The 72,089-nt window shown below is 50.4% G+C and overlaps 2 protein-coding genes, 2 long non-coding RNA genes and 1 pseudogene across 4 annotated transcripts; 3 read left to right on the forward strand and 2 right to left on the reverse strand.

Annotated features, from left to right (window-relative positions):
- The first annotated feature begins 4,083 nt into the window (after window positions 1-4,083).
- LOC117194509 lies at window positions 4,084-6,391 on the forward strand (annotated as a pseudogene).
- Window positions 6,392-23,493: 17,102 nt separating this feature from the next.
- LOC117194474 lies at window positions 23,494-23,828 on the forward strand. The gene is made up of 3 exons (XR_004474837.1): window positions 23,494-23,620; window positions 23,673-23,746; window positions 23,800-23,828. It is a non-coding gene; the product is annotated as an uncharacterized LOC117194474 (long non-coding RNA).
- A 13,803-nt stretch (window positions 23,829-37,631) lies between these two features.
- On the forward strand, window positions 37,632-39,796 carry LOC117194511 (death-associated protein kinase related-like). Its single transcript, XM_033399061.1, has 2 exons — window positions 37,632-39,669; window positions 39,771-39,796. The coding sequence occupies exons 1-2, from the start codon at window positions 37,647-37,649 to the stop codon at window positions 39,794-39,796; spliced, it is 2,049 nt and encodes a 682-aa protein (XP_033254952.1). The 5' UTR covers window positions 37,632-37,646.
- A 20,248-nt stretch (window positions 39,797-60,044) lies between these two features.
- LOC117194738 lies at window positions 60,045-60,628 on the reverse strand. The gene is made up of 3 exons (XR_004474900.1): window positions 60,540-60,628; window positions 60,328-60,466; window positions 60,045-60,263 (listed from the first exon to the last, which is right to left on the reverse strand). It is a non-coding gene; the product is annotated as an uncharacterized LOC117194738 (long non-coding RNA).
- Window positions 60,629-66,128: 5,500 nt separating this feature from the next.
- LOC117194320 lies at window positions 66,129-66,859 on the reverse strand. Its single transcript, XM_033398891.1, has 4 exons — window positions 66,825-66,859; window positions 66,608-66,746; window positions 66,302-66,542; window positions 66,129-66,233 (listed from the first exon to the last, which is right to left on the reverse strand). Exons 2-4 carry the CDS (start codon window positions 66,699-66,701, stop codon window positions 66,227-66,229), a joined length of 342 nt encoding a protein of 113 aa, XP_033254782.1. The 5' UTR covers window positions 66,702-66,746; window positions 66,825-66,859; the 3' UTR covers window positions 66,129-66,226.
- Between the last annotated feature and the right edge of the window lie 5,230 nt (window positions 66,860-72,089).

Below are 72,089 nucleotides of genomic sequence, written 5' to 3' on the forward strand. Positions count from 1 at the left end.
CCGAAGAGTCGACCGCATAGCATCTTGTGGGCGGTTGTATTGGCATTTTTGGGGCATTTGGCTGAGTGGCGAAGGATGGCAGCGTTCATTTTATTCCTGCTCAGCTTCATTTGGCATTTAGTGGCATTTGATGTGGGTGGGGGGTGGGTGAGGAATTGGCTGGGCATAATTGCCGAAGTTGCGACCGATAACACACTGGGCATTGAGAAATGCAATTTGAATTTGTATTGTCTTTTTTGGTGTGTTATCGGTCAAGTCTGGTATTTGCGTGGTATTTTTAGTAATACCAAATGTCAGGGGAAATATGGGAATGGCAGATAGGTGGGGAAGAAGAGGAAAAAGGTAATAAAACTAATCAGAAAACTACTAATAATATACAATTAACTACAGAAAAACTACATTAATTTACAAAAACTTATTCCTAATATCACAGGCTAGTAACTAAAACTATGGACAAACTATCTACGGACATGCAAAAACTACAAAAAACAACAGGATTGACATCTACAACAAGAACATTGATGCAGACAAGGTAAAATAAACGATAATTGACATACATTTACACACATATAAACATATTAATTATATTTATTTTATTTCTAACAGGAGGACAACTACAACGAAGCACCGGCCGGCATAACAAACGCAATGCGAACATTACGCTGTATACCGGCCGGCTCTGTTGTCCCCCTGTGTGTTGTTTATTGGCTGGTTGTGAGTATTGGCGTGCATCGTGGGCAATGATGGTCTTGATGGCAAGCGGCTCTGGTCCGGCCGCCCACGTTGCATCTGTCTGTTGGTTAGTGTTGGCTGCTGCACTCGAGGGGCACTGGTCCGGCCACCCAACTGCATTGTCATCGTGTTGGCATTGGCATCGGTGTGTGATGGCAATGGTCGGAGTTATTGGCCGCATCCAAGTGGCGAACTGGTCCGGCCACCAGGATGCGTTGTCGATTTTAATTGTTGATTGGCCGCATCCAAGTGGCTGCTGGTCCGGCCACCCAGGATGCGCTGTCAGGTGGATTGGCCTGGCCTCCTCGGCCACGTTCTTCGTCAATTTGTAGTTGCGTTTTGAATGGCTGCTGGTCCGGCCACTCAGGTGAGGAGGTGTTTGTTTTGGCTTTTTGATTTTAATTTGCGTTTATTTGCAGGTGCCTTTCGTTGATTTGGATGTTGTTGCTGGCGACCCTTGTCTGATTTGTGTTGGCGTAAGAGACGTTTGCGGGTGAGTATTCGATTTGGGCCCTCCACACTTGGCCCAGACCCTCCAGATCGTCGAATGGATCGTGGTCGGTCCATTCGTCGTCATGTTCGTCGTCAATTGCTTCGCAGTCCATATCGGATTCGGAGTCCGATATGGCTGCGGCGTCATGGTGCGTATTTGCAGTTGGTCGTGGTGATGGCTGTGTGGATGCTGCTGCTGCTGTTTTTGTCTGAAGTGGCGGCACTCCTCCCGTGCTCTCGTCCCTTGCCTGCAGCAGGTTTGTCAGTTTCGTCAAAATTGCTGCCAGCTTATCCTCCAGCTCTTTAATTTTTACGGCATATCTTTTCAGGATATGGGCACAGCTCCCATCGCACTGGGCGCCTGGCTGCTGCTGTAGCTGGGGTTGGCGTGGCGTCGGAGCATGATTTGGGATCGGCTGCATCGACAGGACCCTGTGGTGTTGGCGCCCCTCGGCCAGTGGCTGGGGATGTTGGTCGCGATGCTGTAGCTGTTGCCGATGCTGCCGACCCGGACCGCGTTGGCGTTGCTGCTGCGGCTGTGGGTGGAGTGGCTGTGTGGGTGGCTGCTGCTGCAACTGTCGCTGTAGTGGCTGCTGGTGACGTTGTGATGGCTGCTGGAGACGATGTGCTGGCTGTTGCTGCTGTATTGGCTGCTGCATTTGCTGTGGCTGTTGCCGTAGTGGCTGAGGCTGCTGCTGCTGCTGCCGTCGATGCTCCTGGACAGCGACCCTGTGGGCCAGGAGCCGCTGCCTGGCTGCCTTGTAGGCGCTGCAGCCCTTGTAGGCGCTGATGTGGGCGCCTTGGCAGTTGGCGCATTTGGGATTGACGGCCCTTGGCTTGCTGCACTCCGTCGTCTGATGTCCACCCGCGCATTTCATGCAGACAGCAGCTCGTCTACAATATGCGCGGGCGTGGCCAAACACCTGACATCGATGGCACTGGGCAGGGTCACGGGAGACTCCAAGTCTCTCAACCGTGACGGGCCTCCCACCCAGGCGTCGCAGCTTCAACACATCGAATTGACCACGGTCCGGTTTGGGGGCGATCTCAGCCTCGAAGAGGTTGTATTGGCGGCTGCGATCGAATCGATCGGTGATCGCCCGAGTAAACCGGACCGTGTACCCCTCGGCCTGCATACAGTCCCGGAACCAGTCAGAGGGCGTGGAATGGGGAAGACCTCGGATGAGGATCCTCAAGCCTCTGTCCTCCACAGGCTGATGCCCGAACTCGCCGTGCCGGATGTCATTGGCAATGGCAAGGGTGTGTGTATTGGGAGTGGCAGTAGTTGTGTTGGTGTTGGTATTGGCGATGGTGCTGGTGTGAGTGGCGTTGACGGTGTTGGTGTTTGTATTTGTGTTTTGTGTTTGCTGCCGCTGCTGGTGATGGCGGCCCCGTCGTCTAGCCTGCTTCCTCTCACCCTCACCCTCATCGTCACTCGCACTGTCGATGAGGGCGCGGCGTCGTTTTGGTGTTGGTGGGATTTGTGGCATTGGAGCAGGCTGGGCTATGGCTCGGATCGACCCTCTGCTCGAGCTCGAACCAGGTTCGACACGCAACAGGTTCGATCTGGTCGTGTGTGTGTGTGTGGCTGCCCGTTGGCCGTTTTGGCGCTCCGCTCTTGCGCGTCGGCTTGCCGGCTCTCCTCCGTCTTCTCCCTCTCCCGTTACTCCTGAACAGTTTTGTGCGTCCAAGAGCGTGAGAGGCGGGAAAAGTGGCAGTGAGAGCGGCGTCTTTTCGGCCTTTCCCTTTGTGGTTGGCGCGGTTTTTGTGACGGGTCTCGAGGGGGGAGTGGCTGTGGCCGTGGATATATCGGCCATGGCAATGGCTGGGTACTCACTCGATGGAAGGCTGTGGCGTCGGCGCTCTGCATTGGCTGGGGCTTTGGTTTTGGCGCCTGCGCCGAGGGCTCTGCTGCTGCTGCTGCTATTGGCGGTGTTTGTGTTGGTGTTGTTGGCTGCTGCTGCTGCTGCTGCTGCTAGGGCGCCTCTGCGGGCCGCTCTGCCGCCGTCGCTGTGTCGTCTGGTTGTCCCTCGTCTGGCCATTCCTCTGGTCATGGCTGGCTGTTGGTTTGTGTGTTGGCGATCTGCTGCCGGTTTGTTGTTTTTTAATTGAAAAGTCTCTTGTGTGTGTGTGTTTGTGTTTAATGTATTTATTGGCACCTTAGTTCTCTTTTTTTTTTTTTTTTTTTTTTTTCTTGTCTATCACAGTTTTCTCTTTTAGATTGTGCTGTTTGTGATGTTTTGTCAATTGCAAAATATGAGTTCAAGGATCTCAGAACCTATAAGAGCCAGAGCAACCAAATTTGGTATCCACACTCCTGTGATATCGGACCTTGACCGTTTCGTGTCCAAATTTCGCCACACCCCCTTCCGCCCACGCAAAGGACGAAAATCTGGGGCATCCACAAATCTCAGAGACTATTAAGGCTAGAGTAACCAAATTTGGTATACGCACTTCTGTTAGATCTCACTATAAAACGTATATCTCAGAATTTCGCCCCACCCTTTTCCGCCCCCACAAAGGACGAAAATCTGTTGCATCCACAATATTGCACATTCGAAAAAACTAAAAATGCAGAATCATAGATAATGACCATATCTATCAGATTGCTGAATCTGGATTAGATCGGATAATTTTTGTAGCCAAAAGCAAGAAATCAATTTTCAGTGGCTACGCAGCGCCCGACGTCACGCTCAGACTGATTTTCTGTCTCTCTCGCACGCACTCTTTGTCGTGTGGTTCAATATTAGCGGCGTCTGCCGCAGGAGAGCCATACTGACTTAGTATCGGGTATAACTGTAGAGTTGCGGTGTCCGCAGCAACTCACAACTTTCCACCTCGTTCTCTTTTTGGTTTGTGATGTGGACGGGAGCAAAAGTTTGTCAAGGTAAGTAATGGGTGTGGTGGAGGAAGGGCGGCACGGCACGGCACGGCACACGACAGACACCACAAAAAGAAAACAGGGCAACACAGAAAAAAAACGTCAATGGCGACACGGCACAGATCGATAGATCATGTTCACCGAAAAGGGAATCTTTCCCATAGGCGATGGGCTTTTGGATGTAGATGCCGAACGCTTTAACGGATTGCTCGTGTCGCATGACATCAACGAGATCTACGAGGTGGAACAGACGCCGTTTGCCAGGGACAAATTCGCCGCCGTTCGCCGTGCCATTCACAAGAACACGGGCTCCCATTTCGCGGCAAAGTTCTTGAAGCGACGCCGACGCGCACAGAGCAGCGACAAGGAGATCAAACACGAGATCGCCGTCCTAATACTCTGCGAGGGCGAGGAGAACATTGTCAATCTGAATGCGGTGCACGAGACCCGTTCGGACACAGCCCTGCTGCTGGAACTGGCCACTGGTGGCGAGCTGCAGACCATACTGGACAACGAGGAGTGCCTGACAGAGGCCCAGGCCCGCCACTGCATGCGAGAGGTGCTGAAGGCTCTCAAGTTTCTCCACGACCGATCCATTGCCCACCTGGACCTCAAGCCACAGAACATTTTGCTCGCCGGCGAGCGTATAGAAGATGGCCTCAAGCTCTGTGACTTTGGGATCTCGCGCGTTGTGTGCGAGGGCATCAATGTCCGCGAGATGGCCGGCACACCCGACTACGTGGCCCCCGAGGTGCTCCAGTACGAGCCACTCTCCCTGCTGACGGACATCTGGTCCGTGGGCGTTCTCACCTATGTCTTGCTCTCCGGCTTCTCGCCCTTTGGCGGGAACACCAAGCAGGAGACCTTCCTCAATATCTCGCAGTGTGCGCTCACCTTTCCGGACAACCTATTCGGTGGCGTCTCGCCAGTGGCCATCGATTTCATACGCCGCGCATTGCGAATTAAGCCAAACGATCGCATGAGTGCCGCTGGATGCCTGGAACATGTCTGGCTGAAGGATGAGAGCTCGATGGATAGACAAATGTATCTGCAGGCTCAGAGCGATGCTGAAGAGGAAGAGGAAGAGGAGGAAGAAGACGACCTTGAGGATGAGGAAGTGGAGGAGCCAGTGGCCGAGGAGAAGGCAGAGGAGCAGGAACAGCAACAGCAGTCACAGGAACAACAAAAGCAACAGAAGCCAAGCAGTGGCAGCAACAAACCCACGCACAATGGCCACCATCGGGCCCACAGCAATGGGAGCAGTAGCAGCATCTCAAAAATACCCATTGCCACCGGGAAGCTCCTGGGAAGCCCCATAAGCAGCACCAGCACCAGCACCAGCACCAGCACAGAGACAACGACAGCCATACACACGCTGACCAGCAATGGACACGGACAGAGCAACACGGTCTGCCTGTCCGCCAAGCCCACTCAGATCGTGACACCCACACGTCGAGCCTCCGACTCGGACAAGGAGAACACATACACGGCGACATTTGTGAAGAAGCCCCCGGTGCAGGCCACCATCCAGCTGGGCAGCAACGGCCTCGACGAGTTCGCCACAGTGGTGGCCACCCTGACACTCTTTCCCGATGCGCCCACCACACCGAAAGTGATCCGCAAGGCACCCACGTGAGAGTCCCATGGATCGGCCACCTCGGTGAAGGCTCTGGTCAAGAAGTTTCAGCTGGAGGAGACGTTAGTCTGCCCCGGCCACAGCAGCACCAGCAGCCACAACGGCCACAGTCCCGTCAACGGGTGCGGCGGCAGTAGCGGGAGCAGCAACGGCAACAATATGCGACGCAGTGCAGGGGGAAACAGCAGCAACATCAGCTACTCGGCAGCAGCCGCGACAGCAGCACGAATGAACAGCATTCGCCGCGCCTCCGACCCGCTGATGGCCGTCTATAAGAACCAGCCACAGAACAGCGGCGCCAACAGCAATAGTTCCAGCAGCAACAGCAACAATCCCAGCCCCGGCAGCAGTCCCAGCTCGGGCAGCACGGCCACCCTGCTCCTGAATAGCCATCGCCTGGCGTCCGCGTCCGGGCCAGCCAGCACGGTCGCCAGCACCGCTGTAGCCTCAAGCAGCAGCACCAAAGCTACTGCCACTGCCCACCATCTGCACCACCACCACATGCACCACGACAACACGAAAAACGGCCAAAACACATGAAATCCACACTTACCTGCCAATCACCAGACAGAGCTGCCCAGCAGGAAGCTGCCTCGCCATCAACACTGACAATTCCTGCCAAAGGGAAGGAAAAGGAGGCCCCTTTCTGATGACGCTGCCGCCTGACCATGGCCGTGACGTCACGCCACTCCAAACATACAGCTGCCATTTCCAACGACGACGCAGATGCTGGCGCCTGTTGCCGCTCCACTGGGTCGCACCCGTCTCTCATGCCAATTATGTGAGGGCGGGATGGCCTGGTGTTGAGCCGCCGGACGCCAGCAAATCCTGCAAAAGAAGAAGGAGAATCAGGAGAGAGGCTGCCAGTAAACACATATATACACCTGCAAACGCCTCTCACGCCAACACAAACCAGACAAGGGTCGCCAGCAACAGCATCCAAACGCCGACAAGTACCTGAAAATAAACACAAATTAAAATCACACGCCAAAGCAAACACCTCCTCAACTGGGTGGCCGGACGAACGTGGCCGAGGAGGCCAGGCCAATTCTACTGACAACGCATCCTGGGTGGCCGGACCAGCAGCCACTCGGATGCGGCCAACAACAATACAATCGACAACGTATCCTGGTGGCCGGACCAGCAGCCACTTGGATGCGGCCAATATCACGATTCGTTGGCATCACTTTTCGATGCCAATGCCAACACACTGGACAATGCATCTTCGGGTGGCCGGACCAGTGCCACTCGGTCTGCTGCACCAAACCAACAGACAGATGCAACGTGGGCGGCCGGACCAGAGCCGCTCGCCATCAACACCATCATTGCCCACGATGCACGCCAATACTCACAACCAGCCAGCCAATAAACAACACACAGGGGGACAACAGAGCCGGCCGGTATACGGCGTAATGTTCGCATTGCGTTTGTTATGCCGGCCGGTGCTTCGTTGTAGTTGTCCTCCTGTTAGAAATAAAATAAATATAATTAATATGTTTATATGTTGTAAATGTATGTCAATTATCGTTTATTTTACCTCGTCTGCATCAATGTATTTGTTGTAGATGTCAATCCTGTTGTTTCTGTAGTTTTTGCATGTCCGTAGATAGTTTTTCCATAGTTTTAGTACTTGCCTGTGATATTAGGAATAAGTTTTTGTAAATTAATGTAGTTTTCTGTAGATAATTGTATATTTTTCGTAGTTTTCTAATTAGTTTTACCTTCTTACTCTTCTTCCCAACCTATCTGCCATTCCCATAATTCCCCTTGACACGTGGTATTACCAAAAATACCACGCAAATACCAGACTATGACCGATAACACACCAAAAAGCCATTTCAAATTTAAAATGCATTTATCAATGCCCAGTGTGTTATCGGTCGCAAATTCGGCAATTTATGCCCAGCCAATTCCTCCCCACCCCCTACCCACTTCAAATGCCACTAAATGCCAAATGCGGTTGAGCAGGAGCAAAATTAACACTGCCATCCTCCGCCACTCTGCCAAACGCCCCAATAAAGCCATTTCAACCGCCCATATGATGCTATGCGGTCGACTCTTCGGAGCGTCACGCGCCCGGATCGAAAGATCCGGAAGTTTACAGTATCCGGGCGGTTATACGGGAGCAGGCATTTATCCCCCCCCCCACCATCCTATCCCATCCCCCAACAACAGAGCAGCCACTACACACAGCACAAACATAAGACACTGGCCGCTAACCAACGACAACGACAACACACACAGCCACTAAAACAAACGGCTATTCCAATTCTCCATTTCCTACTTATCGGTGCTGCTGCCCTCGGACCACTTTCATCTCACTCAATATTGGGGTGAGTGAAAGTGGAACCGGGGGTGAGAGCACCGGTAAATGACGATCGGCGATCGGGCCAGTCGAGTTGAGGGGAGAGTATGGGAGTTGGCGGACATGTGAGAGTACCACCATGAACCTCGTCCGCCACTCTCATCTCGTCCACCCGCTCGAGAGGTCGCGATCGTCGGACGTGCCAAAACCGTTTCGTGTCGTTTTTCCGTGTCGCCGTTTTTCCGTTGTCTTGCTGTTGTGCTTTGTTTTCTTTTTGTGGTGTCTGTCGTGTGCCGTGCCGTGCCGTGCCGTGCCCCCGCTGACATGACAAAAAGTCCCTCCTCCACTCGACAAACTTTCTGCACCCCAATAAATGTGATTAATTTTAAACGCCAATAAATAACATTAAGTTATAAAAACACAAACCTAACGAGAGACAAACTGTGTAAAGAGACAGAAAGTGCCAATAAATACATTAAACACAAACACACACACACAAGAGACTTTTCAGTAAGGGAAAACAACAAACAGACAGCAAATCGCCAATACACAAACTAACAACAACTATGACGAGAGGAATGGCCAGACGAGGGTCAACCAGACGCCACAGCGACGGCGGCAGAGCGGCCCGCAGAGGCGCCCTAGCAGCAGCAGCAGCAGCCAACAACACCAACACCAACACCGCCAATAGCAGCAGCAACAGCAGAGCCCTCGGCGCAGGCGCCAACATCAACGCCCCAGCCAATGCAGAGCGCCGACGCCACAGCGACGGTGGCTGCATCAGCAGCAGCAATAACAACGCCAACACAGACTACACCGATCGTGAGTACGCAGACGCCGACAATACACACACAGACACAGCCATTCCCGCCACTTGCATTGCCCTTCCCCCCCCCCCACCCACCCCACCCAGCAGGCCAGACGACGGGGCCGCCATCACCAGCAGCGGCAGCAGCGGCCGCCAATTGGGAAGCCGAAGAAAAAAAAGGCAGACAATGGAGGAACTAGAGGCTATTGTCCAGGAGCAGCTGAGGCAGCACGAGTTGAGGGAGCAACAGCAGAAGCAGCAGAAACGGACGGCACATGCAGCCAACACCAAAACAGTTGCCGATCCTGCCACTCTGCCGCAATCAACACAGCCAACACATGCCCCTGCCCCTGCCACTAGTATAAATACAAATAGCCAGACCCACAGCCATCACCAACATCAAAAACAGACAATACAAAGACAATCACCAGCCACTCACACAGACAATACCACAATTAACAATAGAGATAATAATGACGCCAATACAAATACAAATACAAATACACCTGCCAATACAAACACCAACACCACCACCGCCATCACCATCACAAACACCCCTGCCACTACCACCGACGATGACATCCGGCACGGCGAATTGGATTCGCAGCAGCATGCTGAACGAGGGGTTCACGGTTCGGTTTGTAAGGGCAATCACCGATCGATTCGATCGCAGCCGTCAATACAACCTATTCGAGGCTGAGATCGCCCCCAAACCGGACCGTGGCCAATACGAGGTGTTGAAGCTGCGACGCCTGGGTGGGAGGCCCATCACGGTTGAGAGACTTGGAGTCTCCCGTGACCCTGCCCAGTGCCATCGATGCCAGGTGTTTGGCCACACCCGCGCATACTGTAGACGAGCTGCTGTCTGCATGAAATGCGCGGGTGGACATCTGACGACGGAGTGCAGCAAGCCAAGGAACGTTGCTCCCAACTGCGCCAACTGCCAGGGCGCCCACATCAGCGCCTACAAGGGCTGCAGCGCCTACAAGGCAGCGGCTCCTGGCCCACAGGCTCGCCAGGGAGGAGGAGCATCGACGGCAGCAGCAGCAGCCAACACAACACCGACAACAGCCAATCCAACGCCGCCAGCAGCAGCCACATCCACAGCCACTCCATAACCCGCAGCAGCAACGCCAACACCAACCGGGTCGGCAGCATCGGCAACAGCATCGGTATGGCGACCATCATCCCCAGCCATCGACCAGGGGGCGCCAACACCAGAGGGTCCAGCCGATGCAACCGATCGCGAATGATGCCCCGACGCCACGCCAACACCAGCAGCAGCAGCGGCCAGCAGCTCAGTGCGATGGCAGCTGTGCCAAACATCTAAAAGAGAGCGCCATTAAACTCAAAATGCTGGAGAAAGGTTGGCAGCAATGGCCACGCTGATCGCAAACCTGACAGAGGCTAGAGGCGGGGGCTTGGCAGCCATGCCGCCACTACAGACAACACCACCTACACACCCGCCGCCACCACAACCAGCCGCCAATACAGCAGCAGCAGTAGCCATATCGGACAGTGAGCGGGATATGGACATGGACGACGACAGCCAATGGACCGACGAAGAGCCTTACGATGACCTACGTAGGTTCCTAAATGGACAATCCAGTGGCGACTTTGAAAGCGACGGATTATACGGCGTCTACTGATTGCGCCAAATAGAAGAAGTTTAGTTGTAGTTTTGCTTGCTATTAGAACCTGTATGTTTTTTTTTTTTTTTTTTGGCAATAAAACCTAAAAATAGACAAAATTAAACACAATTAACAACAATCTGCAAATGACCATTAAACATACTCACCTGCTATTAAACTGACAGAGCTGCCCCTCCAGCAGCTGCCTCGCCACTCCTGCAACTCTCTTGAGGCATAATGGGCGAAATTTGGAGACCTCATCAGAAGCACTACCGTCAATTCCAACAGAAGTCCAGAGGCCAGCCACTAAAATACAAAGAAAAACAGCCAATTCACGCCAACACGAAAAAAACGCCCAAAACACACAAAAACACACGTACCTGCCAATCACCAGACAGAGCTGCCCCCACAGCAGCTGCCTCGCCATGAACATCATCAATTTTCTGCCAAAGGAGCGGAAAAGGAGGCCTTTTTTGAACCGATGACGAACGTGGCCGAGGAGGCCAGGCCAACTCTGCTGACAACGCATCCTGGTGGCCGGACCAGCAGCCACTCGGATGCGGCCAATCAACAAGTAAATCGACAACGTATCCTGGTGGCCGGACCAGTTGCCACTTGGATGCGGCCAATAATACTGACAGTCTGACATCACACACCGATGTCAACGCCAACACACTGGACAACGCATCTCGGGTAGCCGGACCAGTGCCACTCGGTCTGCTGCATTAAACCAACAGACAGATGCAACGTGGGCGGCCGGACTAGAGCCGCTCGCCATCTCCAACTTTGCCCACGATGCACGCCAACACCATCAATCCAGCCATCGCCACTAAACAACACACAGGAGGACAACAGAGCCGGCCGGTATACAGCGTAATGTTCGCATTGCGTTTGATATGCCTGCCGGTGCTCCGTTGTTGTTTGTCCTCCTGTTAGAAATAAAATAAATATAATTAATATGTTTATATGTGTGTAAATGTATGTCAATTATCGTTTATTTTACCTTGTCTGCATCAATGTTCTTGTTGTAGATGTCAATCCTGTTGTTTTTTGTAGTTTTTGCATGTCCGTAGATAGTTTTAGTTACTTACCTGTGATATTAGAATTAAGTTTTTGTAAATTAATGTAGTTTTTCTGTAGTTAATTGTATATTTTTCGTAGTTTTCTAATTAGTTTTACCTTCTTACTCTTCTTCCCAACCTATCTGCCATTCCCATAATTCCCCTTGACACGTGGTATTACCAAAAATACCACGCAAATACCAGACTATGACCGATAACACACCAAAAAGCCATTTCAAATTTAAAATGCATTTATCAATGCCCAGTGTGTTATCGGTCGCAAATTCGGCAATTTATGCCCAGCCAATTCCTCCCCACCCCCTACCCACTTCAAATGCCACTAAATGCCAAATGCGGTTGAGCAGGAGCAAAATTAACACTGCCAACCTCCGCAACTCTGCCAAACGCCCCAATAAAGCCATTTCAACCGCCCATATGATGCTATGCGGTCGACTCTTCGGAGCGTCACGCGCCCGGATCGAAAGATCCGGAAGTTTACAGTATCCGGGCGGTTATACGGGAGCAGGCATTTATCCCCCCCCCCACCATCCTATCCCATCCCCAACAACAGAGCAGCCACTACACACAGCACAAACATAAGACACTGGCCGCTAACCAACGACAACGACAACACACACAGCCACTAAAACAAACGGCTATTCCAATTCTCCATTTCCTACTTATCGGTGCTGCTGCCCTCGGACCACTTTCATCTCACTCAATATTGGGGTGAGTGAAAGTGGAACCGGGGGTGAGAGCACCGGTAAATGACGATCGGCGATCGGGCCAGTCGAGTTGAGGGAGAGAGTATGGAGTTGGCGGACATGTGAGAGTACCACCATGAACCTCGTCCGCCACTCTCATCTCGTCCACCCGCTCGAGAGGTCGCGATCGTCGGACGTGCCAGAACCGTTTCGTGTCGTGTCGCTTTTTTCGTTGTTCTGTGCCGTGTCGCCATTGACGTTTTCTTTTTCTGTGTTGCCCTGTTTTCTTTTATGGTGTCTGTTGTGTGCCGTGCCGTGCCGTGCCGCCCTTCCTCCACCACACCCATTAATTACCTTGACAAACTTTTGTTCCCGTCCACATCATAAAACAAAAAAGAATAAAAGTGCCAATAAATACTTTAAACACAAACACACACACACAAGAGACTTTTCAATTAAAAACAACAAACAGGCAGCAGATCGCCAACACACAAACCAACAGCCAGCCATGACCAGAGTAATGGCCAGACGAGGGTCAACCAGACGCCACAGCGACGGCGGCAGAGCGGCCCGCAGAGGCGCCCTAGCAGCAGCAGCAGCAGCCAACAACACCAACACAAACACCGCCAATAGCAGCAGCAGCAGCAGAGCCCTCGGCGCAGGCGCCACCACCAACGCCCCAGCCAATGCACAGCGCCGACGCCACAGCCTTCCATCGAGTGAGTACCCAGCCATTCCCATGGCCGATATAGCCACGGCCACAGCCACTCCCCCCTCGAGCCCCATCACAAAAACCTCGCCAACCACAAAGGGAATGGCCGAAAAGACGCCGCTCTCACTGCCACTTTTCCCGCCTCTCACGCTCTTGGACGCACAAAACTGTTCAGGAGTAACGGGAGAGGGAGAAGACGGAGGAGAGCCGGCAAGCCGACACGCAAGAGCGGAGCGCCAAAACGGCCAACGGGCAGCCACACACACACACACGACCGGATCGAACCTGTTGCGTGTCGAACCTGGTTCGAGCTCGAGCAGCGGGTCGATCCGAGCCATAGCCCAGCCTGCTCCAATGCCACAAATCCCACCAACACCAAAAACGACGCCGCGCCCTCATCGACAGCGGAGTGACGATGAGGGTGAGGGTGAGAGGAAGCAGGCTAGACGACGGGCCGCCATCACCAGCAGCGGCAGCAAACACAAAACACAAATACAAACACCAACACCGTCACCTCCACTCACACCAGCACCATCGCCAATACCAACACCAACACAACTACTGCCACTCCCAATACACACACCCTTGCCATTGCCAATGACATCCGGCACGGCGAGTTCGGCATCAGCCTGTGGAGGACAGAGGCTTGAGGATCCTCATCCGAGGTCTTCCCCATTCCACGCCCTCTGACTGGTTCCGGGACTGTATGCAGGCCGAGGGGTACACGGTCCGGTTTACTCGGGCGATCACCGATCGATTCGATCGCAGCCGCCAATACAACCTCTTCGAGGCCTCAGCCTCCAAACCGGACCGTGGTCAATTCGATGTGTTGAAGCTGCGACGCCTGGGTGGGAGGCCCGTCACGGTTGAGAGACTTGGAGTCTCCCGTGACCCTGCCCAGTGCCATCGATGTCAGGTGTTTGGCCACACCCGCGCATATTGTAGACGAGCTGCTGTCTGCATGAAATGCGCGGGTGGACATCAGACGACGGAGTGCAGCAAGCCAAGGGCCGTCAATCCCAAATGCGCCAACTGCCAAGGCGCCCACATCAGCGCCTACAAGGGCTGCAGCGCCTACAAGGCAGCCAGGCAGCGGCTCCTGGCCCACAGGGTCGCTGTCCAGGAGCATCGCCGGCGGCAGCAGCAGCCTCAGCCACTACGGCAACAGCCACAGCAAATGCAGCAGCCAATACAGCAGCAACAGCCAGCACATCGTATCCAGCAGCCACCACAACGTCACCAGCAGCCACTACAGCGACAGTTGCAGCAGCAGCCACCCACACAGCCACTCCACCCACAGCCGCAGCAGCAACGCCAACGCGGTCCGGGTCGGCAGCATCGGAAACAGCTACAGCATCGCGACCAACATCCCCAGCCACTGGCTGAGGGGCGCCAACACCACAGGGTCCTGTCGATGCAGCCGATCCCAAATCGTGCTCCGACGCCACGCCAACCCCAGCTACAGCAGCAGCCAGGCGCCAGTGCGATGGGAGCTGTGCCCATATCCTGAAAAGATATGCCGTAAAAATTAAAGAGCTGGAGGATAAGCTGGCAGCAATTTTGACGAAACTGACAAACCTGCTGCAGGCAAGGGACGAGAGCACGGGAGGAGTGCCGCCACTTCAGACAAAAACAGCAGCAGCAGCATCCACACAGCCATCACCACGACCAACTGCAAATACGCACCATGACGCCGCAGCCATATCGGACTCCGAATCCGATATGGACTGCGAAGCAATTGACGACGAACATGACGACGAATGGACCGACCACGATCCATTCGACGATCTGGAGGGTCTGGGCCAAGTGTGGAGGGCCCAAATCTAATACTCACCCGCAAACGTCTCTTACGCCAACACAAATCAGACAAGGGTCGCCAGCAACAACATCCAAATCAACGAAAGGCACCTGCAAATAAACGCAAATTAAAATCAAAAAGCCAAAACAAACACCTCCTCACCTGAGTGGCCGGACCAGCAGCCATTCAAAACGCAACTACAAATTGACGAAGAACGTGGCCGAGGAGGCCAGGCCAATCCACCTGACAGCGCATCCTGGGTGGCCGGACCAGCAGCCACTTGGATGCGGCCAATCAACAATTAAAATCGACAACGCATCCTGGTGGCCAGACCAGTTCGCCACTTGGATGCGGCCAATAACTCCGACCATTGCCATCACACACCGATGCCAATGCCAACGCGATGACAATGCAGTTGGGTGGCCGGACCAGTGCCCCTCGAGTGCAGCAGCCAACACTAACCAACAGACAGATGCAACGTGGGCGGCCGGACCAGAGCCGCTTGCCATCAAGACCATCATTGCCCACGATGCACGCCAATACTCACAACCAGCCAATAAACAACACACAGGGGACAACAGAGCCGGCCGGTATACAGCGTAATGTTCGCATTGCCTTTGTTATGCCGGCCGGTGCTTCGTTGTAGTTGTCCTCCTGTTAGAAATAAAATAAATATAATTAATATGTTTATATGTGTGTAAATGTATTTCAATTATCGTTTATTTTACCTTGTCTGCATCAATGTTCTTGTTGTAGATGTCAATCCTGTTGTTTTTTGTAGTTTTTGCATGTCCGTAGATAGTTTGTCCATAGTTTTAGTTACTAGCCTGTGATATTAGGAATAAGTTTTTGTAAATTAATGTAGTTTTTCTGTAGTTAATTGTATATTATTAGTATACACATCACAAAAACCGCGCAAATCGCAAAGGAAGGGCCGATGGGACGCCGCTCTCGCTGCCGCTTTTCCCGCCTCTCACGCTCTCGGACATACAAAACCGTTCGGTAGTAACGGGAGAGGGAGAAGACGGAGGAGAGCCGGCTAGCCGACGCGCAAGAGCGGAGCGCCAAAACGGCCAACGGGCCGCCACACACACACACACGACCGGATCGAACCCGTTGCGTGTCGAACTTGGTTCGAGTTCGAGCAGCGGGTCGATCCGAGCCATAGCCCAGTCAGCACCAATACTACGACAAACAGCAGCAACTACACAACCACAATCACAACCACAATCACAGCCAATCCCACCAACACCAAAACGACGCCGCGCCCTCATCGACAGTGGGAGCGAAGATGAGGATGAGGGTGAGAGGAAGCAGGCCAGAAGACGGGGCCGCCATCACCAGCAGCGGCAGCAGCGGCCGCCAATTAGGAAGCCGAAGAAGAAAAGGCAGACAATGGAGGAGCTGGAGGCTATTGTCCAGGAGCAGCTGAGGCAGCACGAGCCGAGGGAGCAACAGCAGAAGCAGCAGAAACGGACGGCACATGCAGCCAACACCAACACAGTTGCCGATCCTGCCACTATGCCGCAATCTGCACAGCCAACACATGCCCCTGCCCTGCCCTGCCCCTGCCACTACTATAATTGCCAATAGCCAGACCCACAGCCATCACCAACATCGACAACAGCCAATACATAGACAATCACCAGCCATTCACACAGACAATACCACAATTAACAATAGAGATAATAATGACGCCAATACAAATACAAATACACCCGCCAATACAAACACCAACACCACCACCGCCATCACCATCACAAACACCCTGCCACTACCACGACGATGACATCCGGCACGGCGAATTCGGGCATCAGCCCAGCCAGGAACGTGGCTTGAGGATCCTCATCCGAGGACTCTCCCACTCCACGCCGCCGGATTGGATTCGCAGCAGCATGCTGAATGAGGGGTTCACGGTTCGGTTTGTAAGGGTGATCACCGATCGATTTGATCGCAGCCGCCAATTCAAACCCTTTGAGGCTGATATCGCCCCCAAACCGGACCGTGGCCAATGCGGGGTGTTAAAGCTGCGACGCCTGGGTGGGAGGCCCGTCACGGTTGAGAGACTTGGAGTCTCCCGTGACCCTGCCCAGTGCCATCGATGTCAGGTGTTTGGCCACACCCGCGCATATTGTAGACGCGCTGCAGTTTGCATGAAATGCGCGGGCGGGCACCTGACGACGGAGTGCAGCAAGCCAAGGGCCGTCAATCCCAAATGCGCCAACTGCCAGGGCCAGCACATCAGCTCATACAAAGGATGCCCATCCTACAAGGCAGCTAGGCAGAGGCTCGTGGCCACAGGGTCGCCAGGGAGGAGGAGCGTCGCAGACAGCAGCCACAGCCAAGCCAACAGCGACACCAGCCAATACAACGTCGCCAGCAGCAGCCACATCCACAGCCACTCCATAATCCGCAGCAGCAACGCCAACACCAACCGGATCGGCAGCATCGGCAGCAGCATCGGTATGGCGACCAACATCCGCAGCCATCGACCAGGGGGCGCCAACACCAGAGGGTCCAGCCGATGCAGCCGATCGCGAATGATGCTCCGACGCCACGCCAACACCAGCAGCAGCAGCGGCCAGACGCCCAGTGTGATGGCAGCTGCGCTCAAAACCTGCAATTGTACGTACAGCGTATAACAGAGTTGGAAAGGAGGATCGAACGATGGCAGAGCAGCTCACCAGATTGGCTGCAGCAGCAGCAGCAGCGGTTCCAATAGCCGCCAATACATCAGCAGCAGTGGCCATATCGGACGGTGAGCCGGATATGGACATGGACGACGACAGCCAATGGACCGATGAAGAGCCTTATGAGGACCTAGGTAGGTTTTCTAAATGGAGAATCCAGTGGCGACTCCGAAAGCGACGGATTAAACGGCGTCTACTGATTGCGACAAATAGCAGAAGTTTAATGCCAATAAAACCTAAAAATAGAAAAAAACGAGGGGGAACGTTGTGAGTTGCTGCGGACACCGCAACTCTACGGTTATACCCGATACTAAGTCAGTATAACTCTCCTCCGGCAGACGCCGCTAATATTAAACGACACGACAAAGAGTGCGTGCGAGAGAGACAGAAAATCAGTCTGAGCGTGACGTCGGGCGCTGCGTAGCCACTGAAAATTGATTTCTTGCTTTTGGCTACAAAAATGATCCGATCTGATCCAGATTCAGCAATCTGATAGATATGGTCATTATCTATGATTCTGCGTTTTTAGTTTTCTCGAATGTGCAATATTGTGGATGCAACAGATTTTCGTCTTTTGTGGGGGCGAAAAGGGGTGGGGCGAAATTCTGAGATATACGTTTTATAGTCAAATCTAACAGAAGTGCGGATACCAAATTTGGTTACTCTAGCCTTAATAGTCTCTGAGATTTGTGGATGCCCCAGATTTTCGTCCTTTGCGGGGGCGGAAGGGGGTGTGGCGAAATTTGGACACGAAACGGTCAAGGTCCGATATCACAGGAGTGTGGATACCAAATTTGGTTGCTCTGGCTCTTATAGGTTCTGAGATCCTTGAACTCATATTTTGCAATTGACAAAACCGACCATGAAACCTGTGTGCTAGAGAGAGACAGAGCGAGAAAGAATGAAATTGTTTTCTTGATTCTGGCTATAATCATTATACGATCTGGTTCAGATTTTGCACTGTAGAAGATATGGTCATCCTCACCGATTCTGCGTTTTTGGTTTTATCGTATCTTTAAAAATGTGGATGCCACAGATTTTCGTCCTTTGTGGGGGCGGAAGTGGCGGGGCGAAGTTTTGAAATATTTTTGTAGCAGTGACATATCACAGAAGTCTGGATCCAAAACATCGTTGCTCTAGCTTTTATAGTCTTTGAGCACTAGGCGCTGAAGGGGACGGACAGACGGACGGACGGACGGACGGACGGACGGACGGACGGACGGACGGACAGACGGACAGACAGACAGGGCTCAATCGACTCGGCTATTGATGCTGATCAAGAATATATATACTTTATGGGTCGGTAACGATTCCTTCTGGACGTTACACACATCCACTTTTACCACAAATCTAATATACCCAATACTCATTTTGAGTATCGGGTATAATTAAACACAATTAACAACAATCTGCAAATGACCAACAAACATACTCACCTGCTATTAAACCGACAGAGCTGCCCTCCAGCAGCTGCCTCGCCACTCCTGGAACTCTCTTGAGGCATAATGGGCGTAATTTGGAGGCCTCATCAGCAGCACTGCCGTCAATTCCAACAGAAGTCCAGAGGCCAGCCACTAAAATACAAAGGAAAACAGTCAATACACGCCAACACGAAAAAAAAAAACGCCCAAAACACACACACACACACGACCGGATCGAACCTGTTGCGAGTCGAACCTGGTTCGAGCTCGAGCAGCGGGTCGATCCGAGCCATAGCCCAGCCTACACAAATGCCACCAATCCACCAACACCAAAACGACGCCGCGCCCTCATCGACAGTGGGAGCGAAGATGAGGATGAGGGAGAGAGGAAGCAGGCCAGGCATGAGAGACGGGTGTGACCCAGTGGAGCGGCAACAGGCGCCAGCATCTGTGTCGTCGTTGGAAATGGCAGCTGTTGGCTCGGATTGGCGTGACGTCACGGCCATGGTCAGGCGGCAGCGTCATCAAAGAAGGCCTCCTTTTCCATCCCTTTGGCAGGAAATTGTCATTGTTGATGGCGAGGCAGCTTCTTGATGGTCAGCTCTGTCTGGTGATTGGCAGGTACGTGTGATTTTTGTGTGTTTTGGCTGTTTTTCGTTGTTGTCCGTATTGACGTCTCTTTCCTTTGTTGCAGTGGCTGTCTCTGGATCGACGATTGGGCACATCAATAGGCGCCGCCCGATCGCATGCTTTCGCGTGCGCTGGCGATTTGGGCCCTCCACACTTGGCCCAGACCCTCCAGATCGTCGAATGGATCGTGGTCGGTCCACTCGTCGTCATCATCGTCATTAATTGCTTCGCAGTCCATATCGGGTTCGGATTCCGATATGGCTGCGGCGTCAAAGTGCGTATTTGGTGCTGGTCGTGGTGATGGCTGTGTGGATGCTGCTGCTGCTGTTGTTGTCCGTTGTGGCGGCACTCCTCCCGTGCTCTCGTCCCTTGCCTGCAGCAGGTTTGTCAGTTTCGTTGAAATTGCTGCCAGTTTTTCTTCCAGCTCTCTAATTTTACCGGCATATCTTTTCAGATTATGGGCACAGCTCCCATCGCACTGGCGCCTGGCTGCTGCTGTAGCTGGGGTTGGCGTGGCGTCGGAGCACGATTTGGGATCGGCTGGACCCTTTGGTATTGGCGCCCCTCGGCCAGTGGCTGGGGATGTCTACAATATGCGCGGGTGTGGTCAAACACCTGACATCGATGGCACTGGGCAGGGTCACGGGAGACTCCAAGTCTCTCAACCGTGACGGGCCTCCCACCCAGGCGTCGCAGCTTCAACACCCCGCATTGGCCACGGTCCGGTTTGGGGGCGATCTCAGCCTCAAAGAGATTGAATTGGCGGCTGTGATCGAATTGATCGGTGATTGCCCTTACAAACCGAACCGTGAACCCCTCGTTCAGCATACTGCTGCGAATCCAATCCGGCGGCATGGAGTGGGAGAGTCCTCGGATGAGGATCCTCAAGCCACGTTCCTGGCTGGGCTGATGCCCGAAATCGCCGTGCCGGATGTCATCGTCGGTGGTAGTGGCAGGGGTGTTTGTGATGGTGATGCGGTGGTGGTGTTGGTATTGGTCTTGGCAGGTGTATTTGTAATTGTAATTGCGTTGGCGTCATTATTTGTATTGATATTGTCAGTATTGTCTATGTGAATGGCTGGTGATTGTCTATGTATTGGCCTTTGTCGATGTTGGTGATGACTGTGGGTCTGGCTATTGGCATTTATAGTAGTGGCAGGGGCATGGGCAGGGGCAGGGGCATGTGTTCGCTGTGCAGATTGCGGCATAGTGGCAGGAGCGGCAACTGTGTTGGTGTTGGCTGTATTTGTTGTCCGTTTCTGCTGCCTCTGTTGTTGCTGCCGCAGCTCGTGCTGCCTCAACTGCTCCCGGACAATATCGGGAGCCTCTAGCTCCTCCAGTGTCTGCCTTTTCTTCTTCGGCTTCCCAATTGGCGGCCGCTGCTGCCGCTGCTGGTGATGGCGGCCCGTCGTCTGGCCTGCTTCCTCTCACCCTCACCCTCATCGTCACTCCCACTGTCGATGAGGGCGCGGCGTCGTTTTGGTGTTGGTGGGATTGGTGGTATTTGTGCAGGCTGGGCATTGGCACGGATCGACCCGCTGCTCGAACTCGAACCAGGTTCGACCCGCAACAGTTTCGATCCGGTCGTGTGTGTGTGTGTGGCTGCCCGTTGGCCGTTTTGGCGCTCCGCTCTTGCGCGTCGGTTTGCCGGCTCTCCTCCGTCTTCTCCCTCTCCCGTTACTCCCGAACAGTTTTGTATGTCCGAGAGCGTGAGAGGCGGGAAAAGTGGCGTCTTTTCGGCCTTTCCCTTTGTGTTTGGCGGGATTTTGTGATTTGGCAGGGTTGCGGGATTTGCGGTTGGTATTGGCGCTGCTGTTGCTGCTGATGTGATGGGGCTCGAGGGGGAGTGGCTGTGGCCGAAGATATGTCGGCCATGGGAATGACTGGGTACTCACTCGATGGATGGCTGTGGCGTCGGCGCTCTGCATTGGCTGGGGCGTTGGTTTTGGCGCCTGCGCCGAGGGCTCTGCTGCTGCTGCTGCTATTGGCGGTGTTTGTGTTGGTGTTGTTGGCTGCTGCTGCTGCTGCTAGGGCGCCTCTGCGGCCGCTCTGCCGCCGTCGCTGTGTCGTCTGGTTGTCCCTCGTGTGGCCATTCCTCTGGTCATGGCTGGCTGTTGGTTTGTGTGTTGGCGATCTGCTGCCGGTTTGTTGTTTTTTAATTGAAAAGTCTCTTGTGTGTTTGTATTTAATGTATTTATTGGCACCTTAGTTCTCTTTTTTTCTTGTCTATCACAGTTATCTCTTTTAGTTTGTGATGTTTGTGATGTTTGTAGTGGCACAGGAACTAAAGCTTGTCGGAGATAGTAGTGGGTGGGGTGAAGGAAGGGCTGGAGCGTGGTGGATTGGCGAGGAGCACTTTTCCGCGTGTGGAATGGTCATGTGCAGCGGCGAATGGTGAGGGGGGGGGGGCGGCAACACAAAATGGCTGCTGCCTGGCTTGGCTTGGCGTCGTCTGGCCTTCACTGTCTTTATTTTTTGGCACCAGAGCACAAATGACACGGCAAACGATAAACGACAAAACAGTCAAAACGACAAACGACACGGGCAACACTGATGGCAACGAACAAACAAACTTGCGATTTTATTTTATTTTAATGGCGGCGGCGATGGTTCAATTTATATACGTCCGACGATCGCGACCTCTCGAGCGGGTGGACGAGATGAGAGTGGCGGACGAGGTTCATGGTCCGCCAACTCCCCCACTCCCACGCCGGTCGTCACTTACCGGTGCTCTCACCCCGGTTCCACTTTCACTCACCCCAATATTCAGTGAGATGAAAGTAGTCCGAGGGCAGCAGCACCGATAAGTAGGCAATGGAAGATTTGAACGGCCTTCTGTTTCAGTGGCTGTGTGTGTTGTTGTTGGGCAATGGCCCGTGTCTAATGTTTCTCTGTGCTGTGTGAATTGGCTGCTCTGTTGTCAAGGATGGATGGGATGGGAAGGGGAAAGTTTGCCTGCTCCCGTATAACCGCCCGGATACTTTCAATTTCCGGATCTTACGATCCGGGCGCGAGACGCTCCGAAGAGTCGACCGCATAGCATCTTGTGGGCGGTTGTATTGGCATTGTTGGGGCATTTGGCTGAGTGGCGAAGGATGGCAGTGTTCATTTTATTCCTGCTCAGCCTCATTTGGCATTTAGTGGCATTTGAAGTGGGTGGGGGGTGGGTGAGGAATTGGCTGGGCATAATTGCCGAAGTTGCGACCGATAACACACTGGGCATTGAGAAATGCAATTTGAATTTGTATTGGCTTTTTTGGTGTGTTATCGGTCAAGTCTGGTATTTGCGTGGTATTTTTAGTAGTACCACATGTCAGGGGAAATATGGGAATGGCAGATAGGTGGGGAAGAAGAGGAAAAAGGTAATAAAACTAATCAGAAAACTACTAATAATATACAATTAACTACAGAAAAACTACATTAATTTACAAAAACTTATTCCTAATATCACAGGCTAGTAACTAAAACTATGGACAAACTATCTACGGACATGCAAAAACTACAAAAAACAACAGGATTGACATCTACAACAAGAACATTGATGCAGACAAGGTAAAATAAACGATAATTGACATACATTTACACACATATAAACATATTAATTATATTTATTTTATTTCTAATAGGAGGACAACTACAACGAAGCACCGGCCGGCATAACAAACGCAATGCGAACATTACGCTGTATACCGGCCGGCTCTGTTGTCCCCCTGTGTGTTGTTTATTGGCTGGTTGTGAGTATTGGCGTGCATCGTGGGCAATGATGGTCTTGATGGCAAGCGGCTCTGGTCCGACCGCCCACGTTGCATCTGTCTGTTGGTTAGTGTTGGCTGCTGCACTCGAGGGGCACTGGTCCGGCCACCCAACTGCATTGTCATCGTGTTGGCATTGGCATCGGTGTGTGATGGCAATGGTCGGAGTTATTGGCCGCATCCAAGTGGCGAACTGGTCCGGCCACCAGGATGCGTTGTCGATTTTAATTGTTGATTGGCCGCATCCAAGTGGCTGCTGGTCCGGCCACCCAGGATGCGCTGTCAGGTGGATTGGCCTGGCCTCCTCGGCCACGTTCTTCGTCAATTTGTAGTTGCGTTTTGAATGGCTGCTGGTCCGGCCACTCAGGTGAGGAGGTGTTTGTTTTGGCTTTTTGATTTTAATTTGCGTTTATTTGCAGGTGCCTTTCGTTGATTTGGATGTTGTTGCTGGCGACCCTTGTCTGACTTGTGTTGGCGTAAGAGACGTTTGCGGGTGAGTATTCGTGTTTATCGGCAGCCTCTCTCCTGTTTCACCTTCTTTTGCAGGATTTGCTGGCGTCCGGCGGCTCAACACCGGGCCATCCCGCCCTCACATAATTGGCATGAGAGACGGGTGCGACCCAGCGGAGCGGCAACAGACGCCAGCATCTGCGTCGTCGTTGGAATGGCTGTTGTCTGATTGGAGTGGCGTGACGTCATTGTGATGGTCGGTGGCAGCGTCATCAGAAAGGGCCTCATATTCCTCCCATTTGGCAGGAAATTGTTGATGTTGATGGCGAGGCAGCTTTTTGTTGGTCAGCTCTGTCTGGTGATTGGCAGGTAAGTGTGGATTTTGTGTGTTTTGGCCGTTTTTCGTTGTTGTCCGTATTGACGTCTTTTTATACCCGATACTCAAAATGAGTATTGGGGTATATTAGATTTGTGGTAAAAGTGGATGTGTGTAACGTCCATAAGGAATCGTTTCCGACCCCATAAAGTATATATATTCTTGATCAGCATCAATAGCCGAGTCGATTGAGCCCTGTCTGTCTGTCCGTCTGTCCGTCCGTCCGTCCGTCCGTCCGTCCGTCCGTCCGTCCGTCCGTCCGTCCGTCCCCTTCAGCGCCTAGTGCTCAAAGACTATAAGATCTAGAGCAACGATGTTTTGGACCCAGACTTCTGTGATATGTCACTGCTACAAAAATATTTCAAAACTTCGCCCCGCCCACTTCCGCCTCCACAAATGACGAAAATCTGTGGCATCCACATTTTTAAAGATACGATAAAACCAAAAACGCAGAATCGTAGAGGATGACTATATGTTCTAGAGTGTTAAATGTCAACAAGATCGTATAATTATTATAGCCAGAATCAAGAAAACAATTTCATTCTTTCTCGCTCTGTCTCTCTCTAACACACAGGTTTCATGGTCGGCTTTGCCAATTGCAAAATATGAGTTCAAGGATCTCAGAACCTATAAGAGCCAGAGCAACCAAATTTGGTATTCACACTCCTGTGATATCGGACCTTGACCGTTTCGTGTCCAAATTTCGCCACACCCCCTTCCGCCCCCGCAAAGGACGAAAAGCTGGGGGATCCACAAATCTCAGAGACTATTAAGGCTAGAAAAACCAAATTTGGTATCCGCACTTCTGTTAGATCTGACTATAAAACGTATATCTCAGAATTTCGCCCCACCCTTTTCCGCCCCACAAAGGACGATAATCTGTTGCATCCACAATATTGCACATTCGAGAAAACTAAAAACGCAGAATCATAGATAATGGCCATATTTATCAGATTGCTGAATCTGGATCAGATCAGATCATTTTTATAGCCAAAAGGAACAAATCAACTTGCACTGGCTACGCAGCCCCCGACGTCACGCTCAGACTGATTTTCTGTCTCTCTCGCACGCACTCCTTGTCGTGTCGTTTAATATTAGCGGCGTCTGCCGGAGGAGAGCCATACTGACTTAGTATCGGGTATAACTGTAGAGTTGCGGTCTCCGCAGCAACTCACAACGTTCCCCCTCGTTTCCTTTGTTGCAGTGGCTTATAGTGTACCAGAGTTTAAATATATATATATGTAAACAGATATATAGGCCCTCGGTATCAGCAGATGACCATGACTGACTTAAGGACGGCGTACAAATAGGGTTGGTCGTGTGCTCTCTTGCTAGGCTCGGGTCTAGCTCGCCGGATGGTCGGGGTTCTTCCTCGCCTAATTGTTCTATCGTACTCCACTACATTTAATTAGTGCACTTTACGGGAACTATAAGTGATTATATAAAACAAAGGAAACTGAAATACTGATAGCGCCGACACGCCAAAAAAAAAAAGCCCTACTGAACCATTTCTATTTAGAGAGAACCTAGGTGTTGATTGTCCCTCTCTTCTGTACCCTCCCTACCATGACATTGCGTTCGAGTTCTTGCATTGTCCCTTGATCAATCCTTTACTAAGGTTTACCACATTTTATAAGATCCTGGCACGGATACTCGACAGGCCATTTTTATGATTTTAAAGATTCATTTCAATCCAAAAAGATTCATATTTTAATATAATGTGAGACTTCAATTTCAATATTCATTACGTTGCAGTTGTAGAAACACAACAATTGACTTAGCTTCTAATTTGTGGGTAATATTTCCTTAATCCTAATTATCATATAAGTTTAGTTATAAATTCATTATTTTAAAGCATGAAAAACATTAGGGTATAGATATATATATATATATAAACGAGAGAATAAGAATCGAAATCGTAAACAAAAGCTAGATCAGACTGGGGTGCATTATACACACTGAGCAGACGGGTTTGAATCATTATACACTGTATGCATATCTACACTTTCAAGTTAATAGGCTCTTTTGACCAAACTACTTTTTGCTGTACATAATTACTCACTCCGGCGTTATTGTCTTACGCTGATCGTTGGGCCCAATGATGTCGTAGATGTTGACCGCAGCTGTTTAAAATATGGAAATCATAAATATATAATGCATACAATACAATTACGCTACAAACACCGTCGCATAGTCATCAGTCAGTTGTTTTGGTTTTCATAATACAGACAGAAATTTAATTGTTATGCTCTATCGCGAAAATTGAACCAAAAGGTAGCAAACGAAGACAATTTAGTGTGCATATGCACATATGTATGTAGGTATGTACGCGCGTAACATCAAAGAGGGGTGTTAATAAAGTTTCAGTTACATTACGTTAAACTGCTGATGTTTATGCGTTGGAACTTGATAATGAATTAAATGTAAATTGGACAAAACTCGATCCTGTGCTGCTGCTTTGTAGACTGTTGACCGCCTGAAGTTGGTTAGAGGTCAACAGGTGCGATGTATATGGTTCCGGGCCGTACTGACGAATCTTCCGCCAAGCTTGTATTTAGTTATTTATGTCTGAGCAGCACTAAATATTCTTGGCGATTAAGGCTGATCTGTTCCACTTGGATCTTTGGAGATTCCGACTTGGTGGCAATATAAGGTCCAGAAAAGATGAATTATGGATGGAGTTGGAGAAACCTCGACAACTGTTCGCCTAAGCCAGCTCCCAGGGTAGTCTTCTCGAGACTATACCGCGATGGGGCAGCTTAGGTACACCTCCCTGCAACATAGGTTATGTCAGCACGTGCACGGCACTAATATGAAAACATACCTCTTTTCCCAAATATATCTGCACTAAATTCTTGTCATTCACTGACCACTGAACTGTACGGCACTTGTAACTATATGCTTCCAGCATATATTTGTGGAAATATATATATTTTCCGGATAGCACTATATATATGTGTGTGCAATATGTATGTTGCTCGCACTCGGAAATTATCACGTCTTTACAGATCGATCAACTTTCTTATATTGTTCAAAGCAGTAATAGACGATGGACTGAGTAGCCAGTGCAGCAGAGCTTTTGAGCTTTTTACTAACTGTGCAATCGTATGATCCAGAACATTCGCAGCAGCATAAAACGATCGTCTAATGCACAGCATAGCTTAACTGTGCAATCGTACGATTGCCGTCTATGCTTCCCACTGTCCGTCGCTTGTATGTGTTCGTGGGCGTTCGGACTTAAGAGCGGCTAAGGCTTTGATCCAACCTTAAGAGCGGCTAAAGCTTGATCGTTCGAAATATCACTAGGGGTCTCACGAGACGAAAGAAGATAACCAATTCCCTATATTTTGTGCTGGCTACTACACCACAGATAATTATACAAGACCTGCTCGACGAATAATTATCTGAAGAACTTGATTAGGAGAGATTATTTCCTGATTTGAATGTCTTTCAGATGATACACGCCGAGATATTTCTTGTTCCCATCGACCAATTCGTAATAGTACGGACTTCGCTTTTTAATTACCTGAGCGGGAATGAACACAGGGGCTAGTTTAGAACTAAACTTTTTTATAGCACTACTTTGTGTGAAATTTCTAGCATATACCAAATCTCCAATCTTTAATTGTGTATCACGGCAGCGCAAATTGTATCTATGCGAATTTTCTTCGTGTGCCTTATTGACATTCGCTTTAGCCTGTTGCCGGATTAGCTGCAAGGAATCGGGGTTCTCCATTCTAGTATCGTCGTTCAAAAGGTCTAGTTTACGCAAGAGTGCGTAATCCTTCCCATTCAACATCATGTTTTGACCAAATGCTAGAAAATATGGAGAATACCCTGTACTCCTATGTAAGGTAGATCTCAATGAACCACTAATGGCATTTAGGTTACAGTCCCAATTGGAATGTTCGTTACCGATATAAGCTCGTATCGCAGCTATCACGGATCTGTTCAGTCGCTCGCTGGCATTCGCTTGCGGTGAATAAATAGCTGTGCATTTTTGTGTTATACCGAAGCTATTTAAAAATGCCTGAAAGTAGCTAGATTTAAATTGGGATCCATTGTCTGACAAGATGACTTCTGGCACCCCAAATGTATAAAAGAGAGACCCTTCCAGATATTCACAGATCTTAGGGGCTGTAAATTTCTTCAAGGGACACAGAAAATGGAACTTAGTATTGTGATCAACAACTATGAGCAATCCTATGTTTCCCTTTTTTGTGCGGGGGTATGGTCCTAAGAGATCTATGTATAATTTCTGAAACGGCCTATCCGAAGTGAATGGTTTACCCATAGGAGGTCCAAGAATCATATTCGGACTCTTGGTCGTGCGACAAACGGTGCATTCAGATATGTACTTGCGCGTCTGGCTAACCATGCGAGGCCAGAATAAATATCTTTTAAGCTTCTCTATGGTTTTACTCATCCCACAATGTGCGGAGCTAGGGCGTCATGAGCTTGATATAATACGTTCGTAATTAACCCTGACGGAACCCAAAGTTTCCATGATGCGTTCTCTTGAGACTCATCTCCCGAAGCGAATACTGTCCTTTTGAAAACTTGACCGTCTATCACTTTCAAGTCTGGGAACTTACTCTGATTCTGTTGAATACTTTCTATTAAACTCAGATACTCAGCTGATTTGAATTGATCTGAGTCTAGATCAACCATGGGGTTTATTTGCGTGAGCTCCTCTATAGCCGGTTCATCCTGACGCGATAGAGTGTCAGCGACAACATTCAGTGTCCCCTTTCTATGTAGGATATTAAATGTGAAACTACGCAATTTCATAGACCATCTGGCTAATCTACCCGATAAATCCTTTTGTTGCATTAACCATTTAAGTGCTGCGTGATCGGTTATGACTACGAAGTCCTGTCCCTCAATATAAGAGCGGAATTTTTTTATTCCCTTTATGACTGCTAAGCACTCTAGTTCGGTAACCGAATAATTACGTTGTGCCTTGGATAATTTTTCTGACATGTAAGCAATTGGCAATTCAACGCCGTCGCGTTCTTGAGCTAAAACACAACCGATTCCGTAAGTGCTAGCATCACAGAGCAAAATAAAAGGTTTTGAGAAGTCAGGAGTTATCAAAATGGGTGATGCGGTTAAACAGGACTTTAAGGTCTCAAACGACTGTTGAGCATCATCATTCCACTGTAAATCTTTTTTCTTCTTAAGCAACTCGGTTAAGGGAAAACTAACGGTAGCATAATTTTCAACGAAACGTCGGTACCAACCGGATAACCCCAAAAATCGACGCAGTTGCTTAACGGTAACTGGCACAGGGAACTTCGAGATGGCCTTGATTTTGTCTGGATTTGTCTTTATCCGACCATTACCAATAATAAAACCCAAATACGTGATTTCTTTTATGCAAAAGTTTGATTTCCCTATGTTAATGGTTAGATTTGCTTTGCGTAGACACAACGCTATCTCCTGTAACAACAGTAAATGCGACTCGAAATCCTCTGATAAAACAAGTAGATCATCTAAATATACGAATACACGTGTCCGAAGATGAGCTGGAATAACTCGATCCATTAGTCTACAGAGAGTTTGAGCGGCATTGCAAAGACCAAATGGCATCATTTTATATTGATATAATGGTCGGTTAGGCACTGTAAATGCAGTATACTGTCGCGATTGTTCATCCAACGGGATTTGCCAAAATGCGTGTTTCATGTCTAATCCAGTGATGTAACGAGCGGGTGGTAATCGACTTAGAATACCATCAATATGTGGTAACGGATATGCATCCCGTCTTGTAACCTTGTTCACTTCTCTTGAATCGAGACACAGTCTATATTTTTCGCCTTTCTTTACCAAAACGCAATTACTGCTCCAGGGACTAGTCGACTCCTCTATAACATCGAGCGCAAGCATATTGTCCACCTCGGCAACCATCAATTTCTCTATGGCTGGCGATACCGGCCAATGTCGTTGCTTAACGGGAATAGCTGCTCCAACATCTATAGAGTGTGTGACTAAACTGGTACGGCCTAATCCTTCAGTAGCGAAAGATGGAAAACAACCTATCACTTTATCTAAGCGAATTCTCTCGTCTGCTGTCAATTTATGTAGGTTCGGTGGTTCTTCGACGTCATCCGTACCTCCAACATCTAATTCAGATACCTCTGCAGTGTGTGAGATTTTATCTAAAAGTCCAAATTTTTGCCAGAAGTCTATCCCCAAATAGACGTCTTGCTTGAGTTCAGGAATAAGAAACATTTCTAGGTCTGCCGTGCATCCACGGTAATTAATTTGTGTTACCAGCTTGCCTATAACCTTGCTTTCAGTATCGTTAGCCGTTCGTATTGCTCCTGAACACTTCTTAACCTTGCAATGCGCCAACATTTCTTTCGCGGCTGAACCTCCAATACAACTGATTGTGGCCCCCGAATCCAACAAAGCTATGTAATCACTGCCTTCAATGGTGACACTGGTGTACAGCCTGCTATCCGAACTAAGAAATATAGCTGAAACAAACTTGTTCTTATTCTTGCGAACCATCTTCCAAAATTGTCTCAAACGTTTAGTTGAACGTTTGGGCTTTCTTACAAATTTAAAACTATCTATCTTATCAAAAATTTTCTTACGCGTTGTAATATAATTTGCTTCCCTTTCAGGTAAAGGAGTAAATGAAAAATGATATGCCGTAGGCAGGGTTTCCTCTACTGTTTGTGAGCTGATCTTAGGCTCCCTTAAACTTTGGTCGTTCGTTAAACTAGTAGGTGATTCTTGCAAACTTTTTTCTAAGGATGTGTCTGCTTGTTGTTGTTTAACACATCCTTCTGCCGGTTTCCCGGAGGGTTACATCTGGGACATACCGGTTTGTAAGTATCTTTTGTTCCACACCCGTAGCAAAAGATCTTACGAGGACCTACACAATCGTCAAATTTATGACCTTTGTTGTCACAGTTCCAGCAAGTTGGAACTGACTGTGAAGTACGACGTTGTATTTGACACACTTCATTATGCTCGACCAAGTCATCGAATAGCTGCTCGCTATCGTCTGGACCTGACAATTCCGATACGTATGAGCGAAGAGTCCTTTGCTTGACCGATCTTATATCGTTATAAAACTGCTCGTGCTTACGTACCTCTCGTCGTAATAACGATCTATTGGCAATCTTTAAGTGAAGAAGCTCGTGGTGAAGAGTGGGCTTGGAATTTCTAATAAGTAGATTCACAACATCTTCTTCTGTAACCGAATTTTGAAGCCTATCCACGAGATCTTCGATAGCATATTGAAAGTCATCGAAGGATTCGTTTTCGCCCTGACGACGTTTCCTAATCTTTTCCCAGATATCATAGTCGGTCTCAACATCTTCAAATCTTCTTCTAAACTCTATACAAAACGTATCCCAATTAAAGTTTGGGTAATTTCGATGGAATTTCCAGTACCAATCACTAGCTTTTCCCGCGAATAAAAGATACAAGTGATCACAAAGCAATTGATAATTGTTATAAAGATTTTGTTGCGTTAGAGAACGTACTCGATAAATAAACTCATCCATCCTCATGCAAGTTTTTGAACCATCGAATTTAATGCGCCAATTCTGCATTATACTGGAAACTTTTGCTGGTGCTACGTGTGAGCTCGAATTACTTCGATTTGCACTCGCTCTTGAAAAATCTAAAAGAACTTCTGCGTGACTATCTCGTGCTTGACCGATACCCACGTTATTTGTTTGGTTAATGTTATTGTCACCGGAAACATCGGGAGAGATATGTTCTGGTTGCGTCAGCTGGAGTGACGCTAATTGACTTTGAATCAAAGATTCAATTGTTTTGCTTAAAAATGAAGTTAGTTGTTCCATTAACTGAGCCTGTTGAATGCTTACAGCAGACTGGACGTAGTTAGCGATTTCCACTTGAGAGGTTATTGGAAGGATTGTGTTGTTGGTTTCAGTTTCTGTTAGTGAGCGATCTAACCTGGATCGTTGAGTTGCTCTCGTATTCATACCCCTTCTAATAAACTTTTGGCCCTTTTTAGGTCGATTAGACGTTCCGTCTATTGTGCTAAAAGATTCGTTAGCACTAGTTGGTCGTGTTCCTTCGGCGTTAAGCTCGGCTAACAACGGGTTGTTAGAGAATGTTAGTGCCAGAGCAGAACAATCTAATGAACAGGTGGGACATTTTGGGTTTGTCCTAATCTGTTCCAAAATACAAAGTTTATGGAATTTGTGTCTACACGGGGTGTTGGCTATAATCTCACTACTTCCCAATACTTCGTTGCAAATTCCACAAAATGGTTCTGCTTCCTGCAACGCAGTTGTTATGTCATCTGTACTTCGCCTTACAGCCATTGTATATCAGACAATATTTAAGGAATTAAAGAAAAAAAAAAATAATAAAAAGGAATTATATAAGAAGGTATTAATTGTAATAATAATGTCTGTCTTTCCCACATGCCAGAATACTTACGAAATATCTATTTGGTTTCAGTAGGCTTTTCTATTTTCGTTAATATGGACTAATTATCAGTTAATGACCTCGTGCACTGAATCATTGGACAACTATCGCGATTTGGCAATATAAAATTGTAAATCCGAATAACTCAAGATGCCTAAAGTGAAAAAGCAGGTTTGCTTTGGTCGATCAATCCAAAATAAACTGAATTGGAACCGCTAAATCCTAAAACAATTCCTGTTTATTCTGATCACTGTATGATATTGCATAACTGTCTCTGATACTCACAATTCGATACTGTAGGTCTGTTTTGGTCAACCAATCCGAAATAAAATGAATTGCAGTTGCTTAATCCGAAAACCGAGTCAAAGTATAAATTTTGAAATCTTTAACCTTTGTGCAATATTTTGCAAAAGAAAATGTGTCGTTGAAATTTTGATGTATTACCGGTTGAGCTTGGAGAACCAAGGCAAGATTTGCTTGTCTTATTAAAATAAACGGCCTATATAGTAAGACACTATAAATCCAAATTTTAATATCGGCTCTGAATTGGTTTTAGATTCTAAGGCAAGTTGCCTGGCCCCACGTTGGGCGCCATAAATGTGTTGTGTACCAGAGTTTAAATATATATATATATAAACAGATATATAGGCCCTCGGTATCAGCAGATGACCATGACTGACTTAAGGACGGCGTACAAATAGGGTTGGTCGTGTGCACTCTTGCTAGGCTCGGGTCTAGCTCGCCGGATGGTCGGGGTTCTTCCTCGCCTAATTGTACTATCGTACTCCACTACATTTAATTAGTGCACTTTACGGGAACTATAAGTGATTATATAAAACAAAGGAAACTGAAATACTGATAGCGCCGACACGCCAAAAAAAAAAAGCCCTACTGAACCATTTCTATTTAGAGAGAACCTAGGTGTTGATTGTCCCTCTCTTCTGTACCCTCCCTCCCATGACATTGCGTTCGAGTTCTTGCATTGTCCCTTGATCAATCCTTTACTAAGGTTTACCACATTTTATAAGATCCTGGCACGGATACTCGACAGGCCATTTTTATGATTTTAAAGATTCATTTCAATCCAAAAAGATTCATATTTTAATATAATGTGAGACTTCAATTTCAATATTCATTACGTTGCAGTTGTAGAAACACAACAATTGACTTAGCTTCTAATTTGTGGGTAATATTTCCTTAATCCTAATTATCATATAAGTTTAGTTATAAATTCATTATTTTAAAGCATGAAAAACATTAGGGTATAGATATATATATATATATAAACGAGAGAATAAGAATCGAAATCGTAAACAAAAGCTAGATCAGACGGGTGCATTATACACACTGAGCAGACGGGTTTGAATCATTATACACTGTATGCATATCTACACTTTCAAGTTAATAGGCTCTTTTGACCAAACTACTTTTTGCTGTACATAATTACTCACTCCGGCGTTATTGTCTTACGCTGATCGTTGGGACCAATGATGTCGTAGATGTTGACCGCAGCTGTTTAAAATATGGAAATCATAAATATATAATGCATACAATACAATTACGCTACAAACACCGTCGCATAGTCATCAGTCAGTTGTTTTGGTTTTCATAATACAGACAGAAATTTAATTGTTATGCTCTATCGCGAAAATTGATCCAAAAGGTAGCAAACGAAGACAATTTAGTGTGCATATGCACATATGTATGTAGGTATGTACGCGCGTAACATCAAAGAGGGGTGTTAATAAAGTTTCAGTTACATTACGTTAAACTGCTGATGTTTATGCGTTGGAACTTGATAATGAATTAAATGTAAATTGGACAAAACTCGATCCTGTGCTGCTGCTTTGTAGACTGTTGACCGCCTGAAGTTGGTTAGAGGTCAACAGGTGCGATGTATATGGTTCCGGGCCGTACTGACGAATCTTCCGCCAAGCTTGTATTTAGTTATTTATGTCTGAGCAGCACTAAATATTCTTGGCGATTAAGGCTGATCTGTTCCACTTGGATCTTTGGAGATTCCGACTTGGTGGCAATATAAGGTCCAGAAAAGATGAATTATGGATGGAGTTGGAGAAACCTCGACAACTGTTCGCCTAAGCCAGCTCCCAGGGTAGTCTTCTCGAGACTATACCGCGATGGGGCAGCTTAGGTACACCTCCCTGCAACATAGGTTATGTCAGCACGTGCACGGCACTAATATGAAAACATACCTCTTTTCCCAAATATATCTGCACTAAATTCTTGTCATTCACTGACCACTGAACTGTACGGCACTTGTAACTATATGCTTCCAGCATATATTTGTGGAAATATATATATTTTCCGGATAGCACTATATATATGTGTGTGCAATATGTATGTTGCTCGCACTCGGAAATTATCACGTCTTTACAGATCGATCAACTTTCTTATATTGTTCAAAGCAGTAATAGACGATGGACTGAGTAGCCAGTGCAGCAGCGCTTTTGAGCTTTTTACTAACTGTGCAATCGTATGATCCAGAACATTCGCAGCAGCATAAAACGATCGTCTAATGCACAGCATAGCTTAACTGTGCAATCGTACGATTGCCGTCTATGCTTCCCACTGTCCGTCGCTTGTATGTGTTCGTGGGCGTTCGGACTTAAGAGCGGCTAAGGCTTTGATCCAACCTTAAGAGCGGCTAAAGCTTGATCGTTCGAAATATCACTAGGGGGTCTCACGAGACGAAAGAAGATAACCAATTCCCTATATTTTGTGCTGGCTACTACAGGCTGTCTCTGGATCAACGATTGGGCGCATTAACAGGCACCGCCCGATCGCATGCTTTCGCGTGCGCTGGCGATTTGGGCCCTCCACACTTGGCCCAGACCCTCCAGATCGTCGAATGGATCGTGGTCGGTCCATTCGTCGTCATGTTCGTCGTCAATTGCTTCGCAGTCCATATCGGATTCGGAGTCCGATATGGCTGCGGCGTCATGGTGCGTATTTGCAGTTGGTCGTGGTGATGGCTGTGTGGATGCTGCTGCTGCTGTTTTTGTCTGAAGTGGCGGCACTCCTCCCGTGCTCTCGTCCCTTGCCTGCAGCAGGTTTGTCAGTTTCGTCAAAATTGCTGCCAGCTTATCCTCCAGCTTTTTAATTTTTACGGCATATCTTTTCAGGATATGGGCACAGCTCCCATCGCACTGGGCGCCTGGCTGCTGCTGTAGCTGGGGTTGGCGTGGCGTCGGAGCACGATTTGGGATCGGCTGCATCGACAGGACCCTGTGGTGTTGGCGCCCCTCGGCCAGTGGCTGGGGATGTTGGTCGCGATGCTGAAGCTGTTGCCGATGCTGCCGACCCGGACCGCGTTGGCGTTGCTGCTGCGGCTGTGGGTGGAGTGGCTGTGTGGGTGGCTGCTGCTGCAACTGTCGCTGTAGTGGCTGCTGGTGACGTTGTGATGGCTGCTGGAGACGATGTGCTGGCTGTTGCTGCTGTATTGGCTGCTGCATTTGCTGTGGCTGTTGCCGTAGTGGCTGAGGCTGCTGCTGCTGCTGCCGTCGATGCTCCTGGACAGCGACCCTGTGGGCCAGGAGCCGCTGCCTGGCTGCCTTGTAGGCGCTGCAGCCCTTGTAGGCGCTGATGTGGGCGCCATGGCAGTTGTCGCATTTGGGATTGACGGCCCTTGGCTTGCTGCACTCCGTCGTCTGAGGTCCACCCGCGCATTTCATGCAGACTGCAGCTCGTCTACAATATGCGCGGGTGTGGCCAAACACCTGACATCGATGGCACTGGGCAGGGTCACGGGAGACTCCAAGTCTCTCAACCGTGACGGGCCTCCCACCCAGGCGTCGCAGCTTCAACACATCGAATTGACCACGGTCCGGTTTGGGGGCGATCTCAGCCTCGAAGAGGTTGTATTGGCGGCTGCGATCGAATCGATCGGGGATCGCCTGAGTAAACCGGACCGTGTACCCCTCGGCCTGCATACAGTCCCGGAACCAGTCAGAGGGCGTGGAATGGGGAAGACCTCGGATGAGGATCCTCAAGCCTCTGTCCTCCACAGGCTGATGCCCGAACTCGCCGTGCCGGATGTCATTGGCAATGGCAAGGGTGTGTGTATTGGGAGTGGCAGTAGTTGTGTTGGTGTTGGTATTGGCGATGGTGCTGGTGTGAGTGGCGGTGACGGTGTTGGTGTTTGTATTTGTGTTTTATGTTTGCTGCCGCTGCTGGTGATGGCGGCCCCGTCGTCTAGCCTGCTTCCTCCCACCCTCACCATCATCGTCACTCCCACTGTCGATGAGGGCGCGGCGTCGTTTTGGTGTTGGTGGGATTTGTGGCATTGGAGCAGGCTGGGCTATGGCTCGGATCGACCCTCTGCTCGAGCTCGAACCAGGTTCGACACGCAACAGGTTCGATCCGGTCGTGTGTGTGTGTGTGGCTGCCCGTTGGCCGTTTTGGCGCTCCGCTCTTGCGCGTCGGCTTGCCGGCTCTCCTTCGTCTTCTCCCTCTCCCGTTACTCCTGAACAGTTTTGTGCGTCCAAGAGCGTGAGAGGCGGGAAAAGTGGCAGTGAGAGCGGCGTCTTTTCGGTCTTTCTCTTTGTGGTTGGCGCGGTTTTTGTGACGGGTCTCGAGGGGGGAGTGGCTGTGGCCGTGGATATATCGGCCATGGCAATGGCTGGGTACTCACTCGATGGAAGGCTGTGGCGTCGGCGCTCTGCATTGGCTGGGGCGTTGGTGTTGGCGCCTGCGCCGAGGGCTCTGCTGCTGCTGCTGCCATTGGCGGTGTTGGTGTTGGTGTTGTTGGCTGCTGCTGCTGCTGCTAGGGCGCCTCTGCGGGCCGCTCTGCCGCCGTCGCTGTGTCGTCTGGTTGACCCTCGTCTGGCCATTCCTCTGGTCATGGCTGGCTGTTGGTTTGTGTGTTGGCGATCTGCTGCCTGTTTGTTGTTTTTTAATTGAAAAGTCTCTTGTGTGTGTGTGTTTGTGTTTAATGTATTTATTGGCACTTTTATTCTCTTTTTGGTTTGTGATGTGGACGGGAGCAAAAGTTTGTCAAGGTAAGTAATGGGTGTGGTGGAGGAAGGGCGGCACGGCACGGCACGGCACACGACAGACACCACAAAAAGAAAACAGGGCAACACAGAAAAAAAAACGTCAATGGCGACACGGCACAGATCGATAGATCATGTTCACCGAAAAGGGAATCTTTCCTATAGGCGATGGCCTTTTGGATGTAGATGCCGAACGCTTTAACGGATTGCTCGTGTTGCATGACATCAACGAGATCTACGAGGTGGAACAGACGCCGTTTGCCAGGGGCAAATTCGCCGCCGTTCGCCGTGCCATTCACAAGAACACGGGCTCCCATTTCGCGGCAAAGTTCTTGAAGCGACGCCGACGCGCACAGAGCAGCGACAAGGAGATCAAACACGAGATCGCCGTCCTAATACTCTGCGAGGGCGAGGAGAACATTGTCAATCTGAATGCGGTGCACGAGACCCGTTCGGACACAGCCCTGCTGCTGGAACTGGCCACTGGTGGCGAGCTGCAGACCATACTGGACAACGAGGAGTGCCTGACAGAGGCCCAGGCCCGCCACTGCATGCGAGAGGTGCTGAAGGCTCTCAAGTTTCTCCACGACCGATCCATTGCCCACCTGGACCTCAAGCCACAGAACATTTTGCTCGCCGGCGAGCGTATAGAAGATGGCCTCAAGCTCTGTGACTTTGGGATCTCGCGCGTTGTGTGCGAGGGCATCAATGTCCGCGAGATGGCCGGCACACCCGACTACGTGGCCCCCGAGGTGCTCCAGTACGAGCCACTCTCCCTGCTGACGGACATCTGGTCCGTGGCCGTTCTCACCTATGTCTTGCTCTCCGGCTTCTCGCCCTTTGGCGGGAACACCAAGCAGGAGACTTTCCTCAATATCTCGCAGTGTGCGCTCACCTTTCCGGACAACCTATTCGGTGGCGTCTCGCCAGTGGCCATCGATTTCATACGCCGCGCATTGCGAATTAAGCCAAACTATCGCATGAGTGCCGCTGGATGCTTGGAACATGTCTGGCTGAAGGATGAGAGCTCGATGGATAGACAAATGTATCTGCAGGCTCAGAGCGATGCTGAAGAGGAAGAGGAAGAGGAGGAGGAAGAAGACGACCTTGAGGATGAGGAAGTGGAGGAGCCAGTGGCCGAGGAGAAGGCAGAGGAGCAGGAACAGCAACAGCAGTCACAGGAACAACAAAAGCAACAGAAGCCAAGCAGTGGCAGCAACAAACCCACGCACAATGGCCACCATCGGGCCCACAGCAATGGGAGCAGTAGCAGCATCTCAAAAATACTCATTGCCACCGGGAAGCTCCTAGGAAGCCCCATAAGCAGCACCAGCACCAGCACCAGCACAGAGACAACGACAGCCATACACACGCTGACCAGCAATGGACACGGACAGAGCAACACGGTCTGCCTGTCCGCCAAGCCCACTCAGATCGTGACACCCACACGTCGAGCCTCCGACTCGGACAAGGAGAACACATACACGGCGACATTTGTGAAGAAGCCCCCGGTGCAGGCCACCATCCAGCTGGGCAGCAACGGCCTCGACGAGTCCGCCACAGTGGTGGCCACCCTGACACTCTTTCCCGATGCGCCCACCACACCGAAAGTGATCCGCAAGGCACCCACGGGAGAGTCCCATGGATCGGCCACCTCGGTGAAGGCTCTGGTCAAGAAGTTTCAGCTGGAGGAGACGCTAGTCTGCCCCGGACACAGCAGCACCAGCAGCCACAACGGCCACAGTCCCGTCAACGGGTGCGGCGGCAGTAGCGGGAGCAGCAACGGCAACAATATGCGACGCAGTGCAGGGGGAAACAGCAGCAACATCAGCTACTCGGCAGCAGCCGCGACAGCAGCACGAATGAACAGCATTCGCCGCGCCTCCGACCCGCTGATGGCCGTCTATAAGAAGCAGCCACAGAACAGCGGCGCCAACAGCAATAGTTCCAGCAGCAACAGCAACAATCCCAGCCCCGGCAGCAGTCCCAGCTCGGGCAGCACGGCCACCCTGCTCCTGAATAGCCATCGCCTGGCGTCCGCGTCCGGGCCAGCCAGCACGGTCGCCAGCACCTCTGTATCCTCAAGCAGCAGCACCAAAGCTACTGCCACTGCCCACCATCTGCACCACCACCACATGCACCACGACAACACGAAAAACGGCCAAAACACATGAAATCCACACTTACCTGCCAATCACCAGACAGAGCTGCCCAGCAGGAAGCTGCCTCGCCATCAACACTGACAATTCCTGCCAAAGGGAAGGAAAAGGAGGCCCCTTTCTGATGACGCTGCCGCCTGACTATGGCCGTGACGTCACGCCACTCCAAACATACAGCTGCCATTTCCAACGACGACGCAGATGCTGGCGCCTGTTGCCGCTCCACTGGGTCGCACCCGTCTCTCATGCCAATTATGTGAGGGCGGGATGGCCTGGTGTTGAGCCGCCGGACGCCAGCAAATCCTGCAAAAGAAGAAGGAGAATCAGGAGAGAGGCTGCCAATAAACACATATACTCACCTGCAAACGCCTCTCACGCCAACACAAACCAGACAAGGGTCGCCAGCAACAGCATCCAAACGCCGACAAGTACCTGCAAATAAACACAAATTAAAATCACACGCCAAAGCAAACACCTCCTCAACTGGGTGGCCGGACCACCAGCCACTCAAAACGCCGTTACAAATTGACGACGAACGTGGCCGAGGAGGCCAGGCCAATTCTACTGACAACGCATCCTGGGTGGCCGGACCAGCAGCCACTCGGATGCGGCCAACAACAATACAATCGACAACGTATCCTGGTGACCGGACCAGCAGCCACTTGGATGCGGCCAATATCACGATTCGTTGGCATCACTTTTCGATGCCAATGCCAACACACTGGACAATGCATCTTCGGGTGGCCGGACCAGTGCCACTCGGTCTGCTGCACCAAACCAACAGACAGATGCAACGTGGGCGGCCGGACCAGAGCCGCTCGCCATCAACACCATCATTGCCCACGATGCACGCCAAAACTCACAACCAGCCAATAAACAACACACAGGGGGACAACAGAGCCGGCCGGTATACGGCGTAATGTTCGCATTGCGTTTGTTATGCCGGCCGGTGCTTCGTTGTAGTTGTCCTCCTGTTAGAAATAAAATAAATATAATTAATATGTTTATATGTTGTAAATGTATGTCAATTATCGTTTATTTTACCTCGTCTGCATCAATGTATTTGTTGTAGATGTCAATCCTGTTGTTTCTGTAGTTTTTGCATGTCCGTAGATAGTTTGTCCATAGTTTTAGTACTTGCCTGTGATATTAGGAATAAGTTTTTGTAAATTAATGTAGTTTTCTGTAGATAATTGTATATTTTTCGTAGTTTTCTAATTAGTTTTACCTTCTTACTCTTCTTCCCAACCTATCTGCCATTCCCATAATTCCCCTTGACACGTGGTATTACCAAAAATACCACGCAAATACCAGACTATGACCGATAACACACCAAAAAGCCATTTCAAATTTAAAATGCATTTATCAATGCCCAGTGTGTTATCGGTCGCAAATTCGGCAATTTATGCCCAGCCAATTCCTCCCCACCCCCTACCCACTTCAAATGCCACTAAATGCCAAATGCGGTTGAGCAGGAGCAAAATTAACACTGCCAACCTCCGCCACTCTGCCAAACGCCCCAATAAAGCCATTTCAACCGCCCATATGATGCTATGCGGTCGACTCTTCGGAGCGTCACGCGCCCGGATCGAAAGATCCGGAAGTTTACAGTATCCGGGCGGTTATACGGGAGCAGGCATTTATCCCCCCCCCCCCCCATCCTATCCCATCTCCTGTAACGAGTAACGAAGAGAATCTTCGCACGATGAAGCTGGTGGTCGGCTAACTGAGAAGGAGTACGCGCTCGCTTCCACGGCTGATCTCTGGTCGGAAATGGGGATGGGTTCTTTGGGGTAACCCTCCAGTTAGGTTGCTTCGCTCCTGCTGGTATTATTTTATTAAAATTCGCGTACTCTTTTTGGGAATGGGAGGGGGACAGACAAGGAAAGGATCGTTAGGGATACGGAAAGTATAGTGGGGCAAAGATAGTGCAGAGAAGGAGTAGGGATCTACCACCGCGGCGGACATCTCTGTTTTGCTGGCACGGAGTCGTGCCACGCCCACCCTACCATGATCCTGAAAGAGCCAATAATAATATCAGGATCCCTGGAGTGTCCGGTATTGGTCATCCTATTTCGCTCACGAGCGGCATGGATCCCCCAACTGCGGTAACGTCTAGCACATATTCATCTTAACAATCATTTTATTAGAAACTATATTCAGATACTATATTCATGTTACAAGAAAAAAGAAACACTAACCGAGAACTCCAAGACAAGGCTAAATGGACAAAAGGAGGAACGAAAAGCGTCACAAGAGATATAGCTATTATTACTAGGGAATATTTAGATAAATAAATACGATAAGTGTAAATAGTTATAAGTGCATATACGATATTTTATAGTGCGATATAAACTAATGATTTTTCCTTAGATAGAAAGATAATACTATAGCGCAATATAGGTACACATGTCCCAGCACATCGGCTTCGGGGAGTAGTTGGACATACTATTCGTTCTACCAAGCGTATTGTAAAGGCAGAAGGCCAATCAGCTGTGACTACTTTAAAAGTGTGAGGTCAACGACCGACAAACAGCTCTAGCAAAAAAGAACGAAGCTTTTGCCACGCTCGCGGAATTTTGGGAGGCAATAAAATGTAATGTATAAAGTAAAAATATAAAGCTCACTCAGTTCTTGTTTGTGTTCCCGCGGCGAAAGATCTTTCGTAGCTGGGCGTGTGGCTGTGTGTGGGTGCATTAAACTTTTACCTGCAAACCAAAAACAAAATTGTACAGCGCGTTCTGCATGGCATAAGCTCGCGGAGGGGACCCGGCCGAGCGGACGCTTTTAAGCTCAAACTTTTAAGCTTTTATCAAATGCATTTTCAAACTTTCCATGTGTTTGTGGGTTTTTTTTCTGGTTTTTTTTCTGTTACAATTAACACTAAGTATATCCAACTACACAAAAACAGACATATCAACGGACTGCGAGGTTCAAGGGAATGCGAGTCACGGTGGGATCTTACTGGCCTCAGTGGCTTTCAGTGGGCGGTGTATACATATGTATGTGAGCACCTCTCTTACAGTTTTCATTCAGCCTACATAATGACACTAACGTGCACATAAAACAAACGCTGGCCTCCACTGCACTTTAAATAACCGTTTGGAACAGTAAGGCCGAATCACGAGAAGAACAAGAGAGGCGATACCACTAGGGGTCGCCGGGAGGTTATGTACACACGTGGTGCACTATTTTTTCCCGCCCGGTAGGAACATTTAAGCGGCTTCGGTCCTACGCTGACTGCCAGCACCGGTTTCCGTTTCTTGGCCCGGTTTTGAATGCGAAACGGTTACGCCACTTCGCCGCACTAAGCCCGTTCAGACGGCTGTCCTCGTCTCGCGCAGCCAAAGTTCACTGCCCGCGACTTGGTGGATCAGCTGGTTCGTAGTGTGGGGGCTTAAAGCTCGGGCTGCAGCTTTTGGATAATTCCCAAACTAAGTGCCGATTCTAAAGTGGAATTTGAAAATACTGATCAGGCTACTTTTTCTAACAGTTACTCCATGCACATATTTACCCGGTTGGAACTGGCACTGCGAAAATAGGGGGATGGGGTTGAGGTGCTAATTCCTTCTTTCTCCAGGTGTTTTTTTTTTTTGTGTTGGGGCTGCTCACCTCCAAGCGGAAACTACAGAGAAAGTCGGAAAATCTAACTTCGAGGCTCCTAGCACTGTCGAAGGCCGGTACTCACGTTTTCGATTATAGCCCAATCTGCTTTCTTGGGTTCTTTTTTCCCGATCGAGTGCACTTTGGTTTCACACCACGGTTATTTACGGCGGTTTAATTTTATTTTTATTATTTTTTTTTTTCTCACCGCGCAACTGAATGCTTGTACGGCCACGAGGAGAAAGAAAGATTTGGGCGGATCTACTGACCAACAAAAATTTTGTTCTCCGGATCTGCCTTTGCACGATCCTTCGCCATTCACCTTGAATGGTTATGGACATGGTGGGGAGATTTTTGTTCGTTTTTAAGCATATTCTTGATGTCAACCCTAGATGGCGCTAGCCCTCACACGACCAGGAACATTTAACATGTAACACCACAACAAGAAATTAAGCCAACCTAACTATACACTAACTATGGGGACTAAACTTAATAATTAATAAGTATCTCGGTGAGGTGTGATATATACTTGTATAAACAACATAATATATATAAATATATTTATATATATATTATGTACACAAATATATAAATTGTACAAATACCATCGGGCATACTTTCAGGCGAAGAACACAAATATGCTTTCCTATCCGCCCGACAAGCGACCACTACAAATCCCCCCGGCCAAGATCACACTTTGGTGTTAATCACATCAAAGGGTGATAGACGCTTGGAGGAAAACCGTTAACCTGTATTAGGATGGTCACTGCTTTATGCCTTTAGCGTGGTATTTTCCGATAAGTCTACCTTGGGGATCTTCCAACTCGTAATAACTGTGACCAAGCCTACGTTTTATTCTAGCTTTTACAAAAGTAGGAGCTAGTTTTGCGCTGAAACCTTTAACGAAATTGCTCTGCTGAAAGTTGCGTCTGTAGACCTCCTGGCCAACTTTGAACGCCACTTCACGACTTCGAAGGTTGTACTGCTGTTGGTGATCATGTGCTGTCCAAATGCAACCCGATAGGGGCTGTCGTTTAGGGCTGAATGCAGACTAGATCGTAAGGCACAACTAATAGAACTAAGCTGCTCATCCCAATTAGTTTGATCTGGCTTGATGTAAGCTTTAATGGCGGCAATAACGGATCTGTTAACGCGTTCCGATGCGTTGGCTTGAGGTGCGTACACAGCCGTATAAAAATGCTGCACATTGTACTTTTTCAACAGCGAATTGAAGTGATGGGACTTAAATTGTACTCCATTGTCGGACACAACCACTTCGGGTACCCCGAAGCAATGGAATAGGTCCTCTTCCATGAATCGAGTTATCGCCTCCGCTGTAAATTTCTTTACGGGTTTTAAAAACGGATATTTTGAAAGATGGTCCAAAACAACGAAGATACCGATATTTCCGGATTTGCTTCGTGGATACGGACCCAGGAAATCCACAAACAACTTCTGAAACACTCGTTGAGTTTCCTTCACTGGAGCTAATGGGGGTCGTAACGAACGATTCGGGTACTTGGTGCACTTGCAGACCGAACAGCTGTTTATGAACGCTCTCACATCGGTTACTAAACTTGGCCAATAATAATAACGTCGAACTCTCTCCAACGTTTTATTAATGCCGCTATGAGCTGCTAGCGACTGTTCGTGACTCTGTTTTAGTACATCGGACACCAGCTCCGTTGGAACCCACAGCTTCCAACACAGGTCGTCAGCGATCTGATCAGCAGCCGCGTGTTCTGCTCGCCGATATATGAGATTATCGATCACCTTAATGTCTGGCATCTGTGTCTGGTTGCCTTTAATTTTTCGAATTAGTTCCAAATATTCTGCCGACTTGAAGCAATCAGACTGCAGGTCTACCAATCCATCGCAGCTGAATGCCGATAGATCTTCGGTGTGCACCCGCGACAGAGCATCTGGGACAACATTTTGGCTACCTTTGCGGTGGAAAATTTTGAAGTTGAACCCCTGCAATTTGAGAGCCCATCTTGCCAATCTAGAACTTAGGTCCGATTGTGACATTAGCCACTTCAATGATGCATGGTCGGTATGGATGGAGAACTCGTGTCCTTCCACATAAGCTCGAAACTTCTTCACACACATTATGGCTGCCAAACACTCTTTCTCCGTGACTGAATAGTTTCGCTGACACTGATTCAGCTTGCGAGACATGAATGCGATTGGGATGTCATTACCATCGCTATCCGTTTGCATTAACACGCCGCCAACTCCGGTGTGGCTGGCATCGCAATGAATGGCAAATGGAATGGTAAAGTCGGGGCTATGTAGGACTGGTGCCTCGCACATTTGGTCTTTTAAACTTTCAAACGCCCTTTGCGCTTCGTTGGTCCATACAAACGATCGACGTTGCTTTAGTGTATCTGATATTGGGGCAGCAATTCCGGCATAGTTTTTAATAAATTTATGGTACCATCCAGTGGTTCCCAAAAATCGTCGCACTTGCTTCACCGATCGTGGCACTGGAAACTCCCGAATAGCAGCAACTTTTTCGGGATCCGTTTGTATCATCCCATACCCTATCACGTGGCCCAGGTATTTCACTTCCTTCAGGCAAAATTTGCTCTTCTCTACGTTTATCGTCAGTCCAGCTTGAGACAGTCGGTCGGCCAGCGCTTTCAACACGGACATGTGCTTCTCGAAGGACTCCGAAATCACCAATAAGTCGTCGAGATAAATGAAAATCTCATTTCGCAAAGATGGTGGGATAACTTTATCCATCAGTTTGGACATGGTCTGTGGGGCATTGCATAAACCAAACGGCATCACCGTGAATTGATATAGCGGCCTCCCAGGCACAGCAAAAGCCGTCTTCTCCCGAGCCCTTGGAGTAAGCGGAATCTGCCAGTAAGCATCTTTAAGATCGATGCTTGAAATGAACTGCGCTTTTGGAAGTCTACTTAAAATGCCATCAATGAGGGGCATAGGGTAAGCATTTTTGACTGTTACTCCGTTAACTTTCCGGCTATCAAGGCAAAGGCGAACCTTACCTGGCTTACGCACAATTACTACCGGGGAAGACCACGGGCTATCTGATTCTTCAATCACCCCAAGGCCTAACATTCGGTCCAACTCTTCGTATATACATTTTTCGACTGCAGGCGACACTGCGTAGTGGCGTTGTTTTATGGGCCGAGTCTCGGAAATTTCTATGTCATGTGTAAGCCAGTTTTTCTTTCCTAATCCTTTTTCGGCACACGAAGGGAACATCTGTACTATCGCTACTAGTTCCTTCTGCTGTAATTCCGACAAAGGTATTTGCATCGGGTTGTCAAAGTTTATAGCCGCCAAACTGTTGTTATTCGCTTTGCTCATTAAGAAGAACGGCAGTAGATTAAAGCTTCTCCAAAAGTCTATTCCTAGATATAACTCCTGCGATAACGATGGTACAAGATAAAGGCATATTCGTTTGGAATTTCCGCGAAAGCAAATGAGTGTGGAGATCCTACCTAGAATAACTTGCTTTTTCCCATCTGCGGTTCGCACGGCTGACTTCATCGGCTTGACCTCAGGGTTTGTTCGAGATAACTCTTCTGCAAATTTACCCCCAAGGCAGCTGATTGAGCCGCCTGTGTCCATTAATCCACTTATCGTCTTGCCAAACAGAGTGACATTGGCGTAGGGTCGTAGGTCAGTGATATTACTAATTACAGAGGCTAATAATGCTCTGCGCGCATTTTTACTCTGCGTGCGGAACAGCTTCCTACGCTTACGGTCTCGAGTTTTGCTAGGCGCAGGGGTCGTTTCCTGATCGTCGTCCTGTACTGGTATCATAGTGGTCGTTATCATGTCAGGAGGTAGGGGGAGTGAGCTTGACGTAGCCCCGGTTACTCCGTATTCGTTGCCTTCGACACTAACTTGCGTGCACTCGATATCGGTGCACGAGCCAACTCGTTTTTTGACGAGCTACATTTTCGGCACGATGGTTTATATGTGTCCCGCTTACCACATCCATAACAGAATACTTTCCGCTCTGCTTCGCACTCTTGATATCGGTGGCCTTGTTTATTGCAATTCCAGCAAGAAAGCGTCATCGCGTCGATATCAAAAGCGTCAGCTTCTTCCGAATCGGCTTCTGCCAGACCTTCTGTCTGGATGGACATTTCATTCACCTGATTGCGAGGAACAAATCGTCGAGTAGCCGGGATTGGCTTAGCAGTATTTTCGATGAACCTTTCACGCTTGCGGACCACTTGTCGCAACTGCACAATGTTCGGTATGGGCACATATAAAATCTCATGTTGTATCTCATTGAGCAGATTTGCTCGCAACACCTCTAACAAGGACTGCTCGGTCATCGGCTGCACGAGCTTGTCTGCAAGCGCCACTATGGCCTCATAAAAACTGTCAAACGGTTCGTTGACTTTCTGCTTCCTCTGGGTGATCGCGGTTCTGATTTCTAAATCTGTTCTGCCGTCCGAAAACTGCGATCTCAGAGCAATACAGAGATCAATCCAGCGCACTCTTGGTACGCTTTTAGATTTACTCCACTAATAACCCTGTGTCCAGCCAACTTCCACATACCAGTGAATCCATCTAGATTTCACTGCTATGGCATATACTGCTCGGCAATAAAGCTATGGTGAAGCTATTATCGATTCCAGAGCAGCTTACCATCGAGCAAGGGTTATGGATCATACTCTGATGCGGGCTAACCGTTATCGGAAACTAATAAGCATCCACCATCACAGGATCCAATTCCAGGACAAAAGGAAGGCTTTAAGGAAGGGGGGTGGGAAACAGGGAACAAAAGTCTTAAGCCAGTGCATGACTATGCACTGCTCGCAGGTGTTATGGACTTTCTCAACAATTTTTCTGCTTCGGGGTCAAGTTTGGCTGGGGTCACACACAACCATATAAGTTAATGTAACTCCGCTTTGTAACGTTTACAATTACGTCAACCCTGACCTTCAGGCCTTTCGGGCCCCACGTTGGGCGCCAAATAAAATAATTATTACTGTAACGAGTAACGAAGAGAATCTTCGCACGATGAAGCTGGTGGTCGGCTAACTGAGAAGGAGTACGCGCTCGCTTCCACGGCTGATCTCTGGTCGGAAATGGGGATGGGTTCTTTGGGGTAACCCTCCAGTTAGGTTGCTTCGCTCCTGCTGGTATTATTTTATTAAAATTCGCGTGCTCTTTTTGGGAATGGGAGGGGGACAGACAAGGAAAGGATCGTTAGGGGTACGGAAAGTATAGTGGGGCAAAGATAGTGCAGAGAAGGAGTAGGGATCTACCACCGCGGCGGACATCTCTGTTTTGCTGGCACGGAGTCGTGCCACGCCCACCCTACCATGATCCTGAAAGAGCCAATAATAATATCAGGATCCCTGGAGTGTCCGGTATTGGTCATCCTATTTCGCTCACGAGCGGCATGGTTCCCCCAACTGCGGTAACGTCTAGCACATATTCATCTTAACAATCATTTTATTAGAAACTATATTCAGATACTATATTCATGTTACAAGAAAAAAGAAACACTAACCGAGAACTCCAAGACAAGGCTAAATGGACAAAAGGAGGAACGAAAAGCGTCACAAGAGATATAGCTATTATTACTAGGGAATATTTAGATAAATAAATACGATAAGTGTAAATAGTTATAAGTGCATATACGATATTTTATAGTGCGATATAAACTAATGATTTTTCCTTAGATAGAAAGATAATACTATAGCGCAATATAGGTACACATGTCCCAGCACATCGGCTTCAGGGAGTAGTTGGACATACTATTCGTTCTACCAAGCGTATTGTAAAGGCAGAAGGCCAATCAGCTGTGACTACTTTAAAAGTGTGAGGTCAACGACCGACAAACAGCTCTAGCAAAAAAGAACGAAGCTTTTGCCACGCTCGCGGAATTTTGGGAGGCAATAAAATGTAATGTATAAAGTAAAAATATAAAGCTCACTCAGTTCTTGTTTGTGTTCCCGCGGCGAAAGATCTTTCGTAGCTGGGCGTGTGGCTGTGTGTGGGTGTATTAAACTTTTACCTGCAAACCAAAAACAAAATCGTACAGCGCGTTCTGCATGGCATAAGCTCGCGGAGGGGACCCGGCCGAGCGGACGCTTTTAAGCTCAAACTTTTAAGCTTTTATCAAATGCATTTTCAAACTTTCCATGTGTTGGTGGGTTTTTTTTCTGGTTTTTTTTCTGTTACAATTAACACTAAGTATATCCAACTACACAAAAACAGACATATCAACGGACTGCGAGGTTCAAGGGAATGCGAGTCACGGTGGGATCTTACTGGCCTCAGTGGCTTTCAGTGGGCGGTGTATACATATGTATGTGAGCACCTCTCTTACAGTTTTCATTCAGCCTACATAATGACACTAACGTGCACATAAAACAAACGCTGGCCTCCACTGCACTTTAAATAACCGTTTGGAACAGTAAGGCCGAATCACGAGAAGAACAAGAGAGGCGATACCACTAGGGGTCGCCGGGAGGTTATGTACACACGTGGTGCACTATTTTTTCCCGCCCGGTAGGAACATTTAAGCGGCTTCGGTCCTACGCTGACTGCCAGCACCGGTTTCCGTTTCTTGGCCCGGTTTTGAATGCGAAACGGTTACGCCACTTCGCCGCACTAAGCCCGTTCAGACGGCTGTCCTCGTCTCGCGCAGCCAAAGTTCACTGCCCGCGACTTGGTGGATCAGCTGGTTCGTAGTGTGGGGGCTTAAAGCTCGGGCTGCAGCTTTTGGATAATTCCCAAACTAAGTGCCGATTCTAATGTGGAATTTGAAAATACTGATCAGGCTACTTTTTCTAACAGTTACTCCATGCACATATTTACCCGGTTGGAACTGGCACTGCGAAAATAGGGGGATGGGGTTGAGGTGCTAATTCCTTCTTTCTCCAGGTGTTTTTTTTTTTTGTGTTGGGGCTGCTCACCTCCAAGCGGAAACTACAGAGAAAGTCGGAAAATCTAACTTCGAGGCTCCTAGCACTGTCGAAGGCCGGTACTCACGTTTTCGATTATAGCCCAATCTGCTTTCTTGGGTTCTTTTTTCCCGATCGAGTGCACTTTGGTTTCACACCACGGTTATTTACGGCGGTTTAATTTTATTTTTGTTATTTTTTTTTTTCTCACCGCGCAACTGAATGCTTGTACGGCCACGAGGAGAAAGAAAGATTTGGGCGGATCTACTGACCAACAAAAATTTTGTTCTCCGGATCTGCCTTTGCACGATCCTTCGCCATTCACCTTGAATGGTTATGGACATGGTGGGGAGATTTTTGTTCGTTTTTAAGCATATTCTTAATGTCAACCCTAGATGGCGCTAGCCCTCACACGACCAGGAACATTTAACATGTAACACCACAACAAGAAATTAAGCCAACCTAACTATACACTAACTATGGGGACTAAACTTAATAATTAATAAGTATCTCGGTGAGGTGTGATATATACTTGTATAAACAACATAATATATATAAATATATTTATATATATATTATGTACACAAATATATAAATTGTACAAATACCATCGGGCATACTTTCAGGCGAAGAACACAAATATGCTTTCCTATCCGCCCGACAAGCGACCACTACACCCCCAACAACAGAGCAGCCACTACACACAGCACAAACATAAGACACTGGCCACTAACCAACGACAACGACAACACACACAGCCACTAAAACAAACGGCTATTCCAATTCTCCATTTCCTACTTATCGGTGCTGCTGCCCTCGGACCACTTTCATCTCACTCAATATTGGGGTGAGTGAAAGTGGAACCGGGGGTGAGAGCACCGGTAAATGACGATCGGCGATCGGGCCAGTCGAGTTGAGGGGGAGAGTATGGGAGTTGGCGGACATGTGAGAGTACCACCATGAACCTCGTCCGCCACTCTCATCTCGTCCACCCGCTCGAGAGGTCGCGATCGTCGGACGTGCCAAAACCGTTTCGTGTCGTTTTTTCGTGTCACCGTTTTTCCGTTGTCTTGCTGTTGTGCTTTGTTTTCTTTTTTGTGGTGTCTGTCGTGTGCCGTGCCGTGCCCCCGCTCCCTCCACTCGACAAACTTTCTGCTCCCCAATAAATGTGATTAATTTTAAACGCCAATAAATAACATTAAGTTATAAAAACACAAACCTAACGAGAGACAAACTGTGTAAAGAGACAGAAAGTGCCAATAAATACATTAAACACAAACACACACACACAAGAGACTTTTCAGTAAGGGAAAACAACAAACAGACAGCAAATCGCCAATACACAAACTAACAACAACTATGACGAGAGGAATGGCCAGACGAGGGTCAACCAGACGCCACAGCGACGGCGGCAGAGCGGCCCGCAGAGGCGCCCTAGCAGCAGCAGCAGCAGCCAACAACACCAACACCAACACCGCCAATAGCAGCAGCAACAGCAGAGCCCTCGGCGCAGGCGCCAACACCAACGCCCCAGCCAATGCAGAGCGCCGACGCCACAGCGACGGTGGCTGCATCAGCAGCAGCAATAACAACGCCAACACAGACTGCACCGATCGTGAGTACGCAGACGCCGCCAATACACACACAGACACAGCCATTCCCACCACTTGCATTGCCCTTTCCCCCCCCCCCCCCCTCCCCCCTCCCACCACAATAATACCCAAAGAAAGGCGCCAAACACAAAAGAAAGGCCCAACAAGACACCACTTTTCCCGCCTCTCACGCTCTCGGACATACAAAATAGTTCGAGAGTAACGGGAGAGGGAGAGGACGGAGGAGAGCCGGCAAGCCGCCGAGAAGGAGCGGGCCAACGGGCCGCCACACACACACACACGACCGGATCGAACCTGTTGCGAGTCGAACCTGGTTCGATCTGGTTCGAGCAGCGGGTCGATCCGGGCCAATGCTGAGCCGGCACCAATACCACAAATCCCACCAACACCAAAACGACGCCGCGCCCTCATCGACAGTGCGAGTGAAGATGAGGATGAGGGTGAGAGGAAGCAGGCCAGACGACGGGGCCGCCATCACCAGAAAAGGCAAACTCTGGAGGAGCTGGAGGCTATTGTTCAGGAGCAGTTGAGGCAGCACGAGCTGCGGGAGCAACAGCAGAAGCAGCAGAAACGGACGGCAGATGCAGCCAACACCAACACAGTTGCCGATCCTGCCACTATGCCGCAATCTGCACAGCCAACACATGCCCCTGCCCCTGCCACTACTATAATTGCCAATAGCCAGACCCACAGCCATCACCAACATCGACAACAGCCAATACATAGACAATCACCAGCCATTCACACAGACAATACCACAATTAACAATAGAGATAATAATGACGCCAATACAAATACAAATACACCCGCCAATACAATCACCAACACCCCCACCGCCATCACCATCACAAACACCCCTGCCACTACCACCGACGATGACATCCGGCACGGCGAATTCGGGCATCAGCCCAGCCAGGAACGTGGCTTGAGGATCCTCATCCCAGGACTCTCCCACTCCACGCCGCCGGATTGGATTCGCAGCAGCATGCTGAATGAGGGGTTCACGGTTCGGTTTGTAAGGGTGATCACCGATCGATTTGATCGCAGCCGCCAATTCAACCTCTTCGAGGCTGAGATCGCCCCCAAACCGGACCGTGGCCAATGCTGCGACGCCTGGGTGGGAGGCCCGTCACGGTTGAGAGACTTGGAGTCTCCCGTGACCCTGCCCAGTGCCATCGATGTCAGGTGTTTGGCCACACCCGCGCATACTGTAGACGAGCTGCTGTCTGCATGAAATGCGCGGGTGGACACCTGACGACGGAATGCAGCAAGCCGAGGAACGTCGCTCCCAAGTGCGCCAACTGCCAGGGCCAGCACATCAGTGCCTACAAGGGTTGCCCATCCTACAAGGCAGCCAGGCAGAGGCTCGTGGCCCACAGGGTCGCCAGGGAGGAGGAGCGTCGCAGACAGCAGCCACAGCCAAGCCAACAGCGACACCAGCCAATACAACGTCGCCAGCAGCAGCCACATCCACAGCCACATCCACAGCCACTCCATAATCCGCAGCAGCAACGCCAACACCAACCGGATCGGCAGCATCGGCAGCAGCATCGGTATGGCGACCAACATCCCCAGCCATCGACCAGGGGGCGCCAACACCAGAGGGTCCAGCCGATGCAGCCGATCGCGAATGATGCTCCGACGTCACGCCAACACCAGCAGCAGCAGCGGCCAGACGCCCAGTGCGATGGCAGCTGCGCTCAAAACCTGCAATTATACGTACAGCGTATAACAGAGTTGGAAAGGAGGATCGAAGAGATGGCAGAGCAACTCACCAAATTGGCTGCAGCAACAGCAGCAGCAGTTCCAATAGCCGCCAATACAGCAGCAGCAGTAGCCATATCGGACGGTGAGCCGGATATGGACATGGACGAAGCGAACGAAGGACGAGCAGAAGTTTAATCCCAATGCCACCCTAAAATAGACAATAATTCAACACAATTAACAACAACCTGCAAATGACCATTAAACATACTCACCTGCTATTAAACTGACAGAGCTGCCCCTCCAGCAGCTGCCTCGCCACTCCTGCAATTCTCTCGAGGCATAATGGGCGAAATTTGGAGGCCTCATCAGCAGCACTACCGCCAATCCAACAAAAGTCCAGAGGCCAGCCACTAAAACACAAAGAAAAACAGTCAATTCACGCCAACACGAAAAACTGCCAAAACACAAGAAATTCACTCTCACCTGCCAATCACCAGACAGAGCTGACCAACAAGAAGCTGCCTCGCCATCAACATCATCAATTTTCTGCCAAAGGGGCGGAAAAGGAGGCCTCTTCTGATGACGCTGCCGCCTGACCATGGCCGTGACGTCACGCCACTCCGAACCAACAGCTGCCAATTCCAACGACGACGCAGATGCTGGCGCCTGTTGCCGCTCCACTGGGTTACACCCGTCTCTCATGCCAATTATGTGAGGGCGGGATGGCCTGGTGTTGAGCCGCCGGACGCCAGCAAATCCTGCAAAAGGAAGAAGAAACAGGAGGGAGAAACAGAATGCCAAAACACAAAATACTCACCTGCTGTTTTACGCCAACACAAACCAGACAAGGGTCGCCACAAATAACATCCAAACGCCGACAGTACCTGCAAATAAACACGAATTAAAATCAAAGCCAAAACAAACACCTCCTCATCTGGGTGGCCGGACCAGCAGCCATTCAAAACGCAACTACAAACCGACGATGAACGTGGCCGAGGAGGCCAGGCCAATACTACTGACAACGCATCCTGGGTGGCCGGACCAGAGCCACTCGAGGCCAGACGAGGGTCGAACAGACGCCACAGCGACGGCGGCAGAGCGGCCCGCAGAGGCGCCCTAGCAGCAGCAGCAGCAGCAGCAGCAGCAGAGCCCTCGGCGCAGGCGCCAATACCAACGCCCCAGCCAATGCAGAGCGCCGACGCCACAGCCACCCAGCGAGTGAGTACCCAGCCATTGCCATGGCCGATATATCCACGGCCACAGCCACTCCCCCCTCGAGCCCCATCACATCAGCAGTAACAGCAGCGCCAATACCAACTGCAAATCCCGCAACCCCGCCAAATCCCAAAATCCCGCCAAACACAAAGGGAAAGGCCGAAAAGACGCCACTTTTCCCGCCTCTCACGCTCTCGGACATACAAAACTGTTCGAGAGTAACGGGAGAGGGAGAAGACGGAGGAGAGCCGGCAAGCCGACGCGCAAGAGCGGAGCGCCAAAGCGGCCAACGGGCAGCCACACACACACACACGACCGGATCGAACCTGTTGCGAGTTGAACCTGGTTCGAGCTCGAGCAGCGGGTCGATCCGGGCCAATGCTGAGCCTGCACAAATGCCGTCAATCCCACCAACACCAAAACGACGCCGCGCCCTCATCGACAGTGGGAGCGAAGATGAGGATGAGGGGGAGAGGAAGCAGGCCAGACGACGGGGCCGCCATCACCAGCAGCGGCAGCAGCGGCCGCCAATTGGGAAGCCGAAGAAAAAAAGGCAGACAATGGAGGAACTAGAGGCTATTGTCCAGGAGCAGCTGAGGCAGCACGAGTTGAGGGAGCAACAGCAGAAGCAGCAGAAACGGACGGCACATGCAGCCAACACCAACACAGTTGCCGATCCTGCCACTCTGCCGCAATCAACACAGCCAACACATGCCCCTGCCCCTGCCCCTGCCACTAGTATAAATACAAATAGCCAGACCCACAGCCATCACCAACATCAAAAACAGACAATACAAAGACAATCACCAGCCACTCACACAGACAATACCACAATTAACAATAGAGATAATAATGACGCCAATACAAATACAAATACACCCGCCAATACAAACACCAACACCACCACCGCCATCACCATCACAAACACCCCTGCCACTACCACCGACGATGACATCCGGCACGGCGAATTCGGGCATCAGCCCAGCCAGGAACGTGGCTTGAGGATCCTCATCCGAGGACTCTCCCACTCCACACCGCCGGATTGGATTCGCAGCAGCATGCTGAACGGTTCGGTTTGTAAGGGCAATCACCGATCGATTCGATCGCAGCCGTCAATACAACCTATTCGAGGCTGAGATCGCCCCCAAACCGGACCGTGGCCAATACGAGGTGTTGAAGCTGCGACGCCTGGGTGGGAGGCCCATCACGGTTGAGAGACTTGGAGTCTCCCGTGACCCTGCCCAGTGCCATCGATGCCAGGTGTTTGGCCACACCCGCGCATACTGTAGACGAGCTGCTGTCTGCATGAAATGCGCGGGTGGACATCTGACGACGGAGTGCAGCAAGCCAAGGAACGTTGCTCCCAAGTGCGCCAACTGCCAGGGCCAGCACATCAGCGCCTACAAGGGCTGCAGCGCCTACAAGGCAGCCAGGCAGCGGCTCCTGGCCCACAGGGTCGCCAGGGAGGAGGAGCATCGACGGCAGCAGCAGCAGCCAACACAACAACGACAACAGCCAATCCAACGCCGCCAGCAGCAGCCACATCCACAGCCACTCCATAACCCGCAGCAGCAACGCCAACACCAACCGGGTCGGCAGCATCGGCAACAGCATCGGTATGGCGACCATCATCCCCAGCCATCGACCAGGGGGCGCCAACACCAGAGGGTCCAGCCGATGCAACCGATCGCGAATGATGCCCCGACGCCACGCCAACACCAGCAGCAGCAGCGGCCAGCAGCTCAGTGCGATGGCAGCTGTGCCAAACATCTAAAAGAGAGCGCCATTAAACTCAAAATGCTGGAGGAAAGGTTGGCAGCAATGGCCACGCTGATCGCAAACCTGACAGAGGCTAGAGGCGGGGGCTTGGCAGCCATGCCGCCACTACAGACAACACCACCTACACACCCGCCGCCGCTACAAGTGCATTTAATTTGGCCACATCGCGCCTAATTTTAAGAGCAGCCAAGACTTCACGAAGTGCTGCTACAATTGCGCAGGAGCCGACCACCAGGCCAAAGATTGCAAAGACGAACCAAGTTGCATTCTTTGCAAGCGCCACCGGGTGAAGGACCCGAAGCACCAAACGACGAGTTCGAGGTGCCCGCAGTACCAAAAGGCGATGCAGCAAATGAAGGATAGATGAAAATCATCCAACTAAACCTCAACCACTGCGAGATGGCAACGCAGCTGCTGGACCAGACCATAAGGGAGCACCGTATTGATGTAGCAGTCATAAGCGAGCAATACCGGAATCGCAACTCGGGAGAGTGGATTGCTGACTCGAGCAAGAAGGCAGCGATATGGAGCTGTGCGAGTCCCACACAGCAACTACTGCAAACATACGTCGGAGACGGATTCGCCAGAGCCCGGATAAATGGAGTGCACATATATAGCTGCTACCTGCCCCCGAGCCTCAGCCTACAGCAGGCGACGCAGGCACTGGAAAGGATTGCTGAAGATGCGCGGGAGAAACACCCTACGCTCATAGCCGGCGATTTCAACGCTTGGGCGACGGAGTGGGGATGCCCGAGAACGAACCCAAGGGGACAGGCGCTCTTAGAATGCTTTTCGACGTTGGATGCCGTACTGCTGAACACAGGCACACAGCAGACGTTAGGCAGAGCTGGAACGGGGTCTATAATAGACCTTACGTTCGTGAGCAGCAGCCTCAGCCGCAGGACAACGTGGGAAGTTAGTGGCTTATACACCGGGAGTGACCACCAAGCCCTCATATGTGAAATCCAGGAAACGGGCGCACCTAACCCGTTCATTGGTAAGCAGATCGGTTATAAGACCGAAACGCTAGAGCCGGATATGGTCCGGGCCATGTTTGAGGACTACGAGACCAACGGTACGGCTGACGAGAGAGCAAGCCAACTGGCTATACATACGCTGGAAGCATGTGATGCCTCCATGCTAAGGAAAAGAAGAAGCCTGAACAACCGCAGGCCAACGTATTGGTGGAACGCTGCAATAGGTAGCGCCAGGCAGGAGTGCCAGCGGAAAAGACGACTATACCAGCGTTCGAGAGGTTCCCCGAAATTCGAGAGGCTCCAAGGAGAATATAAAGAAAGCAGACGCTGCTTGAAGAGGCAGATCAAGGATGCCAAGCGCAAATGCTTCGAAAAGCTCTGCGATGACGCAGATGCGAACCCTTGGGGCTACGCATACAGGCTGGTAATGAAGAGACTGCGAGTGTTCAGTCCCCCGTCGCCAATATGTGCAGATCTGCTGGTTAACATAGTAGAAACCCTATTTCCAGAGAAAGTGGCAGCCCAGAGGGTGATGGATAGAATACCGCCACCTGAAATAGAAGCCACCACGGGAGCAGAAGTCCTCGAAGCTCTACAACGGATCAAGAACGGCAAAGCACCAGGACCTGATGGGGTCCCAAATGCCGTTCTCCGCACGGCTATTGAGACCAATCCACAAATGTACGTGATTTATTCAATGCGTGCATGTCCGAAGGAACCTTCCCCAGACCATGGAAGCGACAGCGGCTAGTCCTCTTACCCAAGGGGAACAAGCCGACCGAGGAGCCATCATCCTATAGACCACTCTGCATGCTCGACACAGTGGGTAAGATCCTCGAGCGCATAATCCACACCAGGCTGGAGAAGGCAGTAACGCGTCAGCTCTCACCGAGACAGCACGGGTTTCGCAAAGGCAGGTCCACGGTGGACGCAATCGGCGAGGTATGTGAGATAGCAAAGCGAGCTATCGATGGCACCCGATGGATGTACGGGACCAAAGAGTATTGCATAGTGGCAACACTCGATGTCCAAAATGCATTCAACTCTGCCAATTGGGATCACATACTAGAAGAATTGAGAAACTTTCAAATACCGCCGTATCTGCAGAATATCATCGCGGACTACCTAAGAGACCGAGTGCTCATATATGAGACGGATAAAGGGGCACGTGAGCACCAAATCACTGGAGGAGTTCCCCAAGGATCGGTCCTCGGCCCGCTGCTGTGGAACATCATGTATGATGGAATCCTCAAGATGGATATGCCAATGGGCGCCACGGTGATAGGCTTTGCCGACGACATAGCAATAGTCGTAGTGGCAAAACAGAAAGAAGCGGCGGAAGAAATCTGCAACGACGCGGTAGAGAGAGCCAGAACATGGCTATCAGGGAGGGATCTCTCATTAGCCACCCACAAAACGGAGGCGGTGCTCATAAGCAGCAGGAAAGTAGTGGAGACGGCCACGATCCGAGTAGGAGACTGCACTATTAGCTCCAGTCCAAGCCTGAAGTACCTGGGGGTCATGATTGACCACAGACTCAGCTTCAAGCATCACATGGCGTATGCAAGCAGCAAAGCAGGAAAGACGGCAGTGGCCCTATCCCGCATCATGGCCAACACCGGAGGCCCGAAACAGCCAAGGCGAAAGCTACTAGCGAGCGTAGTTGGCTCAACGCTAATGTACGCTGCACCAATATGGGTTGATGCAATGAAGCATAAAACATATGCCCGAGAATGCAACGCAGTCCAGAGGCTGTGTGCCCTGAGGGCGTGTTGCGCATTCAGAACGGTATCCCAAGACGCCGCACTTGTGGTAGCAGGAATGATTCCCATCCATCTGCTGGCAAGAGAAGCCGCAGGAATCAGGGCACAGCGAACCCTGGGGACTACGGACCAGGACACCAGAGGTGCCTTAAGGCAGCGCACAATCCTGCAATGGCAAGATTCGTGGGATAACAGCAGCAAAGGGCGATGGACCCATAGGCTAATCCCAGACCTGAAGAGTTGGCTGAACCGTAGCCATGGACAAGTGGAGTATCACCTGACACAACTGCTGACAGGACACGGTTGCTTTAAAGCCTACCTGCATAGGTTTAAGCACGAGGACGACCCCTTCTGCGTGGTCTGCGCAGGGGTCATCGAAGACGCAGAGCACTGCTTCTTCGAATGTCCAAGATTTCGGCAAGAACGAGAGGATCTAAGCAACAAGCTTGGAAGAATGCCAGCGGTGTCAAACCTGGCAGAATGCCTGCTGGAGTCGGAAGGAAACTGGGCCTCGATTAGATTCATGGCCGTAACTATGGCTACCAAACTGCGTCGCGAAGAAAGAGCACGCAATGCAAGGAGATAAAGGATAAAGGAGATTATTAAGAGAAGAGCCCTACGGGCATCTCCCCCCGGCGAAGTAATATCTCGCGACAGTACCGCCGGGATCCGGGATAGGTGTGGTTGGTTTTAGAGTGGTTAGAGTCCCTCACTTCGGCTTCGGCTGAGTCGGCATGAAGCTTTCCTGTAGTCACACAACAAAAAAAAAAAAAAAAAAAAAAAAAAAAAAAAAAAAAAAACACACCCGCCGCCACCACAACCAGCCGCCAATACAGCAGCAGCAGTAGCCATATCGGACAGTGAGCCGGATATGGACATGGACGACGACAGCCAATGGACCGACGAAGAGCCTTACGATGACCTACGTAGGTTCCTAAATGGACAATCCAGTGGCGACTTTGAAAGCGACGGATTATACGGCGTCTACTGATTGCGCCAAATAGCAGAAGTTTAATGGCAATAAAACCTAAAAATAGACAAAATTAAACACAATTAACAACAATCTGCAAATGACCATTAAACATACTCACCTGCTATTAAACTGACAGAGCTGCCCCTCCAGCAGCTGCCTCGCCACTCCTGCAACTCTCTTGAGGCATAATGGGCGAAATTTGGAGACCTCATCAGAAGCACTACCGTCAATTCCAACAGAAGTCCAGAGGCCAGCCACTAAAATACAAAGAAAAACAGCCAATTCACGCCAACACGAAAAAACGCCCAAAACACACAAAAAAACACGTACCTGCCAATCACCAGACAGAGCTGCCCCCACAGCAGCTGCCTCGCCATGAACATCATCAATTTTTGCCAAAGGGGCGGAAAAGGAGGCCTTTTTTGAACCGATGACGAACGTGGCCGAGGAGGCCAGGCCAACTCTGCTGACAACGCATCCTGGTGGCCGGACCAGCAGCCACTCGGATGCGGCCAATCAACAAGTAAATCGACAACGTATCCTGGTGGCCGGACCAGTTGCCACTTGGATGCGGCCAATAATAATGACAGTCTGACATCACACACCGATGTCAACGCCAACACACTGGACAACGCATCTCGGGTAGCCGGACCAGTGCCACTCGGTCTGCTGCATTAAACCAACAGACAGATGCAACGTGGGCGGCCGGACTAGAGCCGCTCGCCATCTCCAACTTTGCCCACGATGCACGCCAACACCATCAATCCAGCCATCGCCACTAAACAACACACAGGGGGACAACAGAGCCGGCCGGTATACAGCGTAATGTTCGCATTGCGTTTGATATGCCTGCCGGTGCTCCGTTGTTGTTTGTCCTCCTGTTAGAAATAAAATAAATATAATTAATATGTTTATAAGTGTGTAAATATATGTCAATTATCGTTTATTTTACCTTGTCTGCATCAATGTTCTTGTTGTAGATGTCAATCCTGTTGTTTTTTGTAGTTTTTGCATGTCCGTAGATAGTTTTAGTTACTTACCTGTGATATTAGAATTAAGTTTTTGTAAATTATTGTAGTTTTTCTGTAGTTAATTGTATATTTTTCGTAGTTTTCTAATTAGTTTTACCTTCTTACTCTTCTTCCCAACCTATCTGCCATTCCCATAATTCCCGTTGACACGTGGTATTACCAAAAATACCACGCAAATACCAGACTATGACCGATAACACACCAAAAAGCCATTTCAAATTTAAAATGCATTTATCAATTCCCAGTGTGTTATCGGTCGCAAATTCGGCAATTTATGCCCAGCCAATTCCTACCCACCCCCTACCCACTTCAAATGCCACTAAATGCCAAATGCGGTTGAGCAGGAGCAAAATTAACACTGCCAGCCTCCGCCACTCTGCCAAACGCCCCAATAAAGCCATTTCAACCGCCCGGGCGGTTATACGGGAGCAGGCATTTACCCCCCCCCCCCATCATCCTCTCCCATCCCCAACAACAGAGCAGCCACTACACACAGCACAAACATAAGACACTGCCGCTAACCAACGACAACGACAACACACACAGCCACTAAAACAAAAGCTATTCCAATTCTCCATTGCCTACTTATCGTGCTGCTGCCCTCGACCACTTTCATCTCACTCAATATTGGGTGAGTCGTCCGCCACTCTCATCTCGTCCACCCGCTCGAGAGTCGCGATCGTCGACGTACATGCCATAACTGTTTCGTGTCGTTTTTTCGTGTCGCCGTTTTCCGTTGTCTTGCTGTTGTGCTTTGTTTTCTTTTTTGTGGTGTCTGTCGTGTGCCGTGCCGTGCCGCCCTTCCTCCACCACACCCATTACTTACCTTGACAAACTTTTGTTCCCGTCCACATCGTAAAAAAAAAGAGAATAAAAGTGCCAATAAATTACATTAAACACAAACACACACAAGAGACTTTTCAATTAAAGAACAACAAACAGGCAGCAGATCGCCAACACACAAGCCAACAGCCAGCCATGACCAGAGGAATGGCCAGACGAGGGACAACCAGACGACACAGCGACGGCGGCAGAGCGGCCCGCAGAGGCGCCCTAGCAGCAGCAGCAGCAGCCAACAACACCAACACAAACACCGCCAATAGCAGCAGCAGCAGCAGAGCCCTCGGCGCAGGCGCCAACACCAACGCCCCAGCCAATGCAGAGCGCCGACGCCACAGCCTTCCATCGAGTGAGTACCCAGCCATTGCCATGGCCGATATATCCACGGCCACAGCCACTCCCCCCTCGAGCCACATCACAAAAACCGCGCCAAACGCAAAGGGAAGGGCCGATGGGACGCCGCTCTCGCTGCCGTTTTTCCCGCCTCTCACGCTCTCGGACATTCAAAACCGTTCGGAAGTAACGGGAGAGGGAGAAGACGGAGGAGAGCCGGCAAGCCGACGCGCAAGAGCGGAGCGCCAAAACGGCCAACGGGCCGCCACACACACACACACGACCGGATCGAACCTGTTGCGAGTCGAACCTGGTTCGAGCTCGTGCAGCGGGTCGATCCGAGCCATAGCCCAGCCTACACAAATGCCACCAATCCCACCAACACCAAAACGACGCCGCGCCCTCATCGACAGTGGGAGTGACGATGAGGATGAGGGTGAGAGGAAGCAGGCCAGAAGACGGGGACGCCATCACCAGCAGCGGCAGCAGCGGCCGCCAATTAGGAAGCCGAAGAAGAAAAGGCAGACAATGGAGGAGCTGGAGGCTATTGTCCAGGAGCAGCTGAGGCAGCACGAGCTGAGGGAGCAACAGCAGAAGCAGCAGAAACGGACGGCACATGCAGCCAACACCAACACAGTTGCCGATCCTGCCACTATGCCGCAATCTGCACAGCCAACACATGCCCCTGCCCCTGCCCCTGCCCCTGCCACTACTATAATTGCCAATAGCCAGACCCACAGCCATCACCAACATCGACAACAGCCAATACATAGACAATCACCAGCCATTCACACAGACAATACCACAATTAACAATAGAGATAATAATGACGCCAATACAAATACAAATACACCCGCCAATACAAACACCAACACCACCACCGCCATCACCATCACAAACACCCCTGCCACTACCACCGACGATGACATCCGGCACGGCGAATTCGGGCATCAGCCCAGCCAGGAACGTGGCTTGAGGATCCTCATCCGAGGACTCTCCCACTCCACGCCGCCGGATTGGATTCGCAGCAGCATGCTGAATGAGGGGTTCACGGCTCGGTTTGTAAGGGTGATCACCGATCGATTTGATCGCAGCCGCCAATTCAACCTCTTCGAGGCTGAGATCGCCCCCAAACCGGACCGTGGCCAATGCGGGGTGTTAAAGCTGCGACGCCTGGGTGGGAGGCCCGTCACGGTTGAGAGACTTGGAGTCTCCCGTGACCCTGCCCAGTGCCATCGATGTCAGGTGTTTGGCCACACCCGCGCATATTGTAGACGCGCTGCAGTTTGCATGAAATGCGCGGGCGGGCACCTGACGACGGAGTGCAGCAAGCCAAGGGCCGTCAATCCCAAATGCGCCAACTGCCAGGGCCAGCACATCAGCTCATACAAAGGATGCCCATCCTACAAGGCAGCCAGGCAGAGGCTCGTGGCCCACAGGGTCGCCAGGGAGGAGGAGCGTCGCAGACAGCAGCCACAGCCAAGCCAACAGCGACACCAGCCAATACAACGTCGCCAGCAGCAGCCACATCCACAGCCACTCCATAATCCGCAGCAGCAACGCCAACACCAACCGGGTCGGCAGCATCGGCAACAGCATCGGTATGGCGACCATCATCCCCAGCCATCGACCAGGGGGCGCCAACACCAGAGGGTCCAGCCGATGCAACCGATCGCGAATGATGCTCCGACGCCACGCCAACACCAGCAGCAGCAGCGGCCAGACGCCCAGTGTGATGGCAGCTGCGCTCAAAACCTGCAATTGTACGTACAGCGTATAACAGAGTTGGAAAGGAGGATCGAACGGATGGCAGAGCAGCTCACCAGATTGGCTGCAGCAGCAGCAGCAGCGGTTCCAATAGCCGCCAATACATCAGCAGCAGTGGCCATATCGGACGGTGAGCCGGATATGGACATGGACGACGACAGCCAATGGACCGATGAAGAGCCTTATGAGGACCTAGGTAGGTTTCTAAATGGAGAATCCAGTGGCGACTCCGAAAGCGACGGATTAAACGGCGTCTACTGATTGCGACAAATAGCAGAAGTTTAATGCCAATAAAACCTAAAAATAGAAAAAAATTAAACAGAATTAACAACAATCTGCAAATGACCAACAAACATACTCACCTGCTATTAAACCGACAGAGCTGCCCCTCCAGCAGCTGCCTCGCCACTCCTGCAACTCTCTTGAGGCATAATGGGCGTAATTTGGAGGCCTCATCAGCAGCACTGCCGTCAATTCCAACAGAAGTCCAGAGGCCAGCCACTAAAATACAAAGGAAAACAGTCAATACACGCCAACACGAAAAAAAAAAAACGCCCAAAACACACACACACACACGACCGGATCGAACCTGTTGCGAGTCGAACCTGGTTCGAGCTCGAGCAGCGGGTCGATCCGAGCCATAGCCCAGCCTACACAAATGCCACCAATCCCACCAACACCAAAACGACGCCGCGCCCTCATCGACAGTGGGAGCGAAGATGAGGATGAGGGTGAGAGGAAGCAGGCCAGAAGACGGGGACGCCATCACCAGCAGCGGCAGCAGCAGCGGCCGCCAATTAGGAAGCCGAAGAAGAAAAGGCAGACAATGGAGGAGCTGGAGGCTATTGTCCAGGAGCAGCTGAGGCAGCACGAGCTGAGGGAGCAACAGCAGAAGCAGCAGAAACGGACGGCACATGCAGCCAACACCAACACAGTTGCCGATCCTGCCACTATGCCGCAATCTGCACAGCCAACACATGCCCCTGTCCCTGCCCCTGCCCCTGCCACTACTATAATTGCCAATAGCCAGACCCCCAGCCATCCCCAACATCGACAACAGCCAATACATAGACAATCACCAGCCATTCACACAGACAATACCACAATTAACAATAGAGATAATAATGACGCCAATACAAATACAAATACACCCGCCAATACAAACACCAACACCACCACCGCCATCACCATCACAAACACCCCTGCCACTACCACCGACGATGACATCCGGCACGGCGAATTCGGGCATCAGCCCAGCCAGGAACGTGGCTTGAGGATCCTCATCCGAGGACTCTCCCACTCCACGCCGCCGGATTGGATTCGCAGCAGCATGCTGAATGAGGGGTTCACGGTTCGGTTTGTAAGGGTGATCACCGATCGATTTGATCGCAGCCGCCAATTCAACCTCTTCGAGGCTGAGATCGCCCCCAAACCGGACCGTGGCCAATGCGGGGTGTTAAAGCTGCGACGCCTGGGTGGGAGGCCCGTCACGGTTGAGAGACTTGGAGTCTCCCGTGACCCTGCCCAGTGCCATCGATGTCAGGTGTTTGGCCACACCCGCGCATATTGTAGACGCGCTGCAGTTTGCATGAAATGCGCGGGCGGGCACCTGACGACGGAGTGCAGCAAGCCAAGGGCCGTCAATCCCAAATGCGCCAACTGCCAGGGCCAGCACATCAGCTCATACAAAGGATGCCCATCCTACAAGGCAGCCAGGCAGAGGCTCGTGGCCCACAGGGTCGCCAGGGAGGAGGAGCGTCGCAGACAGCAGCCACAGCCAAGCCAACAGCGACACCAGCCAATACAACGTCGCCAGCAGCAGCCACATCCACAGCCACTCCATAATCCGCAGCAGCAACGCCAACACCAACCGGGTCGGCAGCATCGGCAACAGCATCGGTATGGCGACCATCATCCCCAGCCATCGACCAGGGGGCGCCAACACCAGAGGGTCCAGCCGATGCAACCGATCGCGAATGATGCTCCGACGCCACGCCAACACCAGCAGCAGCAGCGGCCAGACGCCCAGTGTGATGGCAGCTGCGCTCAAAACCTGCAATTGTACGTACAGCGTATAACAGAGTTGGAAAGGAGGATCGAACGGATGGCAGAGCAGCTCACCAGATTGGCTGCAGCAGCAGCAGCAGCGGTTCCAATAGCCGCCAATACATCAGCAGCAGTGGCCATATCGGACGGTGAGCCGGATATGGACATGGACGACGACAGCCAATGGACCGATGAAGAGCCTTATGAGGACCTAGGTAGGTTTCTAAATGGAGAATCCAGTGGCGACTCCGAAAGCGACGGATTAAACGGCGTCTACTGATTGCGACAAATAGCAGAAGTTTAATGCCAATAAAACCTAAAAATAGAAAAAAATTAAACAGAATTAACAACAATCTGCAAATGACCAACAAACATACTCACCTGCTATTAAACCGACAGAGCTGCCCCTCCAGCAGCTGCCTCGCCACTCCTGCAACTCTCTTGAGGCATAATGGGCGTAATTTGGAGGCCTCATCAGCAGCACTGCCGTCAATTCCAACAGAAGTCCAGAGGCCAGCCACTAAAATACAAAGGAAAACAGTCAATACACGCCAACACGAAAAAAAAAAACGCCCAAAACACACAAAAACACACGTACCTGCCAATCACCAGACAGAGCTGCCCCCACAGCAGCTGCCTCGCCATGAACATCATCAATTTTCTGCCAAAGGGGCGGAAAAGGAGGCCTTTTTTGAACCGATGACGAACGTGGCCGAGGAGGCCAGGCCAACTCTGCTGACAACGCATCCTGGTGGCCGGACCAGCAGCCACTCGGATGCGGCCAATCAACAAGTAAATCGACAACGTATCCTGGTGGCCGGACCAGTTGCCACTTGGATGCGGCCAATAATACTGACAGTCTGACATCACACACCGATGTCAACGCCAACACACTGGACAACGCATCTCGGGTGGCCGGACCAGTGCCACTCGGTCTGCTGCATTAAACCAACAGACAGATGCAACGTGGGCGGCCGGACTAGAGCCGCTCGCCATCTCCAACTTTGCCCACGATGCACGCCAACACCATCAATCCAGCCATCGCCACTAAACAACACACAGGGGGACAACAGAGCCGGCCGGTATACAGCGTAATGTTCGCATTGCGTTTGATATGCCTGCCGGTGCTCCGTTGTTGTTTGTCCTCCTGTTAGAAATAAAATAAATATAATTAATATGTTTATATGTGTGTAAATGTATGTCAATTATCGTTTATTTTACCTTGTCTGCATCAATGTTCTTGTTGTAGATGTCAATCCTGTTGTTTTTTGTAGTTTTTGCATGTCCGTAGATAGTTTTGGTTACTTACCTGTGATATTAGAATTAAGTTTTTGTAAATTAATGTAGTTTTTCTGTAGTTAATTGTATATTTTTCGTAGTTTTCTAATTAGTTTTACCTTCTTACTCTTCTTCCCAACCTATCTGCCATTCCCATAATTCCCGTTGACACGTGGTATTACCAAAAATACCACGCAAATACCAGACTATGACCGATAACACACCAAAAAGCCATTTCAAATTTAAAATGCATTTATCAATGCCCAGTGTGTTATCGGTCGCAAATTCGGCAATTTATGCCCAGCCAATTCCTCCCCACCCCCTACCCACTTCAAATGCCACTAAATGCCAAATGCGGTTGAGCAGGAGCAAAATTAACACTGCCAACCTCCGCCACTTTGCCAAACGCCCCAATAAAGCCATTTCAACCGCCCATATGATGCTATGCGGTCGACTCTTCGGAGCGTCAAGCGCCCGGATCGAAAGATCCGGAAGTTTACAGTATCCGGGCGGTTATACGGGAGCAGGCATTTATCCCCCCCCCCCCCCCCCATCCTATCCCATCACCCAACAACAGAGCAGCCACTACACACAGCACAAAAATAAGACACTGGCCGCTAACCAACGACAACGACAACACACACAGCCACTAAAACAAACGGCTATTCCAATTCTCCATTGCCTACTTATCGGTGCTGCTGCCCTCGGACCACTTTCATCTCACTCAATATTGGGGTGAGTGAAAGTGGAACCGGGGGTGAGAGCACCGGTAAATGACGATCGGCGATCGGGCCATTCGAGTGTGGAGGAGAGAGTATGGGAGTTGGCGGACATGTGAGAGTTCCACCATGAACCTCGTCCGCCACTCTCATCTCGTCCACCCGCTCGAGAGGTCGCGATCGTCGGACGTGCCAGAACCGTTTCGTGTCGTGTCGCTTTTTTCGTTGTTCTGTGCCATGTCGCCATTGACATTTTCTTTTTCTGTGTTGCCCTGTTTTCTTTTGTGGTGTCTGTTGTGTGCCGTGCCGTGCCGCCCTTCCTCCACCACACCCATTAATTACCTTGACAAACTTTTGTTCCCGTCCACATCATAAAACAAAAAAGAATAAAAGTGCCAATAAAAACATTAAACACAAACACACACACACAAGAGATTTTTCAATTAAAAACAACAAACAGGCAGCAGATCGCCAACACACAAACCAACAGCCAGCCATGACCAGAGGAATGGCCAGACGAGGGTCAACCAGACGCCACAGCGACGGCGGCAGAGCGGCCCGCAGAGGCGCCCTAGCAGCAGCAGCAGCAGCCAACAACACCAACACAAACACCGCCAATAGCAGCAGCAGCAGAAGAGCCCCAGCCAATGCACAGCGCCGACGCCACAGCCATCCATCGAGTGAGTACCCAGCCATTGCCATGGCCGATATAGCCACGGCCACAGCCACTCCCCCCTTGAGCCCCATCACAAAAACCGCGCCAACCACAAAGGGAATGGCCGAAAAGACGCCGCTCTCACTGCCACTTTTCCCGCCTCTCACGCTCTTGGACGCACAAAACTGTTCAGGAGTAACGGGAGAGGGAGAAGACGGAGGAGAGCCGGCAAGCCGACGCGCAAGAGCGGAGCGCCAAAACGGCCAACGGGCAGCCACACACACACACACGACCGGATCGAACCTGTTGCGTGTCGAACCTGGTTCGAGCTCGAGCAGAGGGTCGATCCGAGCCATAGCCCAGCCTGCTCCAATGCCACAAATCCCACCAACACCAAAACGACGCCGCGCCCTCATCGACAGTGGGAGTGACGATGAGGGTGAGGGTGAGAGGAAGCAGGCTAGACGACGGGGCCGCCATCACCAGCAGCGGCAGCAAACACAAAACACAAATACAAACACCAACACCGTCACCTCCACTCACACCAGCACCATCGCCAATACCAACACCAACACAACTACTGCCACTCCCAATACACACACCCTTGCCATTGCCAATGACATCCGGCACGGCGAGTTCGGGCATCAGCCTGTGGAGGACAGAGGCTTGAGGATCCTCATCCGAGGTCTTCCCCATTCCACGCCCTCTGACTGGTTCCGGGACTGTATGCAGGCCGAGGGGTACACGGTCCGGTTTACTCGGGCGATCACCGATCGATTCGATCGCAGCCGCCAATACAACCTCTTCGAGGCTGAGATCGCCCCCAAACCGGACCGTGGTCAATTCGATGTGTTGAAGCTGCGACGCCTGGGTGGGAGGCCCGTCACGGTTGAGAGACTTGGAGTCTCCCGTGACCCTGCCCAGTGCCATCGATGTCAGGTGTTTGGCCACACCCGCGCATATTGTAGACGAGCTGCAGTCTGCATGAAACGCGCGGGTGGACCTCAGACGACGGAGTGCAGCAAGCCAAGGGCCGTCAATCCCAAATGCGACAACTGCCAAGGCGCCCACATCAGCGCCTACAAGGGCTGCAGGGCCTACAAGGCAGCCAGGCAGCGGCTCCTGGCCCACAGGGTCGCTGTCCAGGAGCATCGACGGCAGCAGCAGCAGCAGCCTCAGCCACTACGGCAACAGCCACAGCAAATGCAGCAGCCAATACAGCAGCAACAGCCAGCACATCGTCTCCAGCAGCCATCACAACGTCACCAGCAGCCACTACAGCGACAGTTGCAGCAGCAGCCACCCACACAGCCACTCCACCCACAGCCGCAGCAGCAACGCCAACGCGGTCCGGGTCGGCAGCATCGGCAACAGCTTCAGCATCGCGACCAACATCCCCAGCCACTGGCCGAGGGGCGCCAACACCACAGGGTCCTGTCGATGCAGCCGATCCCAAATCGTGCTCCGACGCCACGCCAACCCCAGCTACAGCAGCAGCCAGGCGCCCAGTGCGATGGTAGCTGTGCCCATATCCTGAAAAGATATGCCGTAAAAATTAAAAAGCTGGAGGATAAGCTGGCAGCAATTTTGACGAAACTGACAAACCTGCTGCAGGCAAGGGACGAGAGCACGGGAGGAGTGCCGCCACTTCAGACAAAAACAGCAGCAGCAGCATCCACACAGCCATCACCACGACCAACTGCAAATACGCACCATGACGCCGCAGCCATATCGGACTCCGAATCCGATATGGACTGCGAAGCAATTGACGACGAACATGACGACGAATGGACCGACCACGATCCATTCGACGATCTGGAGGGTCTGGGCCAAGTGTGGAGGGCCCAAATCGCCAGCGCACGCGAAAGCATGCGATCGGGCGGTGCCTGTTAATGCGCCCAATCGTTGATCCAGAGACAGCCACTGCAACAAAGGAAACGAGGGGGAACGTTGTGAGTTGCTGCGGAGACCGCAACTCTACAGTTATACCCGATACTAAGTCAGTATGGCTCTCCTCCGGCAGACGCCGCTAATATTAAACGACACGACAAGGAGTGCGTGCGAGAGAGACAGAAAATCAGTCTGAGCGTGACGTCGGGGGCTGCGTAGCCAGTGCAAGTTGATTTGTTCCTTTTGGCTATAAAAATGATCTGATCTGATCCAGATTCAGCAATCTGATAAATATGGTCATTATCTATGATTCTGCGTTTTTAGTTTTCTCGAATGTGCAATATTGTGGATGCAACAGATTATCGTCCTTTGTGGGGGCGGAAAAGGGTGGGGCGAAATTCTGAGATATACGTTTTATAGTCAGATCTAACAGAAGTGCGGATACCAAATTTGGTTTTTCTAGCCTTAATAGTCTCTGAGATTTGTGGATGCCCCAGATTTTCGTCCTTTGCGGGGGCGGAAGGGGGTGTGGCGAAATTTGGACACGAAACGGTCAAGGTCCGATATCACAGGAGTGTGAATACCAAATTTGGTTGCTCTGGCTCTTATAGGTTCTGAGATCCTTGAACTCATATTTTGCAATTGACAAAACCGACCATGAAACCTGTGTGCTAGAGAGAGACAGAGCGAGAAAGAATGAAATTGTTTTCTTGATTCTGGCTATAATAATTATACGATCTAGTTGACATTTAACACTCTAGAACATATAGTCATCCTCTACGATTCTGCGTTTTTGGTTTTATCGTATCTTTAAAAATGTGGATGCCACAGATTTTCGTCCTTTGTGGAGGCGGAAGTGGGCGGGGCGAAGTTTTGAAATATTTTTGTAGCAGTGACATATCACAGAAGTCTGGGTCCAAAACATCGTTGCTCTAGATCTTATAGTCTTTGAGCACTAGGCGCTGAAGGGGACGGACGGACGGACGGACGGACGGACGGACGGACGGACGGACGGACAGACAGGGCTCAATCGACTCGGCTATTGATGCTGATCAAGAATATATATACTTTATGGGGTCGGAAACGATTCCTTATGGACGTTACACACATCCACTTTTACCACAAATCTAACATACCCCAATACTCATTTTGAGTATCGGGTATAAAAAGACGTCAATACGGACAACAACGAAAAACGGCCAAAACACACAAAATCCACACTTACCTGCCAATCACCAGACAGAGCTGACCAACAAAAAGCTGCCTCGCCATCAACATCAACAATTTCCTGCCAAATGGGAGGAATATGAGGCCCCTTTCT

Source organism: Drosophila miranda (genome assembly GCF_003369915.1).
Source record: "Drosophila miranda strain MSH22 chromosome Y unlocalized genomic scaffold, D.miranda_PacBio2.1 Contig_Y3_pilon, whole genome shotgun sequence".
NCBI lineage: Eukaryota > Metazoa > Arthropoda > Insecta > Diptera > Drosophilidae > Drosophila > Drosophila miranda.

Excerpts from the sequence above, each read along its gene's own strand:
- LOC117194320 (XM_033398891.1), bottom strand. The coding sequence starts at position 66,701 with ATGAGGCCTCCAAATTACGCCCATTATGCCTCAAGAGAGTTGCAGGAG. Across the intron at positions 66,543-66,607 it reads CTCTGTCGGTTTAATAGCAG|GTTTTATTGGCATTAAACTT; the intron begins GTGAGTATGTTT and ends TTCTATTTTTAG.
- LOC117194511 (XM_033399061.1), top strand. The coding sequence starts at position 37,647 with ATGTTCACCGAAAAGGGAATCTTTCCTATAGGCGATGGCCTTTTGGAT. Across the intron at positions 39,670-39,770 it reads GCACCACGACAACACGAAAA|GGAAGGAAAAGGAGGCCCCT; the intron begins ACGGCCAAAACA and ends TTCCTGCCAAAG.